The 54,499-nt window shown below is 47.0% G+C and overlaps 4 protein-coding genes, 1 long non-coding RNA gene and 2 pseudogenes across 8 annotated transcripts; 1 reads left to right on the forward strand and 6 right to left on the reverse strand.

Moving 5' to 3' along the window:
* Positions 1-1,541: 1,541 nt before the first annotated feature.
* Positions 1,542-2,276, reverse strand: LOC117190634 (phosphatidylinositol 4,5-bisphosphate 5-phosphatase A-like). Its single transcript, XM_033395682.1, has 2 exons — positions 1,968-2,276; positions 1,542-1,906 (listed from the first exon to the last, which is right to left on the reverse strand). Exons 1-2 carry the CDS (start codon positions 2,265-2,267, stop codon positions 1,565-1,567), a joined length of 642 nt encoding a protein of 213 aa, XP_033251573.1. The 5' UTR covers positions 2,268-2,276; the 3' UTR covers positions 1,542-1,564.
* A 10,189-nt stretch (positions 2,277-12,465) lies between these two features.
* Positions 12,466-14,290, reverse strand: LOC117190638. Of its 3 annotated transcripts, none has more exons than XR_004473777.1 (4): positions 14,269-14,290; positions 13,962-14,138; positions 13,569-13,895; positions 12,466-12,606 (listed from the first exon to the last, which is right to left on the reverse strand). It is a non-coding gene; the product is annotated as an uncharacterized LOC117190638 (long non-coding RNA). The 3 variants fall into 3 exon arrangements; XR_004473775.1 differs by lacking the exon at positions 14,269-14,290 and adding an exon at positions 14,219-14,256; XR_004473776.1 differs by lacking the exon at positions 14,269-14,290 and adding an exon at positions 14,219-14,256 and having other exon boundaries at positions 13,346-13,895.
* A 2,921-nt stretch (positions 14,291-17,211) lies between these two features.
* On the reverse strand, positions 17,212-18,045 carry LOC117190635 (phosphatidylinositol 4,5-bisphosphate 5-phosphatase A-like; the record flags this gene model as incomplete). Its single annotated transcript, XM_033395685.1, has 1 exon — positions 17,212-18,045. A coding segment is annotated over exon 1 (420 nt), but the record flags the coding sequence as incomplete, so codon positions are not given.
* Positions 18,046-18,171: 126 nt separating this feature from the next.
* Positions 18,172-19,618, forward strand: LOC117190404 (nuclear inhibitor of protein phosphatase 1-like). Of its 2 annotated transcripts, none has more exons than XM_033395482.1 (5): positions 18,172-18,259; positions 18,364-18,578; positions 18,636-18,853; positions 18,913-19,339; positions 19,404-19,618. In XM_033395482.1, the coding sequence occupies exons 2-5, from the start codon at positions 18,431-18,433 to the stop codon at positions 19,523-19,525; spliced, it is 915 nt and encodes a 304-aa protein (XP_033251373.1). In that variant the 5' UTR covers positions 18,172-18,259; positions 18,364-18,430; the 3' UTR covers positions 19,526-19,618. The 2 variants fall into 2 exon arrangements, with proteins under 2 accessions (XP_033251373.1, XP_033251372.1); XM_033395481.1 differs by having other exon boundaries at positions 18,193-18,301.
* Positions 19,619-21,986: 2,368 nt separating this feature from the next.
* On the reverse strand, positions 21,987-23,000 carry LOC117191460 (annotated as a pseudogene).
* A 15,125-nt stretch (positions 23,001-38,125) lies between these two features.
* On the reverse strand, positions 38,126-38,608 carry LOC117191745 (protein NCBP2AS2 homolog). The gene is made up of 2 exons (XM_033396528.1): positions 38,411-38,608; positions 38,126-38,342 (listed from the first exon to the last, which is right to left on the reverse strand). Exons 1-2 carry the CDS (start codon positions 38,581-38,583, stop codon positions 38,261-38,263), a joined length of 255 nt encoding a protein of 84 aa, XP_033252419.1. The 5' UTR covers positions 38,584-38,608; the 3' UTR covers positions 38,126-38,260.
* LOC117191744 lies at positions 38,592-39,266 on the reverse strand (annotated as a pseudogene).
* Positions 39,267-54,499: the final 15,233 nt, after the last annotated feature.

Consider the following 54,499-nt stretch of genomic DNA (forward strand, 5'->3'; position numbering starts at 1 on the left):
TTAGATACACTACTGGCCAAAAAAATAAGTACATCGGCGTCGTGCTAGTTTGTTATGGAATAGCTCGAATGTTTGTAAATGTATTGATGCCAATTGTTTATATTCGGAAAGGTTACAGTCTTGCCAATTATTTAAATCAAAAATTAAAGTGGGGAACCATCTTAGTAAAATTCTATGCATACATTTTTGCTGAATGGGCATTTTTGGTCTGGCCAAAATAATAAGTACACTGGTGTTATTTATAAATTTTGAAGGATTAGATAAGGATTTGGTCAAAGGATTGTTGGTTTTTATTGAGTTCTTTCATATTTAAAGACATGAGAGTTTAAAAAAATTCTTTAGTTAGGCCCTACTCCTGAAGAAAAGAAGTTTTCCATAAGTCTTCAAAAAGAAAGGAAAATTCTCCGGGAAATTGCGAAAAGTCTTGGACGCTCGGAATTTTTTGTTCAGAATGCTTTAATATCTAAAGTGGTTATTGAAAATCGAGGATGGAAGAAGAAATCTTTACAAACAACGGACACCCGCATAATCAGTCTTGCAAAAAAGGATCAGTTCATGTCTTCCAAGGCCATATCCGCTCAAATTGGCAAAGAAAAATCAGGTCTGATGGTTCGTCGGAGACTTCAATATATAGACCTAACAGGACGTATAGTCCGAAAAGTTCCCTTACTCCGAGTAAAAATTTTGAAGATGATGCAAAAAGTCGTTGAAAATCATTTGGCATGGTCTGGGTCAGATGGGTCTTAGAAGTGGAATAATATATTATTGAGAGATGAAACAAAAATAAATCTTTTTGATAATGACTCCAAAAGATGTATACAACGACCCAAAGGCAAAGAATTCGACTTCCGGTACACAAAGAAAATGGTTAAGAACGGAGACCGATGTATAGGTATCTGAGGCCATTTTTCTTGGCATGACGTTGAGCCGGTACATCGCATAACTGATCATGTGATCCAATTCGGGTATAAAAACATATTGACAGTCATTATACAACCTTGAGCTGAGGAAAACATGCCCTTAAGATGGGTGTTTCTAACGGAAAATTACCCAAAGCACACCTCAAAGGTGGTGAAGGCTTGGTTTACGGGAAAAAATGTAAACGTTATGGCTTGGCTAAGTCAGTTTCCTGACTTAAACCCATTTTAAAACCTTTGGGGTGACTTAAAACGTCGAATTGGTACAAATTCTTTTCGAAAAGAAAAAGAATTGTGGAGAATTTGTGCAAAAAACGTGGTATGAGATTCCAGTGGAGACTTGCCGCAAACTTATTGCTAGTATGCCAGAAGAATGGCCAAAATCATCCAAAATAAGTGTGGCTATATAGGATACTATTAAAAGATTATAAATTATAAGAAAAAAGTGTAAAAAATTTGAAACGCTTTTAGTTTTTCGCTTTGGAAAATTGCTGTACTTATTATTTTGGCCAGCCCTTATTTGTGATTTTAAGGTTTAATCGATCATAAAATATATATTTGAAATGAAAAATGCTTATGATAAACATTTTTATAGTCTATTGTAGGTTAGAAAACTAAAAGTAATTTTGATTTTTTAATTATGTTTATTAGAAAAGTTTTATAGGAGATGAAAGAAAGCGTATAAGCGTGTACTTATTATTTTGGCCAGTAGTGTATATACTATATAAATTGCACTTGGAGTTTGAGGTGCCGGCATGGTTCATTTCATGCAACTCCTCGTCGGTCTGATTAGCAGTCTCTACTTTGTAGTTGAATGTCGCAGATACGGGCTTGTGGTCGGAGAGCGTATACTCCATATTCGACTGATAAGACAGCTGGGTGGCGCTCAGAGTAACGGCCGGATAAATGTTGCACTGCACGCGATGCAGGATCCTATCACACCAGGCCGGACGCCGCTTCAGGTCGTAGTCATTGGTGCCCTCAATGAACTACAAGAAAATACCATTTTATTATGTCAGATAAGGGAAATTAAATTGTGTTTTCAATCACCTTAAAAGTGGGCGCAAGTTTGGGGGCCAGCTCCTCCAGCAAGCTAAAGGCATTCCCCGTCTCCCTCAGCAGGTTCAACTGGTCCTGCTTGAGCAGCTCGTCATAGCGCATACCCTCTGCGGCGGTCCTCACGTCCCATGCACTGCTGTCGCCGGAGAGTCGGAGGTTGAGGTCACCAAACCAGAAGACAAAATCGTGGTCAAAGATCCGACGGTAGCCCGAGGCTTGGTACTTGTGGTTGTCCACTTGTTCCAGTCCCACCTGAACGATAGGTGGCCAGGGCTGAGGGCGACGCGCCATCTAGCGGAAGTCCAGGGAGGCTCGATGGTGTATGAGGACATCGGGGGGAGCTGGAGCCGTCACTGGGGATATAAGGAAGAGAATAGGATTAGTTATATGTATTAGTAAGGGAAAAAGGGATAAATAGGAGTGAAAATATTAGAAAACGTGGATTGGATTATAGAAATCGTGGAGCGTGGACGGAGTAACGTCGAAATTGGACATTTTGTGCTTAAAACAGAAAGTTTGAAGTGAGTACAGAAAAGGCGGGCGATAAAATAGGTTGTAATGCAGAAAATTTTACAAACAGCCGGCAAGGAATATAGCCACCAGAACCGGGCCAGAAGGTTTCCTGGAGAGGGACACTGGAGTTCGAGAAAGTCGACTGCAGAGAAGAAGACTGCCCAACGGAACCTGAGTGAGTTCGTCCCAGTTGCGCGTGTGTGAGCCAAGTAGCGCGGGACGGGTGAAGGGGGAGTGTGAAAGAGAACGATTTAGCTGCCAGGGCGATTCTAGCCACACCGCACGATCGTTGCATCGCCTTCCAGTGCGTGCCACACGTTTGGTCTCATTCACCAAGTAACAACCCCGAAACCCTATTCACACACACACACACGCGCACACGTATACTCGGACCTATATAAATTTAGGGCTGACCGGCCACGGCCAGCGATCGCCCGCGTCGTTTGAACTTAAAGGGAAAAAAAACATAATCCGCACTCTAAACACCGTTCCACATTAAATGTTATTTTGTTCCGTGTGTTGTCCTTTATTCAGTATTTAGTATTAGCTTAAACCGTTTAACGTAAAATCTTGGCCATTGAAAAAAATATGTAAAAACACCAACACCTTTCACCAATTTGCAGTGGCTACGCAGCGCCCGACTGATTTTCTGTCTCTCTCGCACGCACTCTTTGTCATGTCGTTTAATATTAGCGGCGTCTGCCGGAGGAGAGCCATACTGACTTAGTATCGGGTATAACCGTAGAGTTGCGCAGCAACTCACAACGTTCCCCCTCGTTTTTTGTAATATTGGTGTTGCTCGGTGCAGATGCCACAAGAAGGGGGTAGTCGACAGTATCATACGCGATCACGCGTAAACCAAACAGTGGACCAGATAGTAGAAGTGTCAGGGGCGATGTTTGATCAAGATCGGGAGGAACTTGGAGCTGTGGGTGGGTTGCCAATAACACCGGTCCAGGCCAGGTCAGAAGAATGGCCAATGTCCGATCCTACACCCACGCTTGCTTCCGAACTGGCATCAGCAGTCAACGTATCGTTGGCTCAGGCTCATGCGACACACAGGGCAGCGAACACTGACTCGATTAGTCGGGTGTTGCAGGAGGAATTGCGTAAGGGGTTTATCGAGATGATGCACCAACTCAACGAGGTACTCCAGCCGGTTAGACAGCTGAAGCAGCAGAAGGAACCGCAGCGGGAGGAGGTTCACCACGAGCAGGAGTATCGAGGAGCAATCCCGAAAAGGTAGCCGTCTAGCACGACTGATGCGCCGATTCCGCCACCAAAACCATTTTTGGCTGGCTCGGGGCGAGGTGGTATTGGTCCGGAACCGTCTTCAGGAGTAGGACCGACCGCATCCAGTGAGCAGCATCAACGGGGTGGGCATCAAGCGCGAAATTGGCGAAACCCAATAGCACTCAGACACTCGGGTCAGGGTCGTGGCGAGGGTAGGAGAGCTGGTGGGATTCCTCGAGAAGATCCGCATCCAAATCCCCCGGGTTATAGACCTTGGCCACGGTGGGGCCGAGTCGAAAAATGGGACGTGACGTTCGACGGAGACAGCAACAAAATGACAGTCGAGGATTTTGTGTTCCGAATTGAATTCCTACAAGCCCAATGCCGCTGTCCGTGGGATGAAGTTCTAAAGGGATTTCATCACCTGGTTACAGAAAACGCGCGGGAATGGTACTGGCAGTACATCCGTGATCATGGCGGTGGTGTTTGGCACGAACTAAGTGGTGACTTAATTGCTCGTTTCCGAGGCACGGCGTCCGAGTTCGACGGCATGAGAGAACTGCGAGAAAGAATGCAGCGGTCAAACGAGAGTGTGGAAGACTTTTTCCATGTCATGAGAAAGCTCGCGTCGAGGTTGGAGATGCCACCACCTGAAAAGGAGATGTTAAAAATCGTCAAAAAGGCACTCACAGATGAGATAGCGAGTTTCGTCTACGGCGTACGGGTTTATTCCTTAGACCAACTGCGGGATGAGTGCGTGGAAATAGAGGCACATCTGAAGAGGAAGGCTCGATCTTCGTGGCGAGGAGCACCCAAAGCCAGGAGGTCGCGCAGGATCGGTCGAGTAGCGATGAACAGGCAGAGGTCATTGAGGAAGCGCAAGTGACACAGCGTGTTCCACAGAAGTTGATTTGCTGGAACTGCGGGCAGACCGATCATGGCTTTAGGGACTGTATGGCATCGGAGAGGCGAATTTTCTGCTACCGGTGTGGAAAGCCCGATGCATATTGTCCAACCTGTCCGAATTGCGCGGGAAACGTGAAGAGGGGTGCGATCCAAGCAGGCGAATCACGCTCACAGAAGGGGCCTGCGCAGAGAAAGTAGAAGAAAATAAAAATGAATTAGATAGACGTAAATTGCATGCTAGGTTAAGGAACTTATCATATGAAGAGCGCTTAAGAAATTATTTAGAAACCAGAAATAGAATATTTTCTGAACTACGAGTGGATGGTATGCGAGCACTGTCGGTGCGGGTGAGAAAGGCGAGATCCCGGTTTAAGCAAAGGCGAGCTATGAGGAGGCAGGTGATTGCTTCAGTAAAGCGTTGTTGCAAGAAAGACCCGAGAGTTTTCGCAGAAATCTCTATAATGGGCGAGTCCGTGGCCTGTTGGATTCAGGCGCTACACACAGCATGGAGGCTCGTCGATATTCTTCTATAGTGAAGGTAGCGAATGGGGAAGGTCGCGCAATCGTTGGCCAAGTAGAATTACCGGTGAAATACAAGGGGGAGGTAAAAAGATTAACGTTTTTCGTATGCCCTTTCTTGGAACAGGAAATTTACTTGGGGGTAGACTTTTGGCGGGTATTCTCATTGGCTCCTGAGGTGATGGGAGAAGGTCCAGTAGGGGCATCCCACAGATTAGTGGAAGAAGTGCTGGCTGATCAAGTCGCTCACTATGTGGAAGGCCCGGAGAAGGAGATAGTGCAGGAAGAATGGGATTTGTCAGAAGAGCAAAAGGCAGCCTTGGATCAGGTGAAGGCAGAGTTTCTGACTTTCGAAGCCGTAGGCCTGGGGAGGACGTCGAGAGAGACTCACAAAATTCAGTTGGTGCAGAAGGCCGAGCCTGTGAAGGATCGACATTACACGCTGTCGCCAGCGATGCAGGAAGTGGTGTGTGGTGAGGTGGACAAAATGTTGGCTTTGGGAGTCATCGAGTACAGTGATAGTCCGTGGAGCAACCGTACCACCGTGGTGCGAAGGCCGGGCAAAAATCGTTTCTGTCTGGACGCTTACCCATTTCCTAGCATCGAGGGGATTTTGTCGCGTCTTGATCAGACGATATGTATATATCTCCAGCGTCGACTTAAAATTCGCTTTTTGGCAAATCTAGCTGGACGAGCAGAGTCGACCATATACGGCGTTCACGGTGCCGCGACGGCCTCTGTACCAGTTCCGTATGATGCCCTTTGGCCTCTGCAATGCCGCACAACGCCTATGTAGACTGGTCGATAAGGTGATTCCGGTTGAGATGCGTTCAAACGTCTATGCGTATCTCGACGACTTGCTGATTATTTATTTATTTATTAAATTAACAAATTATCTGTTAATAATGGTACTTAGTTACTAAAGGCGGAAAAAGATAAGTTAAAAGTTAGCTAAATTTAAATGATTATAAATATTGCATTATAGCTGAGGACTTCCAAACGCACGTGAAGATTCTGCGACAGGTTGCCGAGCGTCTACGAGAAGCAAATTTAACAATAGGGCTGAGCAAATCTCATTTTTGCTATAAAAACATTAAATAACTGGTATTTTTGGTGGGAGGAGGAGCGCTGAAGATGGATCCGGATCGTGTGTCGGCCACTTTGCACATTCCCGAGCCGCGATCTGTTCGAGAATTGCGTAGTTTCCTGGGAACTGCGGGCTGGTACCGGCGCTTTATGAAAAACTATGCTGAGATGGCCGGTCCGCTCACAGACGCCCTGAAAAAGTCGGGAAATGGAAAGTTTAAATTGACGGAGGAGGCAAAACGAGCCATGGGGGAGCTAAAAGCTGCACTCACCTCGGCACCAGTCCTGGTACACGCGGATTTCAAGCGGCACTTCTACATACAGTGCGACGCCTCACATTATGGGGTAGGAGCCGTACTCTTCCAACGGGATGACGAGCAGAACGAGAGGCCCATAGCGTTTTTCTCTGCCAAACTGAATTGCCACCAAAAAAACTACTCGGTGACAGAGAAGGAGGTCATAACTGACCACGCCAGTCTCAAATGGCTAATGACCATGAAGAACCTGGATGGTCGCTTAGCTCGTTGGTCCCTTCAACTGCAGGCCTTCGATTTCGGCATAGAACACCGGAAAGGAGCGGACAATGTAGTGGCAGATACATTGTCGCGCAGTATTGAAGAGCTGGAAGTGGATCCGAGTAGTATCCTGGGTTTTGAAACGGTGGAGTTTGAATCTGAAGAATATCAGGAGTTAAGGAAGGAAATAACAGAGAACCAAGACCGCTTACCTGATCTCCAGATTGTTGACGGCATGATATTCAAGCGCATGCGCTTTGAACGATTGGATGATCAACTGGAGGGCGCCGTCTGGAAATTTTGGGTTCCGAGTTCGCTGACGGCCGCGTTGATAGACAAAGCACATTCGGAAGAGAAGACAGCGCACGGAGGAATCGCAAAAACCTTGCACTTATTGCGTAGGCAGTTTTACTGGCCGAACATGGCGATAGAGGTGCGGGATTATATCCGACGGTGCACCGTGTGCAAGTAGTCGAAAGCGGAAATCGGATGCAGGTCGGGATGGGGCAAGAAGTGGTCACTGAGCGCCCGTTCCAAAAACTTTATATTGATTTTTTGGGCAAATATCCGCGGTCAAAGAACGGTCAGGCGTGGATATTTATTGTAGTTGACCAGTTCTCTAAGTTCACATTCCTAAAGACCATGACCAAGGCCACAGCAAAGGAAGTTGTAAGATTCCTCGTTCACGAGGTGTTTTACAAGTTTGGAGTGCCGGAGATGATTCACTCGGACAATGGGGCTCAGTTCGTCTCGAAAACTTTTAAGGAGATGACCGATGCATTCGGAGTCACTCATATGAGGACGCCAGTGTATTCTCCGCAGAGTAACGCAGCCGAACGCGTGAATCGCACAGTACTCAGCGCGATTCGGGCGTATCTGGAAGACGATCACCGGGACTGGGATGTGCATCTGCCGGAGATAGAACTGGCTATTAGGAACTCGGTTCACGAGGCAACAGGCGTAACACCATTCTTTGCAGTCTTCGGGCAGCAAATGTATTTGCATGGGTCATGCTACAAGCTGGCAAAGCGACTGCGGTCAATCGGCGAGCATGACATATCGCTGCTGGAGGGTCAGGACAAGCGACAACTCATCCAAGAGAGGATTCGCGCTAGTTTACATCAGGCATACGAGCGTAGTAGGGTAAGGTACAACCAGCGAGCTCGGGTGTTTTACGCGAGGCCGGGACAAGAGGTATTCCGCCGAAATTTTGTCCTTAGTGACTTTGGAAAAGGCTTTAATGCCAAGTTCGCGCGCAAATTCATCCGATGCCGGGTAGTGAAGCCAGTAGGAGAGAACGCGTACGCTCTGGAGGACCTTAACGGCCGTCCCATAGGAGTGTACCACGCCAAAGACCTGAGAATGTAGTGAGGTGTGGGTGTGGCCTACGTTGGGCGCGGCAGAAGAATGCAGGGCACGCCGGCGTGTGCTCAATAGTGTTCCGGAATCCGGTGGGCATGCCCACGCGTATGTTGTCCCTCCTGGGACTGACGACATACTCGTGGTGGTGTTCCAGTCCCACCTGAACGATAGGTGGCCAGGGCTGAGGGCGACGCGCCATCTAGCGGAAGTCCAGGGAGGCTCGATGGTGTATGAGGACATCGGGGGGAGCTGGAGCCGTACTGGGGATATAAGTAATAGAATAGGATTAGTTATACGTATTAGTAAGGGAAAAAGGGGATAAATAGGAGTGAAAATATTAGAAAACGTGGGTTGGATTATGGAAATCGTGGAGCGTGGACGGAAGTGTAACGTCGAAATTTGAAATTTTGTGCTTAAAACAGAAAGTTTGAAGTGAGTACGGAAAAAGCGGGCGAGAAAATAGGTTGTAATGCAGAAAATTTTACTCACAGCCGGCAAGGAATATAGCCACCAGAACCGGGCCAGAAGGTTTCCTGGAGTTCGAGAAAGTCGACTGCAGAGAAGAAGACTGTCCAACGGAACCTGAGTGAGTTCGTCCCAGTTGCGCGTGTGTGAGCCAAGTAGCGCGGGACGGGTGAAGGGGGAGGGTGAAAGAGAACTGCCAGGGCGATTCTAGCCACACCGCACGATCGTTGCATCGCCTTCCAGTGCGTGCCACACGTTTCGTCTCATTCACCAAGTAACAACCCCGAAACCCTATTCACACACACACACACGCGCACACGTATACTCGGACCTATATAAATTTAGGGCTGACCGGCCACGGCCAGCGATCGCCCACGTCGTTTGAACTTAAAGAAAAAAAACATAATCCGCACTCCAAACACCGTTCCACATTAAATGTTATTTTGTTCTGTGTGTTGTCCTTTATTTAGTATTTAGTATTAGCTTAAACCGTTTAACGTAAAATCTTGGCCATTGAAAAAAATATGTAAAAACACCAACACCTTTCACGAACCTAAATCCGCGATCAGCTGTTCAGTTCCAGAAGATTAACCCTTAGTGGGTGACGCGGGGGTCCCATCAGTCCACCGTATTTGGTCGAGCGATTTGTGGAAAATATTGTTTATTGTTTATGTCCCGGGGACCCTTAACAAGAGCTCTTGGTAGGTTAAGTCTCCGTAGGGGCCCGAGATAAATTAACTCCCGTAAAACTGGATCCACTCATCTACACATATTCCATTACGTATGAGTGAGGGTATCCCTGTTGGTTGAACGAAATTTCAGCAATTATTTCCGTGCTTGCCTTTGTGTCGAACGTTTTGGTGTTTCTTTTTGGTTAGTGATAATTTTGAGTATAGCTATTTATTAATGAGAAAGATGAAATTGTCAATTTACGATTATTAAAGCTTGGATATATATTGAAGCATGATGCATTAAATTTAAAATAGAGGGAGGACGCGTGGCGTAAGCCATGGATTAGGCCAGCCGTTACCGTTCCAGCAGAGGGTGGCCAAAATGAACGTTGTGTTTGGTCACAGGTAGGGCGGGCGCGCGAAGTGATAACACCCAAGCTTCACCCACTTGATAGCCGTCTGTTTATGATTTTCTTTGTTGTTGTTAGGTTGTTGTTAGTTTTGATGTCCCGAGAAGTAGTATGTCTCCTTTTTTGTCTACATTTGGCGGGCAAGGGGAACTACCCAGCCCTGGGGTCGACAGCTAGCCGGCATTGCCCTCTGGGAAACAAGCCAAGTGTAACAAATGGCGCCCAATTTATTTTCGAATTCGCATGCATCTGGACTGACGCAGGTTCGGGTGGTATTACAACAAATGTCACTCGGTCTGGTAAAGGCAGATGCGGGGAATGAAAAAAAAAAATAAATGTTGTGGAGAAGACGACAGCTCGCGAAGTGCAGTTTAGCTGTCCCGGCAGAAGTCGCTGCTGCAGGCTTAAGGTGAGCGTAAAGCTGGTCCTTAATGGCGCGGGGTGATTGATGCTACGCATGGATAGACGGAGGCAGTTAACGGATATATAAAATTTGTGATAGGGACTTACGAATTACAGTTGAACATTTTGTCGCTATTCGATGTCGCAAGTGAACGTAAGTCACTGCCGTTCAACAAAAAAATGGACAGGGAGTTTGCGACGGACACATTGCCTGGTGGACTGTGATATCGAATAAATCTGTGATGGAATGTGATATTGGAATAAGTTAGAGTAAGTCATGTAGGTAAATGTTCATTGTAGTTTCGCACCTGTTTGTTTAAAACAAAGCCGCTTTCGTGTTTTTGAACCTGTTGTCTGTCTGCCGAGAGGTGGTGAGGAGTAGGTGGCCCGGGAGTCGTAAAGACAACCCGCGATGCACTGTTGTCATGGCAGATCGGTATGATGGATGACAGGAACAAATCACAAGCAAAGTGAGCTCATGCACCGTGAGGCTTCTCGTTTATCGGCCATCGCTTAGAGCGATGACTAGAGTAGATGACAGGCCACACAAAGGTGGTGTTCGTAATTGTAGGATATCCGTAGGGCGACTGTCAAGTGGAGCGCAGAAACTGGAGCGGTTACTGGTCCCGGCTAGTCACGTGTCCCCCTCTTAATGAATCTGGTAAGAAGAAGAAGAACTGTTAGGAATTTTTTTTGTTAGGTTTTGTGTTGTGTTGAATGTGTTTGAAGTTTGAGTGTCTTAGGTGTCGATCGAATATACATGTATGTTATTATTTATTTATTCAAATATTTAATTGCATATATCTCGTTAACGGCGCTAGTTGGCGCAATATTTATATCGGTATTTATTTATTTATTTATCGGAGTATTTATTGGTCCGAAGCGTGGTGTTATTTATTCTTACTAGTTATTTCTTTGGGTATTTATTTCTTTATTTATATATATTATCTTAGTTTAGGAGTTTCCCTTTTTTTTTTTGTAATATTGGTGTTGCTCGGTGCAGATGCCACAAGAAGGGGGTAGTCGACAGTACCATACGCGATCACGCGTATACAAAACAGTGGACCAGATAGGAGAAGTGTCAGGGGCGATGTTTGATCAAGATCGGGAGGAACTTGGAGCTGTGGGTGGGTTGCCAATAACACCGGTCCAGGCCAGGTCAGAAGAATGGCCAATGTCCGATCCTACACCCACGCTTGCTTCCGAACTGGCATCAGCAGTCAACGTATCGTTGGCTCAGGCTCATGCGACACACAGGGCAGCGAACACTGACTCGATTAGTCGGGTGTTGCAGGAGGAATTGCGTAAGGGGTTTATCGAGATGATGCACCAACTCAACGAGGTACTCCAGCCGGTTAGACAGCTGCAGCAGCAGAAGGAACCGCAGCGGGAGGAGGTTCACCACGAGCAGGAGTATCGAGGAGCAATCCCGAAAAGGAAGCCGTCTAGCACGACTGATGCGCCGATTCCGCCACCAAAACCATTTTTGGCTCGCTCGGGGCGAGGTGGTATTGGTCCGGAACCGTCTTCAGGAGTAGGACCGACCGCATCCAGTGAGCAGCATCAACGGGGTGGGCATCAAGCGCGAAATTGGCGAAACCCAATAGCACTCAGACACTCGGGTCAGGGTCGTGGCGAGGGTAGGAGAGCTGGTGGGAGTCCTCGAGAAGATCCGCATCCAAATCCCCCGGGTTATAGACCTTGGCCACGGTGGGGCCGAGTCGAAAAATGGGACGTGACGTTCGACGGAGACAGCAACAAAATGACAGTCGAGGATTTTGTGTTCCGAATTGAATTCCTACAAGCCCAATGCCGCTGTCCGTGGGATGAAGTTCTAAAGGGATTTCATCACCTGGTTACAGAAAACGCGCGGGAATGGTACTGGCAGTACATCCGTGATCATGGCGGTGGTGTTTGGCACGAACTAAGTGGTGACTTAATTGCTCGTTTCCGAGGCACGGCGTCCGAGTTCGACGGCATGAGAGAACTGCGAGAAAGAATGCAGCGGTCAAACGAGAGTGTGGAAGACTTTTTCCATGTCATGAGAAAGCTCGCGTCGAGGTTGGAGATGCCACCACCTGAAAAGGAGATGGTAAAAATCGTCAAAAAGGCACTCACAGATGAGATAGCGAGTTTCGTCTACGGCTTACGGGTTTATTCCTTAGACCAACTGCGGGATGAGTGCGTGGAAATAGAGGCACATCTGAAGAGGAAGGCTCGATCTTCGTGGCGAGGAGCACCCAAAGCCACAAACTATGGTCGCGGGCCGAATGCGAACGTCAGCGAGGTCGCGCAGGATCAGTCGATTGGCGATGAAGAGGCAGAGGTCATTGAGGAAGCGCAAGTGACACAGCGTGTTCCACAGAAGTTGATTTGCTGGAACTGCGGGCAGACCGATCATGGCTTTAGGGACTGTATGGCATCGGAGAGGCGAATTTCTGCTACCGGTGTGGAAAGCCCGATGCATATTGTCCAACCTGTCCGAATTGAGCGGGAAACGTGAAGAGGGGTGCGATCCAAGCAGGCGAATCACGCTCACAGAAGGGGCCTGCGCAGAGAAAGTAGAATAAAATAAAAATGAATTAGATAGACGTAAATTGCATGCTAGGTTAAGGAACTTATCATATGAAGAGCGCTTAAGAAATTATTTAGAAACCAGAAATAGAATATTTTCTGAACTACGAGTGGATGGTATGCGAGCACTGTCGGTGCGGGTGAGAAAGGCGAGATCCCGTTTTAAGCAAAGGCGAGCTATGAGGAGGTAGGTGATTGCTTCAGTAATGCGTTGGTGCAAGAAAGACCCGAGAGTTTTCGCAGAAATCTCTATAATGGGCGAGTCCGTGCGAGGCCTGTTGGATTCAGGCGCTACACACAGCATGCTAGGGTGTAATGGTCAGGAATTCCTGGAGAAGCTGGGCGTGGAGGCTCGTCGACATTCTTCTATAGTGAAGGTAGCGAATGGGGAAGATCGCGCAATCGTTGGCCGAGTAGAATTACCGGTGAAATACGAGGGAGAGGTAAAAAGATTAACGTTTTTCGTATGCCCTTTCTTGGAACAGGAAATTTACTTGGGGGTAGACTTTTGGCGGGTATTCTCATTGGCTCCTGAGGTGATGGGAGAAGGTCCAGTAGGGGCATCTCACAGATTAGTGCTGGCTGATCAAGTCGCTCACTATGTGGAAGGCCCGGAGAAGGAGATAGTGCAAGAAGAATGGGAGTTGTCAGAAGAGCAAGAGTTTCTGACTTTCGAAGCCGTAGGCCTGGGGAGGACGTCGAGAGAGACTCACAAAATTCAGTTGGTGGCGAAGGACGAGCCTGTGAAGGATCGACATTACCCGCTGTCGCCAGCGATGCAGGAAGTGGTGTGTGGTGAGGTGGACAAAATGTTGGCTTTGGGAGTCATCGAGTACAGTGATAGTCCGTGGAGCAACCGTGGTGCGAAGGCCGGGCAAAAATCGTTTCTGCCTCGATGCCCGAAAGCTCAACAAAGTAACCATCAAGGACGCTTACCCACTTCCTAGCATCGAGGGGATTTTGTCGCGTCTCGATCAGACTATATATATCTCCAGCGTCGAATTAAAATTAGCTTTTTGGCAAATCGAGCTGGACGAGCAGAGTCGACCATATACGGCGTTCACGGTGCAGGGACGGCCTCTGTACCAGTTCCGTATGATGCCCTTTGGCCTCTGCAACGCCGCACAACGCCTATGTAGACTGGTCGATAAGGTGATTCCGGTTGAGATGCGTTCAAACGTCTATGCGTATTTCGACGACTTGCTGATTATAGCTGATGACTTCCAAACGCACGTGAAGATTCTGCGACAGGTTGCCGAGCGTCTACGAGAAGCAAATTTAACGATAGGGCTGAGCAAATCTCATTTTTGCTATAAAAACATTAAATACCTGGGATTTATAATGGGAGGAGGAGCGCTGAAGATGGATCCGGATCGTGTGTCGGCCATTTTGCGCATTCCCGAGCCGCGATCTTATCGAGAATTGCGTAGTTTCCTGGGAACTGCGGGCTGGTACCGGCGCTTTATGAAAAACTATGCTGAGATGGCCGGTCCGCTCACAGACGCCCTGAAAAAGTCGGGAAATGGAAAGTTTAAATTGACGGAGGAGGCAAAACGAGCCATGGGGGAGCTAAAAGCTGCACTCACCTCGGCACCAGTCCTGGTACACGCGGATTTCAAGCGGCACTTCTACATACAGTGCGACGCCTCACATTATGGGGTAGGAGCCGTACTCTTCCAACGGGATGACGAGCAGAACGAGAGGCACAGTCATAACTGACCACGCCAGTCTCAAATGGCTCATGACCATGAAGAACCTGGCTCTTTGGTCCCTTCAACTGCAGGCCTTCGATTTCGGCATAGAACACCGGAAAGGAGAGGACAATGTAGTGGCAGATACATTGTCACGCAGTATTGAAGAGCTGGAAGTGGATCCGAGTAGTATCCTGGGTTTTGAAACGGTGGAGTTTGAATCTGGAGAATATCAGGAGTTAAGGAAGGAAATAACAGAGAACCAAGACCGCTTACCTGATCTCCAGATTGTTGACGGCATGATATTCAAGCGAATGCGCTTTGAACGATTGGATGATCAACTGGAGGGCGCCGTCTGGAAATTGTGGGTTCCGAGTTCGCTGACGGCCGCGTTGATAGACAAAGCACATTCGGAAGAGAAGACAGCGCACGGAGGAATCGCGAAAACCTTGCACTTATTGCGTAGGCAGTTTTACTGGCCGAACATGGCGATAGAGGTGCGGGATTATATCCGACGGTGCACCGTGTGCAAGTAGTCGAAAGCGGAAATCGGATGCAGGTCGGGATGGGGCAAGAAGTGGTCACTGAGCGCCCGTTCCAAAAACTTTATATTGATTTTTTGGGCAAATATCCGCGGTCAAAGAACGGTCAGGCGTGGATATTTATTGTAGTTGACCAGTTCTCTAAGTTCACATTCCTAAAGACCATGACCAAGGCCACCGCAAAGGAAGTTGTAAGATTCCTCGTTCACGAGGTGTTTTACAAGTTTGGAGTGCCGGAGATGATTCACTCGGACAATGGGGCTCAGTTCGTCTCGAAAACTTTTAAGGAGATGACCGATGCATTCGGAGTCACTCATATGAGGACGCCAGTGTATTCTCCGCAGAGTAACGCAGCCGAACGCGTGAATCGCACAGTACTCAGCGCGATTCGGGCGTATCGGGAAGACGATCACCGGGACTGGGATGTGCATCTGCCGGAGATAGAACTGGCTATTAGGAACTCGGTTCACGAGGCAACAGGCGTAACACCATTCTTTGCAGTCTTCGGGCAGCAAATGTATTTGCATGGGTCATGCTACAAGCTGGCCACGCGACTGCGGTCAATCGGCGAGCATGACATATCGCTGCTGGAGGGTCAGGACAAGCGACAACTCATCCAAGAGAGGATTCGCGCTAGTTTACATCAGGCATACGAGCGTAGTAGGGTAAGGTACAACCAGCGAGCTCGGGTGTTTTACGCGAGGCCGGGACAAGAGGTATTCCGCCGAAATTTTGTCCTTAGTGACTTTGGAAAAGGCTTTAATGCCAAGTTCGCGCGCAAATTCATCCGATGCCGGGTAGTGAAGCCAGTAGGAGAGAACGCGTACGCTCTGGAGGACCTTAACGGCCGTCCCATAGGAGTGTACCACGCCAAAGACCTGAGAATGTAGTGAGGTGTGGGTGTGGCCTACGTTGGGCGCGGCAGAAGAATGCAGGGCACGCCGGCGTGTGCTCAATAGTGTTCCGGAATCCGGTGGGCATGCCCACGCGTATGTTGTCCCTCCTGGGACTGACGACATACTCGTGGTGGTGTTCCAGTCCCACCTGAACGATAGGTGGCCAGGGCTGAGGGCGACGCGCCATCTAGCGGAAGTCCAGGGAGGCTCGATGGTGTATTGGGACATCGGGGGGAGCTGGAGCCCTCACTGGGGATATAAGGAGGAGACTAGGATTAGTTATATGTTTTAGTAAGGGAAAAAGGGATAAATAGGAGTGAAAATATTAGAAAACGTGGATTGGATTATAGAAATCGTGGAGCGTGGACGGAGTAACGTCGAAATTGGAAATTTTGTGCTTAAAACAGAAAGTTTGAAGTGAGTACAGAAAAGGCGGGCGATAAAATAGGTTGTAATGCAGAAAATTTTACAAACAGCCGGCAAGGAATATAGCCACCAGAACCGGGCCAGAAGGTTTCCTGGAGAGGGACACTGGAGTTCGAGAAAGTCGACTGCAGAGAAGAAGACTGCCCAACGGAACCTGAGTGAGTTCGTCCCAGTTGCGCGTGTGTGAGCCAAGTAGCGCGGGACGGGTGAAGAGGGAGGGTGAAAGAGAACTGCCAGGGCGATTCTAGCCACACCGCACGATCGTTGCATCGCCTTCCAGTGCGTGCCACACGTTTCGTCTCATTCACCAAGTAACAACCCCGAAACCCTATTCACACACACACACACGCGCACACGTATACTCGGACCTATATAAATTTAGGGCTGACCGGCCACGGCCAGCGATCGCCCACGTCGTTTGAACTTAAAGAAAAAAAACATAATCCGCACTCCAAACACCGTTCCACATTAAATGTTATTTTGTTCTGTGTGTTGTCCTTTATTTAGTAATTAGTATTAGCTTAAACCGTTTAACGTACATTGAAAATAAATATGTAAAAACACCAACACCTTTCACGAACCTAAATCTGCGATCAGCTGTTCAGTGCCAGAAGATTAACCCGTAGTGGGTGACGCGGGGGTCCCATCAGTCCACCGTATTTGGTCGAGCGATTTGTGGAAAATATTGTTTATTGTTTATGTCCCGGGGACCCTTAACAAGAGCTCTTGGTAGGTTAAGTCTCCGTAGGGGCCCGAGTTAAATTAACTCCCGTAAAACTGGATCCACTCATCTACACATATTCCATTACGTATGGGTGAGGGTATCCCATCCCTGTTGGTTGAACGAAATTTCAGCAGTTATTTCCTTGTTTGCCTTTGTGTCGAACGTTTTGGTGTTTCTTAGTGGTTAGTGATAATTTTGAGTATAGCTACCTGTCTGTTTATGATTTTCTTTGTTGTTGTTAGGTTGTTGTTAGTTTTGATGTCCCGAGAAGTAGTATGTCTCCTTTTTTGTCTACATTTGGCGGGCAAGGGGAACTACCCAGCCCTGGGGTCGACAGCTAGCCGGCATTGCCCTCTGGGAAACAAGCCAAGTGTAACACACTGTCTGGTGGTAGTCCTCAATACGTTCCTTCAGCTTGTCGTCGTGGGCCGCCAAATGGGAACACACAAAGACAGCTCCAGTTCCGTACAGACTGAGCCGGATGCTTACTGCGCCCTTGTTACCCCACAGCCCTCCTAGGCCTGTTCTGGTCGCCTCCGTTTCGATGTTCTTCATGTGGGGAATGTGCTTATGTTGGGTAAACATCGTTATCAGAATTCCCTGGAGCTGCTTCGAGTCCACCTTGAAGTACTCGTGATCCTGCAGATGGGAGGCTATTTTCAGCACCCACGGGTCGTCTTGGAAGATGTTCAGCACCTGCTTGGTGCTGACCCCCTGCATGCCTATGACGTAAATATCGGGCAGCTGGTTGCCCGGACAGTTGGTGGTTCCATTCAAGGCCAGCAGCGATGTCAGCGACAAATTCCTGGGCGAATGAGTTCCAACATTCCAGGTGAGCAGGAAGATGCACAGATCGGCGATCGCCGTAGTGGTAACCACTACTATGATTAATACAACAATACTACAATAATAGACGACGTCACAAAGATGAGTTCACGGAGATCCGGTTTTGGATTTTACAGCACGTCCAGGCCCGCCACTTGCTGCTTGTAGCTTAGGCACACACCTTCCAGCATTTAATTTCACAAACACAGTTTATTAATTGGATTAAAAACTCGCAACCCCGTAATTATCTTTAGAAGCGCAATGCAAAAAAACGGTTCGCGTGTTTGTTTTCGTTTGATTTATCTTATCGAAAAGATATACGGTCTGACCAGTGTGACCGCGGATTTATAGTTAAAATATACCGTCCGACGAGAAATATATCAAAATATACCGTCTCATTTAAAAAATATACAAAAAATACCGAAAACTTTATGCTTTTTTCGGCCGCAAGTGTGTGTACACTGTTTCAGGATTGTGCATAAAAATAAACAAATCTTAATCAATTCTTTATCATCTGTTCAACGTAAGTTAAACGCATGGCTAACAGCTACGACATACCCAGTTGGTCAGTAATTAAACGCAACATAATCTGAACACATCAAATACACACAAACACACACATTTTAGGGCTGGAAAACCGCAGACGGGGCTCCACTTGGATGTTCTCAAAGATGAAAAACTAGTACAAAAACTGATGGTTGATGATAAAAAATGCTATTTATTTGGTCGAAACAGTCAAATGAATGACTTTTGCATCGACCACGCGTCGTGCTCCCGCGCGCACGCGTCCTTTGTGTACCACAAGCACCTCAACATTACATACCTCGTGGATTTGGGTTCCAGTAAGTGTGCAACTCTTCAATATTGTGCGGAATAACACATGTAATGGTCTTTCCCAGCTCATGGAACGTTCGTTGGGACCCTTAGACTGGAGGCTCACAAGCCGATACAGCTTCAGATTAATAGCCAATTTCATTTTGGGGCTTCGACAAGGAACTACATCCTCCGCGAGCGACCGTCTGCCGGACAGCACACCAACATCATGGAGGATCTGCCCATCAGCGAGACCGGTGATGGAGCCTTGCTGGGTCTACCCGAAAGCCAAACTGAATTGGATGTGAGTTTAAAGTCATTTCAAAATGTAAGCGAAGCCGATCACTGGACCTTCCCTTTTAGAATCTCACCGAGTACAACACGGCCCATAACAGGCGTATTTCAATGCTGGGCATTGACGATGACACCAACATGCGCAAGCAGAACGCATTGAAACAGGGGCGGCGGGATCGTAATGTCACGTTTAATGACGAGGAGATCGTCATCAATCCAGAGGATGTAGACCCCAATGTGGGACGTAATCTTGTGCAGACCACGGTGCCGGCCAAGCGGTCTCGGTACGATCTAAATCACATGGGCATCCATTCAGGGCACAGCAGCTTGGCGGCTGCCAATGCAGCCAGTGTGCAACAGATGTTCCAGCAGAGCCTGGCAGAAAATAAACGTCATCAGCACCGAGATTTGGTGCCGTTGGTGATGCCCGTTTTTGAAGAGGAGGTGGAGCCTACTGCCACTTTGGCTCAAAAGTTGGCCGTTGCCAATGCAGGAGGTGAGTGATTTTAAAAGTTTTCCTCTTAAAGTTCCTCCTCAAATAATATTCTTTTCTGTTAAAGTGCGTCGCCATGCTGAGGATCCACACGATTCGAGTGGCGAAGGCGATGGTCTGGGACCACAGAAGAAGAAATACGCCAAGGAGGCTTGGCCGGGACGCAAGCCAATGCTGGGACAGTTGTAATTGAAATCCAATTGAGTTTCTACCTCTGACCAATGAAGGCACAGCGACATAATCCTAAGCCTTCACAATTAAGAGTCTTTCCAAGAATAATCGGTAATTATTTAAAACATATGTTCCCACACAATGATCTGGATCACCGATCGGCAACTATGGTCCGAACGACCACTTTTGTTGGCCAAAACCTAATTTTTAAAAGTCACAACTAAAACTTGGTTTTGATCACTCTGCATTAGAAAAAGATGGACCATTAAAGCTGCGTACCAGAATTTTCCATAGATGGCGCCACATGCGCAAAATCAGCTGTGCAACCCAACTGTTTTTATAGTAAAGCACGTGAAGGGAAAAAGTGCCAAATTAATAACCATTTTAGATCTCTCAAAAATTGAAAAACGGCAAGAAGTGATTACATTTTTTTGATGAATCTTAATCTGTCGGGTTCTTACTACGTGTTTTGAGTTTTTAACTGTCTCTGGTAGTTGTGATGTCTTCGTAATTGAAGGTTAAAGTGAGGCCTTCAACATGTGCCAACTTGCAATGAAAACTAATTTTTGAAAAGGTGTACAAAGTGAGTCCTACCTAGTCCCACCCTGAAACCTTTTGTGTCTCGTAGATTAATAAATTCTTTTTGAAATGTATATAGTAAGAAATGCCACTTTTCACCACAATTCTTGGAATTTGCATTAATAGAGCATAACCTCAAATTCGAAAATGCAGAGTTGTTTGCCGTAAGGATTTCAAAAAGTGTAAAATTATCAATTAATTGAAAACGGATCTTAAGGCGACATATCATATGAAATTAATAAAGCTTTTGAAGATACCAGCAAGAAAATTTGTTATCGCTTGGCAACATACCGGAACAAATGCAAGTAAAATTCACAGATGTTTGAACGAAAATATGTGGATTGGCCACAAGCCTTTATTTCACTACTATTATCTTTATGCCCAGAGAATGCTAACTAAGTTCGTAAGGCTGTACAGGACCCAGTCGGAAAGCCGGCACATATCTCACCTAACGAGGCGTTAACCTTGCTTCTAGACAAGGATCTCAGCAATAATTTACGGAAACCTTTAAACGATTTTATTTTTATTTAAATCAAAATTTTGTTTAGGCGTGCAACGCCGTTTTCTTAAATAAAATATGCTTAATATTATTAAAAAAAAGGGGGGTGCCACACCCATTTTTTTTTCTTAAATCCACTTCTTATTGATTATATATATCCAATACAAAAAACTAAATGAAAAAATCTTGTTCTGTTCGGGAGTTATTAATTTTGGCCAACAAAAGTGGTCGTTCGGACCATAGAGCAGTGGTTGGCACGAATAAAATGTTCCGTTGCAACACATGTGAATGTGTGCGTGCCGATCACTGATCTGGATCGACGACAGTTGCGATCCAAGCCATCCCCCAAAGTAATGCAAGTTTATATAGTTGTCAACAATAACGAGGGGGAACGTTGTGAGTTGCTGCGGACACCGCAACTCTACGGTTATACCAGATACTAAGACAGTATGGCTCTCCTCCGGCAGACGCCGCTAATATTGAACGACACGACAAAGAGTGCGTGCGAGAGAGACAGAAAATCAGTCTGAGCGTGATGTCGGGCGCTGCGTAGCCAGTGCAAATTGATTTGTTCCTTTTGGGTATAAAAATGATCCGATCTGATCCAGATTCAGCAATCTGATAGATATGGTCATTATCTATGATTCTGCGTTTTTAGTTTTCTCGAATGTGCAATATTGTGGATGCAACAGATTTTCGTCCTTTGTGTGGGCGGAAGGGGGTGGGGCGAAATTTTGAGATACACGTTTTATAGTAAGATCTAACAGGAGTGCGGATAACAAATTTGGTTACTCTAGCCTTAATAGTCTCTGAGATTTTTGAATATCCCCAGATTTTCGTCCTTTGCGGGGGCGGAAGGGGGTGTGGCGAAATTTTGAAACAAACTCGTCTCGGTCCGATATATTAGGAGTGTGGATACCAAATTTGGTTGCTCTAGCTTTTGTAGTCTCTGAGATCTAGGCGCTAATGTTTTACTCTAAGCAAAGCCGCCTATGCTACGTGTGTGTTAGAGAGAGACAGGGCGAGAAAAAATGAAATTGTTTTCTTGATGCTGGCTATAATAATAATACGATCCAATTCAGATTCTGCAGTCTTAAAGATATGGGCATTCTCTACAATTCTACGTTTTGGTTTTTTCATATCTTTAAAATCCAAAACATCGTTGCTTTAGCTCTTATAGTCTTTGAGCACTAGGCGCTGAAGGGGACGGACAGACGGACGGACGGACAGACGGACAGACGGACAGACAGACAGGGCTCAATCGACTCGGCTATTGATGCTGATCCAGAATATATATACTTTATGGGGTCGGAAACGATTCCTTCTGGACGTTACACACATCCACTTTTACCACAAATCTAATATACCCCAATACTCATTTTGAGTATCGGGTATAAAAAGTACATGTTTTTCACTCACATTAATCACATTTTGCAGCTGTGTGGATATCGGGGAAATGGTATCACATCCCGTATGTTCTTAACACCCGTCACGAGCTGCAGATATCGCTCAAAGCCCATGCCAAAGCCGCCCGTAGGGATCCCTCCGTATTTTCGCAGGTCCACATATCACGACAAGTCCTTGGGAAACTGTGGATGGGAGCTCAAAGTGGCTGCATCGCTCTCACGCAAGCTGCCACCACACAATTCCCCCACAGCTGGCATCAGCAGGTCTAGGGCGTGGACACGATCCGGATTATTGCGAGTGATTTTCATGTAAAAAGGCTTTTGCTGGGTGGGCCAATCTACAACGAAGACGGGAGTGCCGCAGTGGGAAAAAGTTCCTGGTCCTTGGTAAAGCCCTCGTCCAAGCTGATGAGCGTCTTTAGGCTCTCCTTGTTGGCCAGGAGCACGTGGAGAGCATCATCGTAGCTCATGATCCTCCATGGAACAATCAGCCAAGGCAGATCCGAGCTAGCATTGGCATTGAGCTGGCAGAAGTGCAAGTCCTCTGAGCTCGTCTCGAGTACGCGATTTGTAATGGACTTAAGCATCTGCTCAATAATTTTCGCTAGCTTCTCCAGCTCATCCAGATGCGCCAGCTCGGCTTCAAACATATAGAACTCGGCTAAATGCAATGGCGACTTGGAGTTATCGGCTCGAAAGGCTTGGATCTGTCCCACAGCCGAGATGACGCTGCCCGGTGTTAGGTTTTGTGTTTCTGGATTGCGTGGCACAACGACTTGGAATCTGCTGCTCGACGATCCATCATCAATGTCCAGAAATGTGTTGTTCTTCAACCGGCGAATGTTTTTTATCCAGCCCTGCCATTGATAAGACTGTTATGACTATGTAACCACTTGAAACTTAGAATCAGGGCATTTAACCGAACACCGAGTGAGTCGCCTCGCTTATTTGACTTGGCTTTATGACTTATTCGCTGAGAGCTACAGTAAAACTTTCTAATAAGTAACATATTTTGTATTTAAGCAAAACAGCGGAATACTTCAATAGAGAATTGATTATTAGTTCTACTTCTAGTTCATTCCAGGGATGCATCGGATCGATAACAAATCGCAATAGAGTCACCCGCGTAGTTCGTTTTTCACAAAAATTGTAATAGCCGAAAGCTGGTTATAATATTTGTTACGAACCTTTGTTTTTCTTTGGGGCAAGGTCGGCTAGCCAGTCATCCCAGGGCTGGATACTTCCCAAGCCCTCAGGTCGCACAACAACCAACTGATTGGACATCTCGAACAAAATGAAACAACAAAAATAACCGACAAAAAAAAACTGAAAAAAACGGACTCTACTCGACAAACAACATTACAGTCTTCCCTCAACACAGACTTGGACCAGGTCGAGGTGTCGATGTTTTACCCCCCCGACGCACCCACCCTACCTGAGATCTGAATCACACGTTCCGGTTCTCCCTGCCATTGGCAAAAGCCTTACCCTCTCGTTGCTGTGGCTCCTCTTCCCCCCATACGAAACGCTTAACAATTCATTTCTTCGTTATAATCTTCACTTCATTTCCTATTTTCACACGATATCATTTCTAAACTAGGCCTGCCTATTCATCCCCCCCTCATCTTAGTACTACTGGCGGTTAATAAATAATTAGATTAATAGGAATAAATAATATAATAAATATAAATAAATAGGTTACATATATATAAAAAATACGGACGGACTTAAATTACATATACTTATAACTAGAGACGTCTAACAAAAATAATTAATGGGAGTAAATAAGTTGATGTGCTTTTTTTTCTTCTCCCTAAGTGGGCGAGGGTCCCGCACTACGTGGCCAGGTCTGATCCTTCGAGACCAGCAGGAACAACAGGCCAGGGTGGCGGAGCTGTGACCTATTCCCTACGGCCAACAAAAAAATAAATTTGGGGTTTCTTTACTCCCCTTTGGAGCGGACTCACTCTTATGCTTCCTGGTCCTGGTTCCTGGTCTTTCCCTGATCTGGATCCCCTGGAATCACATTTATTTATCTTTTATTCATTTTTTTGCAGGGTGATGGCCACTACTCCATCCTCATCCCACTCACTTTTTCTTTCAGAACAAAAAAAATCGCTAAGTCACTAGGTCCGGCGCGCATGCTCCTTCGTTGCGGGAACTTTTTTTTCTGAACCCCCTCTTGGCTGTTCTGTTTAATGCTCCCGGCTGCCGATCCCCATCGCTCTTTGTTCTATCGCCCTTGAACTAGGTTCAAGGGCATGGCCTGATTCGGGCTGCTGTCGGCTCTCTTTTCTTTTGGGTGTGGGTGAGTTGGCTTCGGGACTCCGTTATGGGATGAGATCGGAAATCCTCTCACAACGGCTCCGGAGAGCGCGCGGAACTCTAACTCTCCAGGACCAGGTGGCCACTCTTCGCTAACCTTTCCCCTTAAATTTTGGCCCTGCCACCCTGTTCAAAAAAATACCTTCCTCTCAGCGCTTCTAGGGTCTCGCCTATCGATATCTTCGCATGCAACACCTAGCGAAAATTCGAGCGACCATGGCCGCGGAGAATTATTCGCAAACATCGAAGAGCTTCACCAAAAATGCTGGCATTCTCGGACATTACAGTGCCTAGGAGGATCTTGCAGCGCCCAACGTAGGCTTACACCCACGTATCTGATAATCCTTAAGTGAGTGTTTTTAACTCTGAAGTCCCCAGTCTGCAATTTTCGCTACAATTTTAGGTCTTTGGCGTGAAAAATCCCCACCGGCCTCCCCGACAGATCCTCCAGCTCGTAGGCGTTATTCCCTACTGGACGTACGACTCTGCATTTTAGAAATTTCCGGGCGAACTTGGCGTTGTAGCTTTTGCCAAAGTCGCTGAGGGTGAAGTTGCGCCTGTAGACTTCTTGGCCAGGTCTGGCGAAAAAGACTCGGGCCCGTTTGTTATAACGCTGGCTGCTCCGCTCATACGCTTGGTGTAGGCTGCGTTTAATTTGCTCGCGAATGAGGTGTCGCTTATCCGCGGGATCTAATGCGTGCACTTCGTGTTCCGTCAAAGACTGCAGCTTCCTCGCCAGCTTATAGCAGTTCCCATTCAGGAACATCTGCTGTCCAAATACAGCGAAGAACGGCGTGACGCCTGTGGCTTCGTGCACGGAGTCACGGATTGACACTTCGATCTCCGGTAGGTAGATGTCCCAGTCCCTGTGATCCTTCTCCAGATACGTCCTTATTGCAGCGAGTATCGTCCGATTTACTCTCTCGGCTGCATTGCTTTGCGGCGAGTATACTGCTGTGCGCATGTGTCGGATCCCGAAGCCGCTGACCATGTCCATGAAAGTCTTCGACAGGAACTGCTTTCCGTTGTCGGAGTGGATCACCTCTGGCACCCCGAATTTGTAAAAGACCTCTTGCACCAGGAATTGAATGACGTTCGCCGCGGTCGCCTCTCTCATCGCCTTCAAGAAGGTGAATTTCGAAAAGTGGTCTACGACGACGAAAATCCAAGCCTGTCCCCTTTTCGACCTGGGATACTTTCCAAGGAAGTCTATGTAGAGCTTTTGGAATGGCCTCTCCGTGGTTACTTCCTGACCGATCCCGACTTGGCTCCGGTAATTGGGTGCTTTGGATTCCTTGCATTCGGTGCAGCTTCGGACGTATTCCCGCACTTGTGCCGTCATCGCCGGCCAGTAGTAGTGCCTTTTTAATCTATGCAAGGTCTTCTTCATTCCACCGTGTCCAGCTGTGTGGTCTTCGTGGGCCTTTGCGATGAGGGTTTTCGTCAATGCCGCGGGAATCCATAATTTCCACATGGAACCTTCCACTTGGTCGTCGATTTGCGCGAAGGCCATTCGCTTGAATACTAGGTCCCCGTCTATTCGCAGGTCAGGCAATACTTCTTTGTTCCTGCAGATTTCTTCTTTCAGCTCCTGGTATTCCGTTGACTTGAATTCCGTCGTCTGGAATCCGAGGATTTCCGTTGGGTCTAGAACCACCTCCTCGATGCAGCGTGATAGTGTATCCGCCACTATATTTTCGACTCCCTTGCGGTGTTCGATCTCAAAGTCGAACCTCTGCAGCCGCAATGACCATCTCGCTAGACGCCCATTCAGGTCCTTGAGTGACATTAGCCACTTGAGGCTGGCGTGATCAGTAATTACCGTGAACGGCATCAATTCCACATATGGCCTGAATCTCTCTATCGCCAATACCGCAGCTAAACATTCTTTCTCCGTTACAGAATAATTTATTTGGTGTTTGTTCAGCTTGGAAGAAAAGAATGCCACTGGACGCTCTGCTTTGTAGTCATCCAGCTGTAAAAGCACTGCTCCCACTCCAAAATTTGAGGCGTCGCACTGGATGTAAAAATGGCGTTTGAAGTCGGCATGGACTAATACAGGAGCCGTGGTGAGGGCCTTTTTCAGGGATTCTATGGCCGCCCTCGCTTCCGTTGGCAAGGAAAACTTCCCGCGCGCATGCTTCTTCAGAGCATCTGTTAACGGTACAGCGACGGTTGCGAAGTCCTTGATGAAGCGCCTATACCATCCTGCGGTTCCTATGAAGCTCCGTAGCTCCTTCACTGAACTTGGGTTCGGGATCTTTTGTATAGCCACAACCCTATCGGGATCCATTTGCAGCGTGCCACCTCCGATGATAAACCCTAGGTATTTTAGCGACTTAAAACAGAATTTGGATTTTTTTAAGCCTATCGTCAAATTCGCTCTTTTCAGGCACTGGGCCACCAATCGCAGATACCGCAGATGCGTCTGGAAGTCCGGGGCTATCACCAAAAGATCGTCCAAATAAACGAAAACGTTTGATCGGAGCTGAGTTGGAATTACCTTATCCATCACTCTGCATAACCTCTGGGCAGCGTTACACAGACCGAAGGGCATCATCACGAATTGATACAGCGGACGGCCTGCGACGGTAAATGCGGTGCACTTCCGGCTTTCTGGGTCCAGTTTAATCTGCCAGAATGCGAATTTGAGGTCGACGCTAGAAATGCAGTATGTCTGGTCAATCCTGGATAGTATACCCTCGATACTAGGAAGAGGGTAAGCATCTTTTACGGTGAGTTGGTTCAGTTTCCGCGCGTCCAAACAGAATCTATTTTTGTTTGGCTTTCGCACCACCGTCGTCCGATTGCTCCATGGACTATCGCTAACTTCGATCACTCCTAGCTCCAGCATTTTATCCACCTCGGTCCAGATCACCTCCTGCATCGCTGGGGATTGAGGGTAATGCCGATCTTTAAATGGTTCTGCGCCCTCGATCAACTGGATCCGATGCTGCTCTACCGTCGTTGTTCCCAATCCTGCATCCTCATAGGTCAGAAACTCCTTCTTTACCTTCTCCAGCTCTTCGGTTTCCGTGTCTTCCAGGGCCCAAGCTTCCACTTCCACGTCCTCCGGGCGATGTTCGGCGTACTGGCTGACTTGTGACATTTGGATCTCGCCTACTTGGACCTCGCTGGATCTACTGGACTCTTCTCCGAGGACTGTGGGAGCCAGCGCGAAGGATCTCCAGAAATCTATGCCCAAGTACATGGCTTGCTCTAGGTACGGGCATACGCAGAGTTTGGTTTTGCCGATTATGGACCTGTCTTCTCCAGAGGCTGTCTTGATGATCGAGACATAATTGTCCATTTCCACCTCAAGGTCGGCAAGGAGTTCACGGCTGCCCTTTCCTAAGACACTAACGGATGCCCCAGTATCTAGGAGTCCAGCAATCCGATGTCCTCTTATCTGCACTTCGGCAAACACTCTGGGATCGCGTCCTGCTCCTCGTCTGACTGCCTCGGCCACCTCTTTGCGAGTCTGTCGCCTTTCCTTAAATCTGGAACGGGCCTTTTGGAGTCTACGACTGACACCGCGCATCCCCTCCAGCTGCCTGTCATCAAAGATTTGGTTTCGAATTTGTATGTATCTCCTCATCCTTTCTTCGGCCGGTACAAACTTCAAACTATTTTTATTTAATTTATTCGGGCTATTATTCTTAAATTCTATATTAATTAGTGGACCATCGTTCATTTCTTCGCGGGCTTCTGTCCCGAGCGCTGATCTCCCGCTTTCATCATGCCCGCTCGTGCGTTTCCCGAGCAATTGGGACACGTTGGAGTAAACATTTCTGGTTTCCCGCAGCGGTAACAGAATATTTTGCGTTCCTTCGCCACGCAGTCTCGGAATCCGTGGTCGAACTGGCCGCAATTCCAGCAACACAGCCTGGGTTTGTTCGCCAGGTGAGTTTCTTCCACCATCCTTGCTTCGTCTTCATCCAGAAACTCCGTTTCCGGCTCTAGCTCCTCCACTCGCTTCCCGGCTGATTGGAATTTCGGCACAGGACGGAACGTCGACTTCTGCTCGCGTCCGCGAAAGTGGTACTCCACTTCCAGGCACTCTTCCCTCAGCTGCTCCACGTTCCGGACTCGGATCGCGTAAACGTAGCGGGCGATCTCATCATCGAGCCCCTTCTTCAAGACTCGCACCATTTCGGACTCAACCAAAGGTGTGGTGAGTCTAGCTGCCAGTCTGCGCATCGCTCTAAAATACTCTTCCACAGATTCGCCAGATTGTTGCCTTCGCTCATGCAAGGTGCGTAGCCGCTCAAACTCGCCACCCACTGCTCGGAACCGGGACACCAACTCGTCCTTCAAATCCTCCCATCCTTCCGGAGGCCGTTCTCGGACAAATTGCCAATACCACTCCGCCGCTTGTCCTTTGACGAGATGGTGAAAGTTGTCAAGGACCTCGTCCCACGACCGTCGGTTCTGCCTACGGAGGAACTCGACCCTGAACACGAAGTCCTGCACCGTCATCTTATTTGGATCTCCATCTCCGTCGAAGTGGATTTCCCATTTGTCGACGCGCCCCCATCTCGCTCCTCTCCAATCATCTCTCCTTTCATATGGTGGCAGATCTGTTGGACCTCCGCCGTCTCCTGATGTCTCCCGTCTCTGCCTTCCAGCACCTGGATCCAGGTCCGCATCGGCTATTCCTCGGCGCCAGTTCTGGCTCAACCTCGCCGGCTTCCTTGGAGGCGACTGTGAATTCCATGCGTCATCGTCCTTGGGTCTTTTGGGCATGGTCCCTGTGTTCGGCTTCTGCCTGAGGTGAGCTAGAGGCTGCTGATCGCCATTATTATTATCGTTGTTTTCACCCTGGTCTCTTTCCAATCTCAGATCTTGGATCAATTCCACGTTCTGGCGAAGAGGCGCCATCACCTCTGTTATGGCCCCCATCAGCTCCATAAAGCCGCGACGGATCTCCTCCTGCAACGTCCTACTCAGAGTATCTGCCATGCTGCCTCTCCACGTCTCCTGTGCTTGCGCTATGGCGACATTTACTCCTGAGAGAATCTCGGAGGGCAGTGCGTTCGATTGGCCTGGCAAATTCCAGCTGTCGTCTTCACGCCCCTCAGCGCCCTGTGTGTCCCCGCCTTGCATCTGTCCTTGGAGGTTACCTGGTGGAGGAGTCCTGCGAGTCATTTTCTGCTTAGACCGCAAGTTGTACGCGCTCATCAACCTAGCCCTGTATTTCCCTACCTCGAACTATCCTACTTATCTTTCTATTCAATACAATTAATTATCTACTCTTCTTTCAGAACAATCGCATAAACACTACCTATAACGCCAACTCACTGATCTTCAGCACAAAAACGTTTAATACGGCAAAAACACTAATAAGGGGGAAAGGAACCACAACTACTACTAGGGCCAACTCTGCACATGGTGTTCTACGTCTTTTCCTGTCCAACGTCTAAAATTTGGCGAGCGCTGTTGACTGATCTTATCTTCCTTGAAAGATTAAGAGTCAAGGGCGCTCACTTCCCTACAGTCGCTGTTTCCGCCTACTTCCCTACTGAATGTTCGTTGCGGGATGTTGTAGCTGCTCCGAGTGCAACGCGTGGCCGACATCTGTCCCCACGGGCCACTCAGAACAAAAAATCTCCTTGAGAATCTACTCTCCCGACTCCATCCAGCGGTAAGCAGGGGAAGCGAAAAACAGAAATCTTTCTGACCATTCCTAACTTCGGGTATTTCTTTTTCTTCAGGTTCTCCTTTTGCACACCAGGCACCGGGCCGGTTGCTAACTGGCTTTTGGATTCTCCTCTGCCAGTGCCAAACCAAATCCCCTCTTGAGATTGCCTGCTTCCCGTTGTCAGATAAGTGCCGAAACATCAAACATCAAAAAAACTATTTCCTTTGTGGATTTTTTTCTTGCATCCTCAGGTCCCTCCGCGCCGTGCTTCTGTGAGCCAACTCGTCGAGTCCCTCACAGGCCACCGGAACACCGATGGACCCCAGATTGCAGAATACCACTCGAGATCTATCTTCTCTGCTGGATATTTATAATTTCTTCGACGTCCGTATGATTCGCATCCGTACTCTCCCTCTTTGATGGTCGAGCCAGGACTGCGAGTCCACTTCCCTGTCTCAGATTGGGCGCCATTATTGTTACGAACCTTTGTTTTTCTTTGGGGCAAGGCCGGCTAGCCAGTCATCCCAGGGCTGGATACTTCCCAAGCCCTCAGGTCGCACAACAACCAACTGATTGGACATCTCGAACAAAATGAAACAACAAAAATAACCGACAAAAAAAAACTGAAAAAAACGGACTCTACTCGACAAACAACATTACAGTCTTCCCTCAACACAGATTTGGACCAGGTCGAGGTGTCGATGTTTTACCCCCCCGACGCACCCACCCTACCTGAGATCTGAATCACACGTTCCGGATCTCCCTGCCATTGGCAAAAGCCTTACCCTCTCGTTGCTGTGGCTCCTCTTCCCCCCATACGAAACGCTTAACAATTCATTTCTTCGTTATAATCTTCACTTCATTTCCTATTTTCACACGATATCATTTCTAAACTAGGCCTGCCTATTCATCCCCCCCTCATCTTAGTACTACTGGCGGTTAATAAATAATTAGATTAATAGGAATAAATAATATAATAAATATAAATAAATAGGTTACATATATATAATAAATATGGACGGACTTAAATTACATATACTTATAACTAGAGACGTCTAACAAAAATAATTAATGGGAGTAAATAAGTTGATGTGCTTTTTTTTCTTCTCCCTAAGTGGGCGAGGGTCCCGCACTACGTGGCCAGGTCTGATCCTTCGAGACCAGCAGGAACAACAGGCCAGGGTGGCGGAGCTGTGACCTATTCCCTACGGCCAACAAAAAAATAAATTTGGGGTTTCTTTACTCCCCCTTTGGAGCGGACTCACTCTTATGCTTCCTGGTCCTGGTTCCTGGTCTTTCCCTGATCTGGATCCCCTGGAATCACATTTATTTATCTTTTATTCATTTTTTTGCAGGGTGATGGCCACTACTCCATCCTCATCCCACTCACTTTTTCTTTCAGAACAAAAAAAATCGCTAAGTCACTAGGTCCGGCGCGCATGCTCCTTCGTTGCGGGAACTTTTTTTTCTGAACCCCCTCTTGGCTGTTCTGTTTAATGCTCCCGGCTGCCGATCCCCATCGCTCTTTGTTCTATCGCCCTTGAACTAGGTTCAAGGGCATGGCCTGATTCGGGCTGCTGTCGGCTCTCTTTTCTTTTGGGTGTGGGTGAGTTGGCTTCGGGACTCCGTTATGGGATGAGATCGGAAATCCTCTCACAACGGCTCCGGAGAGCGCGCGGAACTCTAACTCTCCAGGACCAGGTGGCCACTCTTCGCTAACCTTTCCCCTTAAATTTTGGCCCTGCCACCCTGTTCAAAAAATACCTTCCTCTCAGCGCTTCTAGGGTCTCGCCTATCGATATCTTCGCATGCAACATATTTGTTACACTTGGCTTGTTTCCCAGGGGCAATGCCGGCTAGCTGTCGACCCCAGGGCTGGGTAGTTCCCCTTGCCCGCCAAATGTAGACAAAAAAGGAGACATACTACTTCTCGGGACATCAAAACTAACAACAACCTAAAGACAAAGAAAATCATAAACAGACGGCTATCAAGTGGGTGAAGCTTGGGTGTTATCACTTCGCGCGCCCGCCCTACCTGTGACCAAACACAACGTTCATTTTGGCCACCCTCTGCTGGAACGGTAACGGCTGGCCTAATCCATGGCTTACGCCACGCGTCCTCCCTCTATTTTAAATTTACTGCATCATGCTTCAGTATATATCCAAGCTTTAATAATTTTAAATTGACAATTTCATCTTTCTCATTAATAAATAGATATACTCAAAATTATCACTAACCAAAAAGAAACACCAAAACGTTCGACACAAAGGCAAACACGGAAATAACTGCTGAAATTTCGTTCAACCAACAGGGATACCCTCACCCATACGTAATGGAATATGTGTAGATGAGTGGATCCAGTTTTACGGGAGTTAATTTAACTCGGGCCCCTACGGAGACTTAACCTACCAAGAGCTCTTGTTAAGGGTCCCCGGGACATAAACGATAAACAATATTTTTCCACAAATCGCTCGACCAAATACGGTGGACTGATGGGACCCCCGCGTCACCCACTAAGGGTTAATCTTCTGGAACTGAACAGCTCCTCGCAGATTTAGGTTCGTGAAAGGTGTTGGTGTTTTTACATATTTTTTTCAATGGCCAATATTTTACGTTAAACGGTTTGTGGAGATAATGTTTTTTATCCCCAATCGGCCGACTAATTATTTCGAATTAAATAAAACTCGGCGCAGAAATAAAATTACGATATGTTCTTTAATGCGGGACATCCAAATTGCAAGTGTGGCTTGCCTGCCCTTTACATTGCCGATCGCTGAGCGCAGCTTCGCTCGGCTGACGTCGGTAGACGCAAAGCGGAGATATCGAAGAGCGAGCTGGCAGAGAGCGTTTAGCAGGGCAAGCACGCGCAAAGCTTTAACAAACAAATGAGTGACATAGACATAAGTAACAAACAAAATAAGCGGCTAAGGGCCAAGAATTAGGTGCTATTTGGCAAGCAGCTAATCGGCTGGGTTCTGCTCCGAACATTCACCCCCCGTTGGAAGGCAAAGGCTTTTAACAGATCCATCCTGAAGGGGCAGAACCGCTATTTTTCCAACGGCCCTCTTGAAAAGGCCTCTTTGAGTGCGGATAACGGCTACTCTGATGGTTCCATCTTTTCCTGGGATGACGCTCTCAATGCGGCCAAGCGGCCACCTTAATGGTGGCAGCGTTTCCTCCTTGATCATGACGAGCGCTCCTAGCTTGATGTTTGGAGACGATGACCGCCACTTGCTCCGCTCCTGAAGAATCGAAAGATACGCCGTGCTCCATTTTCTCCAAAACGCCTGCTTCATTTGACACAGCCGCTGCCATCGACTAAGTAGGTTGACCCGGAGATGCGTCACATCTGGCTCGTCGAATGCAGCTTTCGGGGCTCCATTGAGTAAGGGGTTTGGCGTGAGCACATCTAGATCATCGGGACTTTCTGTAATTGCATAAAGCGGACGGGAATTTAACAAAGCAGAGATTTCACAAGACAAGGTCTGAATTTCATCAAGAGTAAAAATGTAGGTCCCGACGATGCGATGAAAATGATATTTAGCTGCTTTAACAGCCGCCTCCCACAAACCCCCAAAATGAGGTGAGCGAGTGGGGATGAATTTCCAATCGATTCCACTATGAGGATCGCTGAGGAACATTTGCCGAATCTCTAAAAGCTCATTTTTTGCTCCTACAAAATTTGTAGCGTTGTCTGACCAGATGATTCGAGGTTTGGGACGTAGACTTATAAAACGCCTTAATGCTGCCAGAAAGGATTCTGTAGATAGATCCCGAACGACTTCCAAATGAGTTGCTTTGGTGCTAAAGCATACGAAGACAGCGATGTAACATTTGATAGGAGGCCTGCTTCTGACTTCCGACTTGTGATAAAAGGGTCCGCAAAAATCAACGCCCGGCCTCCAACCCGCAGCAATCCAAAGCTATCCAGAAATGGATTCAGTGAGGCCATCGTGCTTTTTGGCGGTAGGGCCTGTTTGCTGGCGAGGGCCCTTATCTCTTCCGAAAATTGTTGCTGCTGTATTGCCCTTATGAGCAAATGCGTACCATTTTTGATGTCGATTACGGTAAGTTGACCCTTCGACCGCGCTATGCCTTTGTCCTTGAGAATGAAGAATCGATATATGTAAGCAAAGACGCGCTGCATGGATCCAAATGAGTTTTGAAATTTGCAATCGTACGATACATCCCTTTCGTTTGAAACAACCAATGCTGCATGACGACGTTCTGGTACATCGGTCGGCAATTGCAAGCCTGCAGGCCACTCTGAGCTCTCAAGACGCAAGAATGGTGGTCCAGAGATCCAAAGGCTGCTATCCATTAGTTCAGCGGGCGTGGATCCACGTGATATGATGTCGGCAGGATTCAACTTTGTGGGCACGTGATGCCAAGTCATTCCAGCGGTGAGCTCCTGAATCCGCTGAACTCGATTAGAAACAAATATATTAAAATTCAATGGTGATTCTCGAATCCAGGCAAGGGCTATGGACGAATCCGACCAGCAATGTATTTGGCATGGAGCTGATAATCCCTTAACTATGGTGGACACTAGTTCGGCTAATACGAGGGCAGCGGATAGCTCAAGCTTGGGGATAGTCATACTTTTCAAGGGCGCGACTCTGGATTTAGAGCATAAGAGATGACTTTGCACAATGCCAAGAGCTTCCGAACGCATGTATACACAGGCGCCATATGCTGCTTGGCTCGCATCACAAAACGCGTGCATTTCTAATCTGGCTTGCTGCCGAAGCACGTAACGTGGAAACTTAACGTTTTTAACCATCGACAACTGCGAAGTCAGCTCAATCCAAGTCGTATGTAGATCCTGGGGCAGGCTTTCGTCCCAATTCAACTTTAGGCTTTCGTTTCATAGCGACTGCATAAATATTTTAGCTTTTGTGATGATGGGAGAGATGAGCCCTAGAGGATCGTAGAACCTAGCTAGTGTAGACAGGACCGAACGCTTCGATATTGGGCCTGCAGCGGTTCCGACGTGAGCGAAGCTAAACAGAAGATTGTCCGTGGTGGGATCCCAAACTAGACCAAGCGCCTTGGTTACTTCAGTCCCGTCATGAAAGGTAAGGAACTTTTCGCGATCCGCCTCTGATACGCCTTCCAAAGCAGCGGGTTCATTGGAACACCATTTACGTATGGGAAAACATCCTTTCGAAAGTAGCTCCTTTACCTGCTGACGAATCTTGATGACAGAATCAATGCTGTCCCCTCCAGATATGAGATCATCGACATAGAAATCTCTCGAACAACATCAGCGCCAAGCGGAAAACGCAACTCTTCATCATTTGCCAATTGATGCCTAGCACGAATTGCTATAAAGCGGCAGGTTTCGTTCCGTAAGTAACAGTCTCCAACTTGAACACCTGAATCTCCTCCTTCGGGTCATTGCGCCATAGGATGCACTGCACGTGCGTATCGGGATGGGAAACGCGTACACAGCGGTACATTTTGCAAATATCGCCACACACCCGATACTGCAAATTGATTTCTTGCTTTTGGCTACAAAAATGATCCGATCTGATCCAGATTCAGCAATCTGATAGATATGGTTATTATCTATGATTTTGCGTTTTTAGTTTTCTCGAATGTGCAATATTGTGGATGCAACAGATTTTCGTCCTTTGTGGGGGCGGAAGGGGGGGGGACGAAATTTTGAGATATAAGTTTTATAGTGAGATCTAACAGGAGTGCGGATACTAAATTTGGTTACTCTAGCGTTAATAGTCTCTGAGATTTGTGGATGCCACAGATTTTCGTCCTTTGCGGGGGCGGAAGGGGGTGTGGCGAAATTTTGACACAAAACGGTCAAGGTCCGATATCACAGGAGTGTGGATACCAAATTTGGTTGCTCTAGCTCTTATAGATTCTGAGATCCTTGAACTCATATTTTGCAATTGGCAAAACCGACCATGAAACCTGTGTGTTAGAGAGAGACAGAGCGAGAAAGAATGAAATTGTTTTCTTGATTCTGGCTATAATAATTATACGATCTGGTTGAGATCTTACATTCTAAGACATATAGTCATCTTCTACGATTCTGCGTTTTTGGTTTTCTCGTATCGTCGAAATTGTGGATGCCACAGATTTTCGCCCTTTGTGGGAGCGGAAGTGGGCGGGGCAAAGTTTTGAAATTTTCTTGTAGCAGTGACATATCACAGAAGTCTGGATCCAAAACACCGTTGCTATAGCTCTTATAGTCTTTGAGCACTAGGCGCTGAAGGGGACGGACAGACGGACGGACGGACAGACGGACAGACAGACATTCCTGAAACGATTCCTTCTGGACGTTACACACATCCACTTTTACCACAAATCTAATATACCCCAATACTCATTTTGAGTATCGGGTATAAAAAGCGGAAACGAAGCAAGGCAGTGGGTAACATCCTGCGACCCATGCCCCACGCAGCCGCTTCTCCTTACCGCCCCAAGCCTGCCAAGATGCAATCCCGATCTCAGAACGGCGGAAGCAATGGCACCAACAATCGACTGCAGGGCCAGGGAAGCTCCTCCGGAGCTAGTTGCAGCAAAGACTGTGGCGAGGAGAAGCTGAATGGCGACAAGCGCGAGGGCGGCAGCCGTCGAGGCGGCAAGCGGAAACGAAACAATCGCCCGCCACTGCCCGGGACGAATCAATCCAACGGCTCTGCAGCCCTAACGCTACCGCTTCCCGGCGGCGAGGCACCGTCCTCGGCTGCCTCCACGGCGTGCCCGGAGTGAGAACCGTTTCCTTTGTTCTTTCTAGTCCTGTAAGCAAATGTATTTGAAAAACTCTGCCAAAGTCCGGCGACCCAATTAGTTAAAAAGTTGAAAAGATAGAAACTATTTTGCTACTGGAATCCAAAAAATAGACATTTGGCCTGTAATAAATTGGACCGTTTTCCGTTCTCGTCCACTCCACTGTCAAATGAGGTGACAAATCGAATTTGTTCTTCTCTTCCTAGACTTAAGATTCACCGATTTCACTGCACATTGAATTTATTATTATTCCCGATACTCAAAATGCGTATTGGGGTATATTAGATTTGTGGTAAAAGTGGATGTGTGTAACGTCCAGAAGGAATCGTTTCCTACCCCATAAAGTATATATATTCTTGATCAGCATCAATAGCCGAGTCGATTGAGCCCTGTCTGTCTGTCCGACCGTCCGTCTGTCCGTCTGTCCGTCTGTCCGTCCCCTTCAGCACCTAGTGCTCAAAGACTATAAGAGCTAGAGCAACGATGTTTTGGATCCAGACTTCTGTGATATGTCACTGCTACAAAAATATTTCAAAACTTCGCCCCGCCCACTTCCGCCCCCACAAAAGACGAAAATCTGTGGCATCCACATTTTTAAAGACACGATAAAACCAAAACGCAGAATCGTAGAGGATGACTATATGTTCTAGAGTGTAAAATCTAAACCAGATCGTATAATTATTATAGCCAGAATCAAGAAAACAATTTCATTCTTTCTCGCTCTGTCTCTCTCTAACACACAGGTTTCATGGTCGGTTTTGCCAATTGCAAAATATGAGTTCAAGGATCTCAGAATCTATAAGAGCCAGAGCAACCAAATTTGGTATCCACACTCCTGTGATATCGGACCTTGACCGTTTCGTGTACAAATTTCGCCACACCCCCTTCCGCCCCCGCAAAGGACGAAAAACTGGGGCATCCACAAATCTCAGAGACTATTAGGGCTAGTGTAACCAAATTTGGTATCCGCACTTCTGTTAGATCTCACTATAAAACGTATATCTCAGAATTTCGCCCCACCCCCTTCCGCCCCCACAAAGGACGAAAATCTGTTGCATCCACAATATTGCACATTTGAGAAAACTAAAAACGCAGAATCATAGATAATGACCATATCTATCAGATTGCTGAATCTGGACCAGATCAGATAATTTTTATAGCCAAAAGGAACAAATCAATTTGCACTGGCTTCGCAGCGCCCGACGTCACGCTCAGACTGATTTTCTGTCTCTCTCGCACGCACTCTTTGTCGTGTCGTTTAACATTAGCTGCGTCTGCCGGAGGAGAGCCATACTGACTTAGTATCGGGTATAACTGTAGAGTTGCGGTGTTCGCAGCAACTCACAACGTTCCCCCTCGTTTTTGACTATAAATATAAGTTACTTAACGGAGAAGTTAATGGACATTAAACAAGTGATTTCACAACTTAGATCTGCTGCTTTATTGATTCCTCTATCTCTTCGGAGTTTCCTGAAAGGTTCCTAGAGTATGTCTGACTATAATTTTGCTTTCCCCGTTTCTATTTACAGATGCCAACGTCGCCGGATGTCTAGTCTTTCTTGTTTTTCAGATCCTTCTTCACACCCTCCAGCTCCTGTTTTACATTGTTCTTGAACATACTGATGAAGGACCTGAAATGCACAAAGGATTATAAGACTATAGTCGCTGTCTTGGGGGTCTGTCCTGCTGCTGTACTCACTTGAACCGCTCCGGCGTCATCTCGTGCAGCCCCTGCTCCCTGGCCAGGCTCTTGGTGCGGTACATGAGGGAGACGACCAGCTGTGCAGCCCGACGCATGGGATAGCTGTCTGCCATGCGCTGGATAAGCTGCTCATTGTTGGCCAGATACCGCATCAGTAGTCGCAGTACCATCGCGCGTGCTCCTGTGCCGTGCCCCTAGAATTCCGTGTCCTTGTACTTGCGTATGAGCTGCTGCTTCAGCTTAAGTTGATTCCGCAGCAGTTCGAGACGTTGCATCTGCTCGTCTTTGTTGTAGTCGGTGCCGGGAGCTGCCTTATTTGCTTGCGCGCGGACTCGAAACGCTTCTGCAGTTCAAAGATCTGCAAAGTTTAATATATTGAGTTACATCTATACTTTATCTCTGGGCTATGCTCTTCCCACCTTGTGGTTGCAGACCTGGGACTCGCGCCGCTTCACAGCGTTTTCAAGTGGATCCTTTTCCACGCTGAAAGAGATAAATGCATATACATATACATTATGTAAGAGATTCGAGTGAATTGCGCCTTTCGGAAATATGTACATATGTACGAACATTTCGAACATTGCCACCGCGGACACCGCAGAACCTACCAGCGCACCACGTCGTAGATGATCGGCAGAATCTGGATGTCCAGTTGGTCGACCGTCAGCTGGCACTGGGTGCCGATGCCGTTGGAGGTCTGCGTCTCCTGCGATATAGTCGGCTTGAAGGGCGAGTTGGAGGTTTGCACGAGTCCGTCGGCTGCAAGGATGGGTTTTCTGTCCACGATTTGATTGTTTGGCGACAATTCCATTATAAAAGAAGAAAATCTCAATGCCATCGTCGTCTCGTATAATCGAACTTAGCCCACTTAAGCCCCCTCTATTTAAACAGTTCAAGGACTTGACGTAAATGCGGAAGATATATAAATGGCGGAAAATAAAATTACATGGATGCATTATTTGTGGTGTATAAAGGTAACTTATTAATTAATATGTTCCAGTCCCACCTGAACGATAGGTGGCCAGGGCTGAGGGCGACACGCCATCTAGCGGAAGTCCAGGGAGGCTCGATGGTGTATTGGGACATCGGGGGGAGCTGGAGCCGTACTGTGGATATAAGTAATAGAATAGGATTAGTTATATGTATTAGTAAGGGAAAAAGGGGTGAGTACGGAAAAAGCGGGCTAGAAAATAGGTTGTAATGCAGAAAATTTTACTCACAGCCGGCAAGGAATATAGCCACCAGAACCGGGCCAGAAGGTTTCCTGGAGAGGAACACTGGAGTTCGAGAAAGTCGACTGCAGAAAAGAAGACTGTCCAACGGAACCTGAGTGAGTTCGCTCCAGTTGCGCGTGTGTGAGCCAAGTAGCGCCGGACGTGTGAAGGGGGAGGGTGAAAGAGGACGATTTAGCTGCCAGGGCGATTCTAGCCACACCGCACGATCGTTGCATCGCCTTCCAGTGCGTGCCACACGTTTGGTCTCATTCACCACGTAAAAACCCGAAACCCTATTCACACACACACACGCGCACACGTATACACGGACCTATATAAATTTAGGGCTGACCGGCCACGGCCAGCGATCGCCCGCGTCGTTTGAACTTAAAGGGAAAAAAACATAATCCGCACTCCAAACACCGTTCCACATTAAATGTTATTTTGTTCCGTGTGTTGTCCTTTATTTAGTATTTAGTATTAGCTTAAACCGTGTTCGGAGCAGAACCCAGCCGATTAGCTGCTTGCCAAATAGCACCTAATTCTTGGCCCTCAGCCGCTTATTTTGTTTGTTACTTATGTCTATGTCACTCATTTGTTTGTTAAAGCTCTGCGCTTGCTTGCCCTGCTAAACGCTCTCTGCCAGCTCGCTCTTCGCTATCTCCGCTTTGCGTCTGCCTACCGACGTCGGCCGAGCGAAGCTGCGCTTAGCGATCGGAGCGGCAAGGTAAAGGGCAGGCAAGCCACACTTGCAATTTGGATGTCACGCATTAAAGAACATATCGTAATTTTATTTCTGCGCCGAGTTTTATTTAATTCGAAATAATTAGTCGGCCGATTGGGGATAAAAAACATTATCTCCACAGCTTGTTTCCCAGGTGGCAATGCCGGCTAGCTGTCGACCCCAGAGCTGGGTAGTTCCCCTTGCCCGCCAAATGTAGACAAAAAAGGAGACATACTACTTCTCGGGACATCAAAACTAACAACAACCTAAAGACAAAGAAAATCATAAACAGACGGCTATCAAGTGGGTGAAGCTTGGGTGTTATCACTTAGCGCGCCCGCCCTACCTGTGACCAAACACAACGTTCATTTTGGCCACCCTCTGCTGGAACGGTAACGGCTGGCCTAATCCATGGCTTACGCCACGCGTCCTCCCTCTATTTTAAATTTACTGCATCATGCTTCAGTATATATCCAAGCTTTAATAATTATAAATTGACAATTTCATCTTTCTCATTAATAAATAGATATACTCAAAATTATCACTAACCAAAAAGAAACACCAAAACGTTCGACACAAAGGCAAGCACGGAAATAATTGCTGAAATTTCGTTCAACCAACAGGGATACCCTCACTCATACGTAATGGAATATGTGTAGATGAGTGGATCCAGTTTTACGGGAGTTAATTTATCTCGGGCCCCTACGGAGACTTAACCTACCAAGAGCTCTTGTTAAGGGTCCCCGGGACATAAACAATAAACAATATTTTCCACAAATCGCTCGACCAAATACGGTGGACTGATGGGACCCCCGCGTCACCCACTAAGGGTTAATCTTCTGGAACTGAACAGCTGATCGCGGATTTAGGTTCGTGAAAGGTGTTGGTGTTTTTACATATTTTTTTCAATGGCCAAGATTTTACGTTAAACGGTTTAAGCTAATACTAAATACTAAATAAAGGACAACACACAGAACAAAATAACATTTAATGTGGAACGGTGTTTGGAGTGCGGATTATGTTTTTTTTCTTTAAGTTCAAACGACGTGGGCGATCGCTGGCCGTGGCCGGTCAGCCCTAAATTTATATAGGTCCGAGTATACGTGTGCGCGTGTGTGTGTGTGTGAATAGGGTTTCGGGGTTGTTACTTGGTGAATGAGACGAAACGTGTGGCACGCACTGGAAGGCGATGCAACGATCGTGCGGTGTGGCTAGAATCGCCCTGGCAGTTCTCTTTCACCCTCCCCCTTCACCCGTCCCGCGCTACTTGGCTCACACACGCGCAACTGGGACGAACTCACTCAGGTTCCGTTAGACAGTCTTCTTCTCTGCAGTCGACTTTCTCGAACTCCAGTGTTCTCCAGGAAACCTTCTGGCCCGGTTCTGGTGGCTATATCGTGAGGTGTGGCTAGAATCGCCCTGGCAGCTAAATCGTCCTCTTTAACCCTCCCCCTTCACACGTCCCGCGCTACTTGGCTCACACACGCACAACTGGAACGAACTCACTCAGGTTCCGTTAGACAGTCTTCTTCTCTGCAGTCGACTTTCTCGAACTCCAGTGTTCTCCAGGAAACCTTCTGGCCCGGTTCTGGTGGCTATATTCCTTGCCGGCTGTGAGTAAAATTTTCTGCATTACAACCTATTTTCTAGCCCGCTTTTTCCGTACTCACCCCTTTTTCCCTTACTAATACATATAACTAACCCTATTCTATTACTTATATCCCCAGTACGGCTCCAGCTCCCCCGATGTCCCAATACACCATCGAGCCTCCCTGGACTTCCGCTAGATGGCGCGTCGCCCTCAGCCCTGGCCACCTATCGTTCAGGTGGGACTGGAACACCACCACGAGTATGTCGTCAGTCCCAGGAGGGGCAACATACGCGTGGGCATGCCCACCGGATTCCGGAACACTATTGAGCACACGCCGGCGTGCCCTGCATTCTTCTGCCGCGCCCAACGTAGGCCACACCCACACCTCACTACATTCTCAGGTCTTTGGCGTGGTACACTCCTATGGGACGGCCGTTCCCCCCGTTTTCTTCTACTTTCTCTGCGCAGGCCCCTTCTGTGAGCGTGATTCGCCTGCTTGGATCGCACCCCTCTTCACGTTTCCCGCGCAATTCGGACAGGTTGGACAATATGCATCGGGCTTTCCACACCGGTAGCAGAAAATTCGCCTCCGATGCCATACAGTCCCTAAAGCCATGATCGGTCTGCCCGCAGTTCCAGCAAATCAACTTCTGTGGAACACGCTGTGTCACTTGCGCTTCCTCAATGACCTCTGCCTCTTCATCGCTACTCGACCGATCCTGCGCGACCTCGCTGACGTTCGCATTCGCCCCGCGACCATAGTTTGTGGCTTTGGGTGCTCCTCGCCACGAAGATCGAGCCTTCCTCTTCAGATGTGCCTCTATTTCCACGCACTCATCCCGCAGTTGGTCTAAGGAATAAACCCGTAAGCCGTAGACGAAACTCGCTATCTCATCTGTGAGTGCCTTTTTGACGATTTTTACCATCTCCTTTTCAGGTGGGGGCATCTCCAACCTCGACGCGAGCTTTCTCATGACATGGAAAAAGTCTTCCACACTCTCGTTTGACCGCTGCATTCTTTCTCGCAGTACTCTCATGCGGTCGAACTCGGACGCCGTGCCTCGGAAACGAGCAATTAAGTCGCCCCTTAGTTCCTGCCAAACACCACCGCCATGATCACGGATGTACTGCCAGTACCATTCCCGCGCGTTTCCTGTAACCAGGTGATGAAATCCCTTTAGAAGTTCATCCCACGGACAGCGGCATTGGGCTTGTAGGAATTCAATTCGGAGCACAAAATCCTCGACTGTCATTTTGTTGCTGTCTCCGTCGAACGTCACGTCCCATTTTTCGTCTTGGCCCCACCGTGGCCAAGGTCTATAACCCGGGGGATTTGGATGCGGATCTTCTCGAGGAATCCCACAAGCTCTCCTACCCTCGCCACGACCCTGACCCGAGTGTCTTAGTGCTTTTCGGGATTGCTCCTCGATACTCCTGCTCGTGGTGAACCTCCTCCCGCTGCGGTTCCTTCTGCTGCTGCAGCTGTCTAACCGGCTGGAGTACCTCGTTGAGTTGGTGCATCATCTCGATAAACCCCTTACGCAAATCCTCCTGCAACACCCGACTAATCGAGTCAGTGCTCGCTGCCCTGTGTGCCGCATGAGCCTGGGCCAACGATACGTTGACTGCTGATGCCAGTTCGGAAGCAAGCGTGGGTGTAGGATCGGACATTGGCCATTCTTCTGACCTGGCCTGGACCGGTGTTCTTGGCAACCCTCCCACAGCTCCAAGTTCCTCCCGATCTTGATCAAACATCGCCCCTGACACTTCTACTATCTGGTCCACTGTTTTGATACTGTCGACTACCCCCTTCTTGTGGCATCTGCACCGAGCAACACCAATATTACAAAAAACGAGGGGAACGTTGTGAGTTGCTGCGGACACCGCAACTCTACGGTTATACCCGATACTAAGTCATTATGGCTCTCCTCCGGCAGACGCCGCTAATATTAAACGACACGACAAAGAGTGCGTGCGAGAGAGACAGAAAATCAGTCTGAGCGTGACGTCGGGGGCTGCGTAGCCACTGCAAATTGATTTGTTCCTATTGGCTATAAAAATGATCTGATCTGATCCAGATTCAGCAATCTGATAGATATGGTCATTATCTATGATTCTGCGTTTTTAGTTTTCTCGAATGTGCAATATTATGGATGCAACAGATTTTCGTTCTTTGTGTGGGCGGAAGGGGGTGGGGCGAAATTTTGAGATACACGTTTTATAGTAAGATCTAACAGGAGTGCGGATACCAAATTTGGTTACTCTAGCCTTAATAGTCTCTGAGATTTTTGAATATCCCCAGATTTTCGTCTTTTGCGGGGGCGGATGGGGGTGTGGCGAAATTTTTAAACAAACTCGTCTCGGTCCGATATATTAGGAGTGTGGATACCAAATTTGGTTGCTCTAGCTTTTGTAGTCTCTGAGATCTAGGCGCTAATGTTTTACTCTAAGCAAAGCCGCCTATGCTACGTGTGTGTTAGAGAGAGACAGGGCGAGAAAAAATGAATTTTTTATCCCCAATCGGCCGACTAATTATTTCGAATTAATCGGCTGGGTTCTGCTCCGAACAGTTTTCTTGATGCTGGCTATAATAATGATACGATCCAATTCAGATTCCGCATTGTTAAAGATATGGTCATTCTCTACAATTCTACGTTTTTGGTTTTCTCATATCTTTAAAATTGTGGATGCCACAGATTTTCGTCCTTTGTGGGGGCGGAAGTGGGCGGGGCGAAGTTTTGAAATATTTTTGTAGCAGTGACATATCACAGAAGTCTGGATCCAAAACATCGTTGCTCTAGCTCTTATAGTCTTTGAGCACTAGGCGCTGAAGGGGACGGACAGACGGACAGACGGACGGACGGACAGACGGACAGACGGACAGACAGACAGACAGACAGGGCCCAATCGACACGGCTATTGATGCTGATCAAGAATATATATACTTTATGGGGTCGGAAACGATTCCTTCTGGACGTTACACACATCCACTTTTACCACAAATCTAATATACCCCAATACTCATTTTGAGTATCGGGTATAAAAAAGGGAAACTCCTAAACTAAGATAATATATATAAATAAAGAAATAAATACCCAAAGAAATAACTAGTAAGAATAAATAACACCACGCTTCGGACCAATAAATACTCCGATAAATAAATAAATAAATACAGATATAAATTTTGCGCCAACTAGCGCCGTTAACGAGATATATGCAATTAAATATTTGAATAAATAAATAAATAATAACATACATGTAAAGGACAGTGTATCAAGCAGTTAGCACTATCCCATCTAAATTAACATTTGAACTTAAGATACCATCGATAAGACCTAACCGATATAACCAGACTTAACCGATGTTTAAAAGACCTAACCGATAAGGGGTTATCGATATGGGAGTCGGTTGTTGGAAGTAGAAGCAGAAAGTTGAACAAAAAGTCGGAAGAACAGACTCATTAATTGCACATCTTAAATCATACACTTTGTACTCTTTTTCGAAAAACACTATTAATAAACGATACATTATTATTAATCTTACATTTGGGGGCTCGTCCGCGTCGAATACAGAGCTCGGAGTGTGTGAAAAAGAAAAACAGAAGAAAGCAGAAGCTGATGCAAGAAGAGGATTGTTGAAAAGTTGTTAAAGTTGTTGTTTGTAGCTACATAAAGTTGTAAAGTTGTTGTTGGTGGCTATAAACATTAAGTTGAACAATCCAAATTCTGTGAGCATAACAGTAGACACGGAGTTTAATAAAAGATCGGTCGTTTAATTCGGTTGGAAAATTGTGAAATTCATTGTCGCGCCGCAGCGTCGCCTTGTCCGTGCGCAGTACGTACACAAGCAGAAAAAACACGCACAGACACGTTGTGTGTGATACACACTTATAAACAGAAAAGACAAGCACTCGTCGGGTACACAGACACAAGTCGAAAAGAGCCGCAAAATGATGCAAACACCGCCGCCGTTGCACTGGAAAGAGAGAGAGAAGGAAGAAGCTGTACCAGGAACGTCGCGCCCGAGTGCAAACGAGATGGAAGATTTTGAAAATGCAGAAAACAATACTGATGACAAGATTGATCAAATGATGTTGCGATGAGCAACGAGAAATGAAGATCGCTCCAGATAATTTTACAAAAGTTGTGAGCGATTGTGATGGAAAATCGGTTCCCATAGAAAAATGGTTTGAGATATTCGAAAAAAATGCCGACGCATATGAGCTTACTGAAAAGCAAAAGTATGTGCAGGCCAGAGGAAAAATGACCGGCTTTTCCTTGAAGCTGAATGCGTGTGCACCTATGAGGAACTCAAGAACGTATTATTGGATGAATTCACATGTAGCTATAACAGTGCAGACATTCATAAGCTGCTGCAAGAAAGAAAGAGGAAGAGTAGTGAGTCGATGCACGAGTACTTGCTGCAGATGAGAAAAATAGCAGCAGTCGGACATGTTGAACACGCGGCTGTTATAAGCCATATTGTGAACGGTCTGGACATAAGAAACGAGTATAAGTATGCCATGTATCGCTGTAAGACCTTCAGGGCCTTGAAAGAAGAGTTCGATATATATGATCGTTTGAACATATCGGAGAAGAAGGGCAATAACGAACAGCATAAAACGGGTGTCAAGCAGCAAAGTGGGCAAAGCGGTAAAAAAGAATATTGCTATAACTGTGGATCAGGAGAACACAAACGCAAAGACTGCAAAGCCGAAACAAAGTGTTTTAAGTGCAATCAGAATGGTCACATTTCGCGTAACTGTCCTTATGAAGCTGATAAAGTTGATAAAGTCCGCGTCATTTTGGACCGCAGTCGCATGAAAAAAATTCAAATAAACGGCATTGTTGTGGACTGTCTTGTGGATACAGGGTCAGATGTAACCATAATCAAAGAGAGTATGTTGAAGACCATGAAAAACGTTAAACTTTTGAAGTGCACAACTATGTTGCGCGGTCTGGGTCAGATATCAACAAAGCCTGTTGGATACTTTAATGCAGAAGTTACCGTGGATAAGTTGCAGACCACACAGAAGTTTTTAGTAGTCCCCAGTAGCCAGATTGATTTAGACGCACTTTTGGGGCATGATTTCATTAAAAAGTTCCGTTTCGTCGCTGATATGCAAGGATACACGTTTTTGAAGCATGACGCAGATCCTGTGCCAATAGATTAGCATGCTCTTATATACAATTTAACTGAAGAGTCATCCTTTGTAGCTCCGCCGCAATATCGAAAAGACGTTGAACAGATGATAAGAAACAGTTACCAAATGCCCACAGAAGTTGCAAAGCAGTCTCCAATCCAACTGAAGATAGTTCCCGACGGAGTAATCAAGCCGTTTCATCACTCACCGAGTCGTTTATCAACAGACGAAGCCAGTGCCGTAAAGAAGCAAGTCGAAGAATGGATCGAGCAAGGAATCGTGCGCAAGTCGTCTTCAAATGTAGCGAGCAGAGTTGTCGTCGTGAAGAAAAAAGATGGTACACTTAGAGTTTGCGTAGACTACAGGAAGTTAAACAGCATGGTATTGCTGGACTGCTTCCCAGTCCCGATCATGGAGGAAGTCTTGGAAAAGCTGCAGTCGGCTAAGTGGTTTACCATAATGGACCTTGAAAACGGATTTTTCCATGTGCCTATGGAAGAACAAAGCAAGTCGTATACGGCCTTCGTCACAAAGGAGGGATTATTCGAGTTTAAAAAAGCGCCTTTCGGATTCAAGAACTTGCCAGCTGCGTTCATTCGGTTCGTAAGCTATATTTTTCAAGAATTAATCAACTCTGACATTATGCAGCTTTATATGGACGACATAATTGTTTACGCCGCGTCGCCCGAGGTATGCATGAGGAAGACAAAGTTGGTCCTGGAGACAGCTGCGCAGTTTGGCCTAAAGATCAAGTGGAAGAAATGTAGCTTCATGCAGCCACGCATTAGCTTTCTGGGCCATATCATTGAGGACGGGAGAATCTGGCCCGGCAAAGAGAAGACAGCAGCTGTCAGTCGGTTTGCTACGCCCAAAGACATTAAAGCAGTTCAAGCATTTCTGGGACTCACAGGCTTTTTCAGAAAGTTCATCCCTGGCTATGCACAAGTTGCCCGGCCGCTCACGAATCTACTCAGGAAGGAAGCAGTTTTCAACATTGGCGAAGCAGAGCAACAATCGCTACAAACCTTAAAGAATCTGCTTGTAATCGCACCTGTATTACATTTATACTCACGAGAAGCGCCAACGGAACTCCACACGGATGCATCCAAAGAAGGTTTCGGAGCAGTTTTGTTGCAGCAGTTTGATGGCAATTTCCACCCGATTTACTATTGGAGAAAAAAGCCTACACAAGCCGAGTCCAAACGTCACAGTTACTATTTGGAGGTCAAAGCTGCATACCTCGCACTCAAGAAGTTTCGTCACTACCTGTTGGGGATCAAATTTGATCTTGCCACTGACTGTGCGGCGTTTAAGCAGACAACAACGATAGTAGATATACCCAGAGAAGTTTCCCAGTGGATTCTGTATATGGAGGACTTTACATTCAAAGCAGTACACCGCCCAGGGGACAGAATGAGACACGTGGACTGTCTCAGTCGTTTTCCGCAGACATGCATGTTCGTGACGACGGAGCTAACAGCTCGGATAAAGAAAGCACAGCAGGATGACGATTTCATCAAAGCCACAGTTGAGATCCTGAAGCAGCACCCATATCAAGACTACAAGCTTAAAGGAGGTCTTCTCTTCAAATCTGTAAATGGCAATGACGTATTGGTGGTTCCAAGGCTGATGGAAAGGGAAATCATTCAAGGATCGCATGAAGTTGGTCATTTCTCCACAGCGAAGACAATGCACTCAGTTCAGCAGCAATACTGGATTCCGCACCTTGAACGGAAAGTAAATAAGTTGATTACTAATTGTATCAGTTGTATAATTTTCAGCAAAAAGCTGGGCAAACAAGAAGGCTATCTTCATTGCATTGACAAGGGTGACACACCACTATACACGCTGCACGTTGATCATTTGGGACCAATGGATGCGACAGCCAAGCAATACAAGTACATTTTTGCTGTGGTAGATGCATTCTCCAAGTTTGTGTGGCTGTTCCCAACTAAGTCAACAGGTCACGAAGAAGTTGTGAAGAGGCTGAGAGATTGGTCATTTGTGTTTGGTTTTCCCAAGCGCATAGTCAGCGACAGAGGAGCAGCGGATCCAACGCATTCAGCGAGTTTCTCAACGAGAACAAAGTCGAACATGTGTGTACAACGACAGGTGTGGCGAGAGGCAACGGTCAGATTGAGCGGGTGAACCGTTCAATTTTGGGTATCATCGCAAAGCTCTCAGCTCAGGAGTCAACGAAGTGGTACAAGCATGTGCCACAGGTCCAGATGGCGATTAATTCGCATGTGCATTCTACGTTGAAGTCGTCGCCATTCGAGGTCATGTTTGGGACAAAGATGCACAGACAAGCTGAAAGTCGACTATTGGAGGTGCTCAACGAGGAGTTGGTTACGCAGTTTAACAACGAGCGCCAAGAACTGCGTGACCAAGCGAAACAAAACATTGAGAAGGCGCAAGAGGTGTACAAGCGCTATTATGATAAAAAACGACGACCTGAGCACGGCTACAGACTAGGAGACATGGTCGCGATCAAGAGGACGCAGTTCGTCGCAGGAAGCAAGTTGGCCAGCGAGTATCTAGGCCCATATGAAGTCACCAAGGTAAAGCGGAACGGTCGCTACGACGTCAGAAAGGTTGCTCAAGTCTAGGGGCCAAATATCACAGCAACGAGCAGTGACAATATGAAGCTATGGCGTTTTGTCTCAGAGAACGATGATATATTATCATCTGGGACAGATGAAGATGAGCAGGAGGGCCGAATGTAAAGGACAGTGTATCAAGCAGTTAGCACTATCCCATCTAAATTAACATTTGAACTTAAGATACCATCGATAAGACCTAACCGATATAACCAGACTTAACCGATGTTTAAAAGACCTAACCGATAAGGGGTTATCGATATGGGAGTCGGTTGTTGGAAGTAGAAGCAGAAAGTTGAACAAAAAGTCGGAAGAACAGACTCATTAATTGCACATCTTAAATCATACACTTTGTACTCTTTTTCGAAAAACACTATTAATAAACGATACATTATTATTAATCTTACATACATGTATATTCGATCGACACCTAAGACACTCAAACTTCAAACACATTCAACACAACACAAAACGTAACAAAAAAAATTCCTAACAGTTCTTCTTCTTCTTACAAGATTCATTAAGATTCATTCACGTGACTAGTTTTCTGCGCTCCACTTGACAGTCGCCCTACGGATATCCTACAATTACGAACACCACCTTTGTGTGGCCTGTCATCTACTCTAGTCATCGCTCTAAGCGATGGCCGATAAACGAGAAGCCTCACGGTGCATGAGCTCACTTTGCTTGTGATTTGTTCCTGTCATCCATCATACCGATCTGCCATGACAACAGATGCATCGCGGGTTGTCTTTACGACTCCCGGGCCACCTACTCCTCACCACCTCTCGGCAGACAGACAACAGGTTCAACGAGGGGGAACGTTGTGAGTTGCTGCGGACACCGCAACTCTACAGTTATACGCGATACTAAGTCAGTATGGCTCTCCTCCGGCAGACGCCGCTAATATTAAACGACACGACAAAGAGGGCGTGCGAGAGAGACAGAAAATCAGTCTGAGCGTGACGTCGGGCGCTGCGTAGCCACTGCAAATTGATTTGTTCCTTTTGGCTATAAAAATGATCTGATCTGATCCAGATTCAGCAATCTGATAGTTTTTAGTTTTCTCGAATCTGCAATATTGTGGATGCAACAGATTTTCGTCCTTTGTGGGGGCGCAAGAGGGTAGGGCGAATTTTTGAGATATACGTTTTATAGTGACATCTTAAAGGAGTGTGTGTACCAAATTTGGTTACTCTAGCCTTAATAGTGTCTGAGATTTGTGGATGCCTCAGGTTTTCTTCCTTTGTGGAGGCGGAAGGGGGTGTGGCGAAATTTTGACACAAAATGGTCAAGGTCCGATATCACAGGAGTGTGGATACCAAATTTGGTTACTCTGGCTCTTATAGGTTCTGAGATCCTTGAACTCATATTTTGCATTTGGCAAAACCGACCATGAAACCTGTGTGTTAGAGAGATACAGAGCGAGAAAGAATGAAATTGTTTTCTTGATTCTGGCTATAATAATTATACGATCTGGTTCAGATTTTGCACTCTAGAAGATATACTCATCTTCTACGATTCTGCGTTTTTAGTTTTCTCGTATCGCCCCCCTTTGTGGGGGCGGAAGTGGGCGGGGCCAAGTTTTGAAATATTCTTGTAGCAGTGACATATCACAGAAGTCTGGATCCAAACCATCGTTGCTCTCGCTCTTATAGTCTTTGAGCACTAGGCGCTGAAGGGGACGGACAGACGGACGGACGGACGGACGGACAGACGGACAGACGGACAGACAGAAAAGGCTCAATCGACTCGGCTATTGATGCTGATCAAGAATATATATACTTTATGGGGTCGGAAACGATTCCTTCTGGACGTTACACACATCCACTTTACCACAAATCTAATATACCCCAATACTCATTTTGAGTATCGGGTATAAAAACACGAAAGCGGCTTTGTTTTAAACAAGCAGGTGCGAAACTACAATGAACATTTACCTACATGACTTACTCTAACTTATTCCAATATCACATTCCATCACAGATTTATTCGATATCACAGTCCACCAGGCAATGTGTCCGTCGCAAACTCCCTGTCCATTTTTTTGTTGAACGGCAGTGACTTACGTTCACTTGCGACATCGAATAGCGACAAAATGTTCAACTGTAATTCGTAAGTCCCTATCACAAATTTTATATATCCGTTAACTGCCTCCGTCTATCCATCCCTAGCATCAATCACCCCGCGCCATTAAGGACCAGCTTTACGCTCACCTTAAGCCTGCAGCAGCGACTTCTGCCGGGACAGCTAAACTGCACTTCGCAAGCTGTCGTCTTCTCCACAAAATTTTTTTTTTTTTTCATTTCCCGCATCTGCCTTTACCAGCCCGAGTGACATTTGTTGTAATACCACCCGACCCTGCGTCAGTCCAGATGCATGCGAATTCGAAAATAAATTGGGCGCCATTTGTTACACTTGGCTTTTTTCCCGGGGGCAATGCCGGCTAGCTGTCGACCCCAGGGCTGGGTAGTTCCCCTTGCCCACCAAATGTAGACAAAAAAAAGGAGACATACTACTTCTCGGGACATCAAAACTAACAACAACCTAAAAAAAAGAAAATCATAAACAGACGGCTATCAAGTGGGTGAAGCTTGGGTGTTATCACTTAGCGCGCCCGCCCTACCTGTGACCAAACACAACGTTCATTTTGGCCACCCTCTGCTGGAACGGTAACGGCTGGCCTAATCCATGGCTTACGCCACGCGTCCTCCCTCTATTTTAAATTTACTGCATCATGCTTCAGTATATATCCAAGCTTTAATAATTTTAAATTGACAATTTCATCTTTCTCATTAATAAATAGATATACTCAAAATTATCACTAACCAAAAAGAAACACCAAAACGTTCGACACAAAGGCAAACACGGAAATAATTGCTGAAATTTCGTTCAACCAACAGGGATACCCTCACTCATACGTAATGGAATATGTGTAGATGAGTGGATCCAGTTTTACGGGAGTTAATTTAACTCGGGCCCCTACGGAGACTTAACCTACCAAGAGCTCTTGTTAAGGGTCCCCGGGACATAAACAATAAACAATATTTTTCCACAAATCGCTCGACCAACTACGGTGGACTGATGGGACCCCCGCGTCACCCACTAAGGGTTAATCTTCTGGAACTGAACAGCTGATCGCAGATTTAGGTTCGTGAAAGGTGTTGGTGTTTTTACATATTTTTCAAATGGCCAAGATTTTACGTTAAACGGTTTAAGCTAATACTAAATACTAAATAAAGGACAACACACAGAACAAAATAACATTTAATGTGGAACGGTGCTTGGAGTGCGGATTATGTTTTTTTTCCTTTAAGTTCAAACGACGCGGGCGATCGCTGGCCGTGGCCGGTCAGCCCTAAATTTATATAGGTCCGTGTATACGTGTGCGCGTGTGTGTGTGAATAGGGTTTCGGGTTTTTACGTGGTGAATGAGACCAAACGTGTGGCACGCACTGGAAGGCAATGCAACGATCGTGAGGTGTGGCTAGAATCGCCCTGGCAGCTAAATCGTCCTCTTTAACCCTCCCCCTTCACACGTCCCGCGCTACTTGGCTCACACACGCACAACTGGAACGAACTCACTCAGGTTCCGTTAGACAGTCTTCTTCTCTGCAGTCGACTTTCTCGAACTCCAGTGTTCTCCAGGAAACCTTCTGGCCCGGTTCTGGTGGCTATATCGTGAGGTGTGGCTAGAATCGCCCTGGCAGCTAAATCGTCCTCTTTAACCCTCCCCCTTCACACGTCCCGCGCTACTTGGCTCACACACGCACAACTGGAACGAACTCACTCAGGTTCCGTTAGACAGTCTTCTTCTCTGCAGTCGACTTTCTCGAACTCCAGTGTTCTCCAGGAAACCTTCTGGCCCGGTTCTGGTGGCTATATTCCTTGCCGGCTGTGAGTAAAATTTTCTGCATTACAACCTATTTTCTCGCCCGCTTTTTACGTACTCACTTCAAACTTTCTGTTTTAAGCACAAAATTTCAAATTTCGACGTTATTCTTCCGTCCACGCTCCACGATTTCCATAATCCAATCCACGTTTTCTAATATTTTCACTCCTATTTATCCCCTTTTTCCCTTACTAATACATATAACTAATCCTATTCTATTACTTATATCCCCAGTACGGCTCCAGCTCCCCCCGATGTCCCCATACACCATCGAGCCTCCCTGGACTTCCGCTAGACGGCGCGTCGCCCTCAGCCCTGGCCACCTATCGTTCAGGTGGGACTGGAACACCACCACGAGTATGTCGTCAGTCCCAGGAGGGACAACATACGCGTGGGCATGCCCACCGGATTCCGGAACACTATTGAGCACACGCCGGCGTGCCCTGCATTCTTCTGCCGCGCCCAACGTAGGCCACACCCACACCTCACTACATTCTCAGGTCTTTGGCGTGGTACACTCCTATGGGACGGCCGTTAAGGTCCTCCAGAGCAATTTGCGCGTGAACTTGGCATTAAAGCCTTTTCCGAAGTCACGGCCTCGCGTAAAACACCCGAGCTCGCTGGTTGTACCTTACCCTACTACGCTCGTATGCCTGATGTAAACTAGCGCGAATCCTCTCTTGGATGAGTTGTCGCTTGTCCTGACCCTCCAGCAGCGATATGTCATGCTCGCCGATTGACCGCAGTCGCTTTGCCAGCTTGTAGCATGACCCATGCAAATACATTTGCTGCCCGAAGACTGCAAAGAATGGTGTTACGCCTGTTGCCTCGTGAACCGAGTTCCTAATAGCCAGTTCTATCTCCGGCAGATGCACATCCCAGTCCCGGTGATCGTCTTCCAGATACGCCCGAATCGCGCTGA

The sequence above is a fragment of the Drosophila miranda genome (assembly GCF_003369915.1).
Source record: "Drosophila miranda strain MSH22 chromosome Y unlocalized genomic scaffold, D.miranda_PacBio2.1 Contig_Y1_pilon, whole genome shotgun sequence".
In the NCBI taxonomy this organism is placed as follows: Eukaryota; Metazoa; Arthropoda; class Insecta; order Diptera; family Drosophilidae; genus Drosophila; species Drosophila miranda.

What these genes read in the sequence shown, in the direction of transcription:
- LOC117190634 (XM_033395682.1), bottom strand. Translation starts at nt 2,267, where the DNA reads ATGGCGCGTCGCCCTCAGCCCTGGCCACCTATCGTTCAGGTGGGACTG. An exon ending in AACTTGCGCCCACTTTTAAG is followed by an intron (nt 1,907 to 1,967) that starts GTGATTGAAAAC and finishes ATTTTCTTGTAG; the next exon opens with TTCATTGAGGGCACCAATGA.
- LOC117190404 (XM_033395481.1), top strand. Translation starts at nt 18,273, where the DNA reads ATGGCTAACAGCTACGACATACCCAGTTG. An exon ending in AGCTACGACATACCCAGTTG is followed by an intron (nt 18,302 to 18,363) that starts GTCAGTAATTAA and finishes CACACATTTTAG; the next exon opens with GGCTGGAAAACCGCAGACGG. An exon ending in AAAGCCAAACTGAATTGGAT is followed by an intron (nt 18,854 to 18,912) that starts GTGAGTTTAAAG and finishes CTTCCCTTTTAG; the next exon opens with AATCTCACCGAGTACAACAC.
- LOC117191745 (XM_033396528.1), bottom strand. Translation starts at nt 38,583, where the DNA reads ATGGTACTGCGACTACTGATGCGGTATCTGGCCAACAATGAGCAGCTT. An exon ending in ATGACGCCGGAGCGGTTCAA is followed by an intron (nt 38,343 to 38,410) that starts GTGAGTACAGCA and finishes TGTGCATTTCAG; the next exon opens with GTCCTTCATCAGTATGTTCA.